Source organism: Perca fluviatilis, chromosome 11 (genome assembly GCF_010015445.1).
Source record: "Perca fluviatilis chromosome 11, GENO_Pfluv_1.0, whole genome shotgun sequence".
Classification (NCBI taxonomy): domain Eukaryota; kingdom Metazoa; phylum Chordata; class Actinopteri; order Perciformes; family Percidae; genus Perca; species Perca fluviatilis.
In genome coordinates this window covers 12,750,544-12,811,491 of record NC_053122.1, presented here as the reverse complement: position 1 = coordinate 12,811,491, position 60,948 = coordinate 12,750,544, and the positions used below count along the sequence as shown (strand labels likewise).

The 60,948-nt window shown below is 40.1% G+C and overlaps 8 protein-coding genes across 19 annotated transcripts in view; 4 read left to right on the top strand and 4 right to left on the bottom strand.

Annotated features, from left to right (window-relative positions):
• The first annotated feature begins 7,551 nt into the window (after positions 1 to 7,551).
• Positions 7,552 to 9,586, top strand: LOC120568729 (mitochondrial ubiquitin ligase activator of nfkb 1-A). Its single transcript, XM_039816412.1, has 5 exons — positions 7,552 to 7,657; positions 7,809 to 7,927; positions 8,272 to 8,359; positions 8,449 to 8,569; positions 8,658 to 9,586. The coding sequence occupies exons 2-5, from the start codon at positions 7,811 to 7,813 to the stop codon at positions 9,148 to 9,150; spliced, it is 819 nt and encodes a 272-aa protein (XP_039672346.1). The 5' UTR covers positions 7,552 to 7,657; positions 7,809 to 7,810; the 3' UTR covers positions 9,151 to 9,586.
• An 835-nt stretch (positions 9,587 to 10,421) lies between these two features.
• On the bottom strand, positions 10,422 to 16,089 carry eif2b5 (eukaryotic translation initiation factor 2B, subunit 5 epsilon). Its single transcript, XM_039816411.1, has 16 exons — positions 15,931 to 16,089; positions 15,540 to 15,664; positions 15,269 to 15,454; positions 14,993 to 15,170; positions 14,828 to 14,908; positions 14,665 to 14,742; positions 14,264 to 14,576; positions 14,014 to 14,159; positions 13,718 to 13,862; positions 13,522 to 13,623; positions 13,310 to 13,411; positions 12,412 to 12,502; positions 12,194 to 12,317; positions 11,971 to 12,096; positions 11,663 to 11,773; positions 10,422 to 10,799 (listed from the first exon to the last, which is right to left on the bottom strand). The coding sequence occupies exons 1-16, from the start codon at positions 16,087 to 16,089 to the stop codon at positions 10,737 to 10,739; spliced, it is 2,130 nt and encodes a 709-aa protein (XP_039672345.1). The 3' UTR covers positions 10,422 to 10,736.
• A 628-nt stretch (positions 16,090 to 16,717) lies between these two features.
• On the bottom strand, positions 16,718 to 21,645 carry LOC120568999 (crystallin J1A-like). 2 transcript variants are annotated; one of them, XM_039816780.1, is made up of 11 exons: positions 21,459 to 21,645; positions 20,858 to 20,943; positions 20,295 to 20,361; positions 19,821 to 19,997; positions 19,309 to 19,407; positions 19,095 to 19,187; positions 18,843 to 18,999; positions 17,761 to 17,876; positions 17,391 to 17,468; positions 17,125 to 17,264; positions 16,718 to 17,024 (listed from the first exon to the last, which is right to left on the bottom strand). In XM_039816780.1, the coding sequence occupies exons 3-11, from the start codon at positions 20,359 to 20,361 to the stop codon at positions 16,926 to 16,928; spliced, it is 1,026 nt and encodes a 341-aa protein (XP_039672714.1). In that variant the 5' UTR covers positions 20,858 to 20,943; positions 21,459 to 21,645; the 3' UTR covers positions 16,718 to 16,925. The 2 variants fall into 2 exon arrangements, with proteins under 2 accessions (XP_039672714.1, XP_039672715.1); XM_039816781.1 differs by lacking the exon at positions 20,858 to 20,943.
• A 3,168-nt stretch (positions 21,646 to 24,813) lies between these two features.
• On the top strand, positions 24,814 to 33,152 carry casq1a (calsequestrin 1a). The gene is made up of 11 exons (XM_039814533.1): positions 24,814 to 25,223; positions 28,724 to 28,817; positions 29,118 to 29,218; positions 29,403 to 29,514; positions 29,805 to 29,878; positions 30,619 to 30,749; positions 30,856 to 30,901; positions 31,058 to 31,112; positions 31,419 to 31,519; positions 31,666 to 31,740; positions 32,096 to 33,152. The coding sequence occupies exons 1-11, from the start codon at positions 24,987 to 24,989 to the stop codon at positions 32,495 to 32,497; spliced, it is 1,428 nt and encodes a 475-aa protein (XP_039670467.1). The 5' UTR covers positions 24,814 to 24,986; the 3' UTR covers positions 32,498 to 33,152.
• A 3,576-nt stretch (positions 33,153 to 36,728) lies between these two features.
• si:rp71-1g18.1 (uncharacterized protein LOC559922 homolog) lies at positions 36,729 to 42,123 on the top strand. Its single transcript, XM_039816944.1, has 5 exons — positions 36,729 to 36,802; positions 36,888 to 37,142; positions 37,437 to 37,579; positions 38,070 to 38,151; positions 39,979 to 42,123. Exons 2-5 carry the CDS (start codon positions 36,893 to 36,895, stop codon positions 40,935 to 40,937), a joined length of 1,434 nt encoding a protein of 477 aa, XP_039672878.1. The 5' UTR covers positions 36,729 to 36,802; positions 36,888 to 36,892; the 3' UTR covers positions 40,938 to 42,123.
• Positions 42,124 to 42,866: 743 nt separating this feature from the next.
• On the top strand, positions 42,867 to 50,744 carry LOC120568934 (E3 ubiquitin/ISG15 ligase TRIM25-like). 5 transcript variants are annotated; one of them, XR_005640810.1, is made up of 9 exons: positions 42,867 to 43,072; positions 44,233 to 44,504; positions 44,673 to 44,990; positions 45,813 to 45,896; positions 45,990 to 46,074; positions 46,162 to 46,251; positions 46,908 to 46,964; positions 48,154 to 48,232; positions 50,446 to 50,577. XR_005640810.1 is itself a non-coding variant. In XM_039816687.1 (8 exons), the coding sequence occupies exons 1-8, from the start codon at positions 43,060 to 43,062 to the stop codon at positions 50,718 to 50,720; spliced, it is 1,191 nt and encodes a 396-aa protein (XP_039672621.1). In that variant the 5' UTR covers positions 42,867 to 43,059; the 3' UTR covers positions 50,721 to 50,744. The 5 variants fall into 5 exon arrangements, 4 of the variants coding, with proteins under 4 accessions (XP_039672621.1, XP_039672620.1, XP_039672622.1 ...); XM_039816687.1 differs by lacking the exon at positions 48,154 to 48,232 and having other exon boundaries at positions 44,236 to 44,504; positions 50,446 to 50,744; XM_039816686.1 differs by lacking the exon at positions 48,154 to 48,232 and having other exon boundaries at positions 50,446 to 50,744.
• Positions 50,745 to 52,222: 1,478 nt separating this feature from the next.
• On the bottom strand, positions 52,223 to 58,457 carry tox4a (TOX high mobility group box family member 4 a). The gene is made up of 9 exons (XM_039815616.1): positions 57,837 to 58,457; positions 57,668 to 57,733; positions 57,243 to 57,542; positions 56,882 to 57,127; positions 56,409 to 56,741; positions 56,230 to 56,310; positions 55,415 to 56,131; positions 53,196 to 53,338; positions 52,223 to 53,099 (listed from the first exon to the last, which is right to left on the bottom strand). Exons 1-9 carry the CDS (start codon positions 57,939 to 57,941, stop codon positions 53,042 to 53,044), a joined length of 2,049 nt encoding a protein of 682 aa, XP_039671550.1. The 5' UTR covers positions 57,942 to 58,457; the 3' UTR covers positions 52,223 to 53,041.
• Positions 58,458 to 59,523: 1,066 nt separating this feature from the next.
• chd8 (chromodomain helicase DNA binding protein 8) overlaps positions 59,524 to 60,948 on the bottom strand; it is a 21,524-nt gene continuing 20,099 nt past the window's right edge. For 4 of the 7 annotated variants that reach the window (XM_039815606.1, XM_039815610.1, XM_039815608.1 and 1 more), the window contains one exon: positions 60,275 to 60,637. In XM_039815606.1, coding sequence (XP_039671540.1) covers positions 60,275 to 60,637 — 363 coding nt within the window. Of the gene's footprint in view, positions 60,638 to 60,948 lie in introns of all 7 variants that reach the window. The other 3 variants (XM_039815615.1, XM_039815612.1, XM_039815609.1) reach the window with 1 other exon arrangement.

Here is a 60,948-nt window from a genome sequence, read left to right as displayed (position 1 = left end):
TGTGGGAAGACTGAAAAAATGGTCTGCTTTTTCTAGAATGTCCAGCAATGTGAAAAAACATGCAGTGTGTTTGTCTCTGGTCAGATGGTTGCTCTGTCATTATCAGTGGGCATAGTGTGAAGAGATGAGAATTGTGTCATTTACTTCCAACCATGTTGAAAACACTTAACTGAAAACAATGCACAGAACTGCTCCGTGTTCCGCCATGCACTGACTCCTCAAGTGGCATCATGTGCTTTACCTTGCGTTTTACTGGTCTTGTTTTACTATGAACGAGTGACTCACCAAGGCTTATGAAAGCGGCGTTGATGGATGTCAGAATAACCTTCATATGAAATGAAAGTACATTTTTGAGCTTTTAAGTTTTGTTGGATGAATATTGTGGAATTTCAGGACAGAAATCTCTGTTCCATCCTTAGTTTCTTGTGCTTCTTGTGTTGTTTTTTGGGGCCTATCTGTGTGCACACTTCCTTCTTTTAATACAAAGCATTTTAACATTGTCTCTGATAATGTACAATCACATAAAATTCCAGAATGTCTTCATTTGTTAGCAATGACAGAAATAAGTAGTCCAAATCCCAAATGATTGTGCTACTTAGGTGTCATTCCAGCAAACATTTGACACCACCAATGTTTACCACTCTCTCAGTTGGCAGCGGCGTTTTAGAAGTCCCATATCATGCTCATGTCTAGGTTCATACTGGTGTTTTGGGTTTCTACTAGAACATGTTTACATGCTTTAATGTAAAAATACATTATTTTTCTCATACTGTCTGTCTGAATACACCTGCATTCACCCTCTGTCTGAAACGCTACACTTAGCGCCCGTGTCTTTAAGCCCCCCTTCCGAAAAAGCCCAGTCTGCTCTGATTGGTCAGTGTTTCCAGGTCTTTTGCATCTGCGCTCTCTGCGTTCGTTGCACCGTCATTGCAGCCAGGGAATGACTGTAACGGCACTGTAGCGGAACTTTTAACACATATATACAGTATCTCACAAAAGTGAGTACACCCCTCACATTTTAGTAAATATTTCATTATATCTTTTAATGGGACAACACTGAAGAAATTAAACTTTGGTACAATGTAAAGTATTAAGTGTACAGCTTAAGAGTGTAAATGTGCTGTCCCCTCAAAATAACTCAACATACAGCCATTAATGTCTAAACCGCTGGCAATAAAAGTGAGTACACCCCTATGTTAAATTCCCATAGAGGCAGGCAGATTTTTATTTTTAAAGGCCAGTTATTTCATGGATCGATCCAGGATACTGATGTAAAATTTTTATTTTCCTGATAAAGTTTTTTTTTTTAAAAAAAAAAAAAAAAAAATTTTTTTTTTTTTTTTTAAAAAAAAAAAAAAAAAAAAAAAAAAAATTGAATAGGGGTTTTGGTTTTTTTTTTTTTTTTTGTTTTTATTTTAACAATATTCATATAGCACCTCGACCTGAGTTTCTAATCAGAAAAGACATGGAAATCTTAGGAACACATTTTTAACATCCCTCTGTAATAAAAATGAGCTTTGCTTCCAAAGAGGATAAGCAACTTCCCTCTCATCTTTCTTAGATTGTAACTTTGGAAGCTTTTGTTTGCACTAATAGATTAGCAGCATCTTCTTGTTACGTACATCACTTGACAAATGAAATATGGTGCCAGTTAGAGGCTGCAAGGGGTCTCATTCACAAAAATGAATGTGAGAATCATTTATTGTTGGTAATTAGCTCCCTGTGGAGTACATTGAGATGCTGATATAAATGTCTGAATTGAGCTATGAGCTGTCAGTCAATAGACTGACAGCTCATAGACTAGATATTTCAATGGAGGCAATGATGGTAGTTGTGAAGGTGCAGCAAGCTCATCAAACTGAAATAAAGATCAGAGAGCGAAATTATCTTCCCAGCAGGGAAGCCAAAAGCAATGTAAATCTTTGTTTATGTGTGTGTGTGTGTGTGTGTGTGTGTGTGTGTGTGTGTGTATGTGTGTGTGTATGTGTGTGTGTGTGTGTGTGTGTGTGTGTGTGTGTGTGTGTGTGTGTGTGTGTGTGTGTGTGTGTTTGCTTTAATGCTTGATAAAGTCCATAAATCCTGATAAAACAATGAGACGAGGAATACTAATACTATTTAATTTTGTCAAGCTTGCAATCACAAAAATGTTATCTCTTCAGGAACTAAGAAAAACAGCTCTGTTTTGCTTTGTTAAGAACATGTTTTTTCCATTATATCTCGTGGGCGTTAAAAGCGCACAACAAACCATTTGAATGGAATTTCTCAAGCATGTCATCCATCATTTAAAATGGAAACATAAAAGTCACCAAACTGCACGTATAGGCAGCATTAACCCAACAGTGATGATATGTTTTAGTAGCAGTTCCCCGTGGATTTGCCAACCTGCACTCAGAGGACTTTTGAGAGGTTTTGTTATCCAAGTCATTTTAAGTCATGCTAGGGGTGCAGCTCTTGGGATGGCTGTCTGTCTGTCAGCTCTTGGATCTACAAGTTAACATCTCAATAACTATTGGATGACATTTTGTAGAGACATTCACAGTCCCCAGAGTAAAATTTCCAATGACTTTGGTGATCTCCTGACTTTTCCTCTAGTGCCACAATGAGGTTCACATTTATGTTTTTTAGTGAAATATCTCAACAACTCACAACACACATTAGGTTCCCACAGGATGAATTGCGATAACTTTGGTAATTCCATTTAGCACCACCAACAGGTCATATTAAAATGTGTCCAATAGTTTGGATAATGTCATATGCTGCTCCCACCACTCCCAATTTACACAGGACTTTCACCTAGGAGACGTAGTCTAGTGTAAGCGTCCTGTTTGAGACCAAAAGATGATGTTGCATAAAGTTTTGTTTTTGTTTCGTAGGCTATGTAGTAAAAAGTATATCTTGATGATGTGCTCGCAAGTCGTCTTTCCCATCTCTACCAACCCTCCAATGTCATGTAAACGCAGCATCAATACCTGCAAAACAAATGACATTCACATCAGCCTCAGCTGTACTTTGATTTCAGTGCTAATTAGCAAATGTTAGCATGGGAACACACCAAACTAAGAAAGTGAATGTGATAAACATTTAGCCTGTTAAACATCAGCATATTAGTCATTGTGAGCATGTTAGCATGTAATAGCATTTAACTCAACTGTGTCTTAAGTTGTGTCTATGGCTGTAGACTCTTGTTCATTTAACTCAACCAAACATTTTCTGAGGTAAACATCTCCACTTGTGTTACTGAGCACTAGACCTTCCATTTTCAAAGCCACAGAGTCTCCTATGTCAATGGGTTTCTGATGTGCAAAACATAAATGCAAACCTTTGTGTTAAGTATGCATTATTAGTGGATAACTAAGCTACAGCTCCTGCGCCACTCATTCTCCACTATCTTAAATTAATTTATACCGTAGGGAAATAGTGCAGAGAAATAGTTTGGCATAAACATCCTGGCTGCTCTGAAGCAGTGTGTCTTTTGTCCGCTCTCACTCATCAATGAGTACAACAAATATGAGATAATTTAGAGCCATGAAAGTCAGAAAGGAGGATTCATGGACATTATTGGCTGATGAAATAAGAATAACAACTATTCATTAACCAAAGATTATTCATCATTTTGTCATGATGTATTGTTCTGTTTCGCATTAATCCATTAATGAAGCAACTGCATATCTCCACAGAGTCTGTCATCAGTGTCAATAGAGGCGTTTGTTCCATGCATGGTTGGAGACGCTACACCAAGGTTGCACACGTTTGAGGGTTTGAGTCAAAGGTGTTTCAACAATAAGGAAACTGACGTCATTATATTTTGAATTGAATGCTGTTTTGCTTTCAGTGAGCAGTCAAGGACAGACGAGGGATGAACGCCTGAATCAAGTAACGAGTAACTAAGGGACAAGAGCAGCTCTAGTGGTATGTACAGTATATTATTCAGCAATTCTTATTTTATTACTTTATTTCACAGCCTGGGGAAAATAGGATGGAAACAACAGGTGAACAAAGCATCCAAATGACAGGAGAATATATGACCATACATGTAAAGCAGGTGTGTATTCACAGTCAAACACTGTTTGCCAAGGACCAGCTATTCAGTACACACAGAGAGGCAGAGAAAAGGGAAGCTGGCGAAGTCTGTGACATGTTTACTTTATGATGCATGGGTGTAGGTATTACGTTGTCCAACGCTGGCAACTTTCAGTAAAGACAAAATCAGAGGATTAGATGCTTCAGCGTTGAGTGCACTTAGGTGATCTTGACCTCTGCACTGTAAAATCGGAGAGGTCATGAGATGGATAATATGAGAAAAGAAAAGAAATATCATGCTGCTATAAACGTTTTTACCTTTCTCCTATCTTGTGAAACACTGAATGTATTGATATCTCCAGGCTGCTAAAAGTCATTATTATAAAACTATCTGAGAAGGGAAAATCCTCCTTGCTGCTGCTCACATCTCATAGATGCATGAAACCTGTAACAGTCTACATAAATGCAGCATGACTCAGCCTGTAAATCGTCGCTTTCATAACTATATCCTTCAGATTGGCAACAATAATCAGGATAACACCATGGTAACAAGTTACATATTAAACTACACATTAAAGTAAGAGTTGTCTTCTCAAAGAGACAGGGCTGACTCAGACATACATAGTGCTTTTTGCAGTGGTGGAAGAAGTACTCAGAGGGCATAATACCACAATGTAAAAATACTCTGTTACAAGTAAAAGTCCTGCATTCAAAATATTAGTTAATTTAAAGTACTTAAAGTATCAAAAGTAATGAAATCTCTAGGAGGAGTTCGTTAAAGTACGACGTGGAAATGGCCAAAATCGCACTAATTTCGAACTTTCAATTAAAAATGGCGGAATTCCTGTTGGGTTTAGGGTATGACTCCAATGACGTTTTTTGTACATCTTGACATGCTACATATGTGTACCAAGTTTCGTGAGTCTACGTTAAACACACTGCAGGGCCTCAATTTCTTTAGTTTTTTTTTAGGCTAGCGAGCCATTTTTGTGCGCCTATTCCCAAAACCCTTAAAATACGTACATTTTCACCAGACTTGATGTGACCGCCCATTTTGGTGAGTTTTTGAATATGTTAAGCCCCTCAAAAAGGTGATTCATTTAATAATTCCTTCAGTTTCAATAGGGCTTTCGCCGCTGTCGGCGCTCGGGCCTTAAAATTATTCAATATGTAGAGTCTTCTCAGGACTGTGTGGGTAGCCTACACATTGTGCTTGATTGACATCTCTCTCAACCTTGCGTTGATTTCGTTGTACCTGAGGGCCAGACAACTGTTGTTGAGTTTGGTGACATCACAGAACTTCCAGCATAACTCCACCCACCTAACACCTGACTAGAGGTCTTATTAGCCAAATGAAAACACCTGTTTGCAGAGCCTTTAATTAGCAAAATAACTAGTAACTGATATGTCAAATAAATGTAGTGAAGTAAAAAGTACAATATTTTCCTCTAAAATGTAATGTAGTATATAGTAACATAACATGGAAATACTCTTATTTCCTACTACAGTAATCATCTTGTGACAACCAGGAGTTCTTGTCCTACAAACTGCAGTTATCCACATAATATCCTTAATATCCTTACATTTTAGAGGTATTTTAGATACTTTATATCTACTCCACTAAATTTTCAACAGCTACTACCCTATCAACACACCCATGTGGTGCCCATACGTGTTGGATATGGGCTCCATGTGGGCTTCACATGGGCCCTAGCTAAAACCCACATGGGCAATCTAGGTTTCTCCCATCTGGGGCCCACACTAGCTGGGCCCCAGATGGGCTGATTATGGGTCCCTGCTATTCTACCCATAAGGGTAATAACCATTATTATTATGGGCTAACTACATTTTTGGGGCTTATTTTACAGTCAGCCCATACAGTTCTTTAACCCTTGTGTGGTGTTCGTATTTTTGTTACACAGCCAATGTTCCTGTGTCTGGTGGACCCACCACATTATAAGGCTTTTAAATCAATACAGCCATAACAATGTATATAAAAATGCTTAACAGATGTTTACTTTAGCTCACTTACCAATGTATACTTCATTTATGGTTCATATTTGCCATTTACCCCTGTGACATCACATTTATGATCATATGATCATTTTCATTTTTTGTGAGAAAACAAGGAAATTCAAGGTAAAAAAAAAAAATAGAAACAAGATTGTTGATCATTATTGGTGCTTATTTTTAGAACGTAATCAGAGCAGGTGAAAGTGCTTGAAATGTAACAATTTTGTCATTTTTTGTGGAAATATCAGGTGCAGAAAGACAACATTCCCGCAGACAGACATCTACGCTCACACGCACACATACAGACGCATAGACACACACAGAGAGAGACACACACACACACACAGCAGGCCCAGTTAGGAGGAGGATACAGTTAATTTCATGGCACCTACAATTATTACACTCTGATCCAGCAGACTCGAACACCTCCTATGTAATAGTTATGTGTGTGTGTGTGGGGTGTACTGTGTGCATTGAAAATAAGTAATTTTTTATATTCTTCACAAAAAAGTTACTTTTTAGATTAAGATTTTACATACAAACGTGCACAGTTTGTAAAATATGATGCATGGTTAAAAAATAAACTAAACTGTGTGTAAAAGCTAAAATCTTAATTATGAGCTTTTACTTGTAATGGAGTATTTTTATAGTGTGGCATTGCTACTTTTGCATGAACATATCTTCCGTAACGTATCTTCCATCACTGAGTGAGTGTGGGCTTAATAACAAACAGAGTTCAGGTAGCCTACTGAAACCCAAAGGACTACATGTTTTAACACATTGCTAGCTAATTACAGGAGCCTCAGTAACGTGTGGAAGAACCATACACAGCCACAACAGCCTGGTACCTCCTCCTCATGCTGGTCACCAGCCTGGTCACACACTGCTGTGGGATGGCATCCCATTCTTCAACCAGCATTTGTCGCAAGTCAGCCAACATGGTTGTGTTGGTCACTCTGGCACGAACAGCACGCCCAAGCTGATCCCACAAGTGCTCAATGGGGTTGAAGTCAGGACTGCTGGCAGGCCAGTCCCTCCTCTCCACTCCCACATTCTGGAGGTAGTCTCTGATAAACCCTGCCCTGTAGGGGCGAGAGTTGTCATCTTGGAGGATAGAGTTCGGTCTCAGACTGTGGAGATATGGGATGGCCACTGGTTGCAGAATCTCATCTCTATATCTCTCTGCACTGAGATTGCCTCCAATGATGACAAGACAATTTTTTCCAGTGAGGGAGATGCCACCCCACACCATCACACTGCCTCCACCAAAAGGTGTTACTCTTTCGATGCACCAATCAGCATAGCGTTCTCCGCGTCTTCTCCACACTTCGACCCTACGATCCAACTGCTGTAGGCAGAATCATCCAATCCACCAAACACCAAACGAGTCAATGGCAGAATAAACTATGGTTTCATGCAGAACACTGCTGCCACCTAGTGGTAAGAAAATCTCATAAGCAAAACGTTGCTTATTTCCTATTGGCTGATGAAACATGACGCAACGTTGACAAGCAGGAAATTAAACTCAACCAGAACCTGTCTATGACCTATGACAGACAGCTTTTGTTTTCGATTTCGTGACCAAACTGCAGGTGTGTCCGAGTTTTACCTGCTAGTTTAGCAGGTACGTTTTATTCCACTTTTCTGGTCTTTATCTGTAATTTTTCTTCCTAGCAACCGACGTACTTCTGCACTGATTATTACTATGTGTAACGTTAGACCTACAGTAGTTTACTTTGACTTATGTTGACCTTATTACACCTTCCTTATTACAGATATGGGTGATTTCCCTGTAAACCCGCTGGTTTTGGTTGGTGTCGGGTCCAGCTTTGCCTTCTCTGGCCTTTTCTATCATCTATACCAAGAAAAGAAAAAAGAGTTGGAAAAGCTGAAGGCAAGTACTGTACATCATTGTTTGAGTACTGTTAAGTATTAACACATCTCTGGTCTTGTAATGATTTAAAGTGGGCTTACGTGCAGTTTAGTGTCCCAAATTATTTTCCAAAAACTGAGTGTCCCAAATGATAAGGGTCTTATTTGAGACAAGTTAAGGTTAGGTTAGGGTTAGGGTAGCACAGGTGGTTTAGCAGGTTCATAATTAATTAAGGACATTGCATGGAGAACTTGGGACACTAAACTGCATGTAGGACATTGTTATGGGGAATTTGGGACACTAAATTGCACGTATATCTTTTTAAAATGCTAATCTTAAAGCTTTTTTCTTCTTCTTTATTTTAGGAAATACCCCTTTTCAAGCCAGATCAACATTTGGTCCAAGTACTAAGAGTATCTCCCCACAAGCGACTTCAGTATGTTGCTGTAGAAGGTACAAACTACAATGAACATTTGAGTAAATGCAGTTTTGTATGGGATCAATCCCAGATATTTGATAGTTTCTTTCATATCTGTTTGAAGGTCTGGTCCAGGCGGATGGGGAGCCTCTGGCCAGCCAGTTTGTCCCACGATGCTTCGGTGTGATTCAGAAGATAGCAGTTGAGGAGCACTGGAAATACTGGAACTCCATCACCAAGACATGGTACAATTTTTTTTCCTACAAAATAAAACCAAAAGTGTCTTTTTATCAAGCAACTAACCTCGTAACAACCTTTTGATTACTTTTGCAGGAATTCTCGGACAATGAACAGAAAAGAAACCAACAACTCTGTGCCCTTCAGTCTGGTCAGCCCTGGAGCCTACATCACTGATTTGTATGTGAAGATTCAAAACCCTCTGGAGGCCTCGGGGTGCTACCTGGATAGGGTTTATTTCAAAGTAAGACGTGCTGAGGAGGGCTTGGGGAACTTGGTGATGCAGGGCCTCAGCGGGGAGAAACCAGTGGCGATGGAGGAGAGCGAGGAGCTGCTGCGTGTGGGGAGCACCCTGACTGGTTTCGGTGAGGTGGTGCTGGAGGGGGGCCAGGTGATGAGGCTGCAGGCCCCGCAGGACGGCCGCAAGTTCATCCTGGTGCCCACTGACTACAGGAGCTTCATGGACAGGCACGAGAGATCAGCCAGCATGTGGAAGACGCTGACTGCTGTTACTGGTATCACAGGGGCTTCGCTTCTAGCCAAGGCCATTTACTGCTTGGTGGGAAAACAGGATGACAGGTCAAAGTAGGCTTGGAGACGTGGATACTGCAGGGTTAACGGCCTTAAAAAGCTGTGTCACCGCTTTTTGGGCGCCCCATTACTGCCGCCGGTGTTTTATATTAGATTCCACGGCACTGCCCTGATGCTAACATAATTTGTCACTTGCCATATTGCAAGGTTATAAAGCTGTGAGGGGCAAAACACAACACTATTGGATGAGACATTACACACACAGAAAGCACATTTTAGAAAGACAATAACAAATTAGAAAATACAAAAACAAACTTACTTTACAAAAAAGAAAAGGTAGCAACAACAATTTTAGTGTGCAATTAGACAAAACCCAAGTTAATTATGTATTTTCTAAACTGTTGTGTTCTGTTATTGTGTTAAATATTTAGTTGAATTGTTTTACTGAATGGACCACTCAAACAAAGATGTTTAATCACTTGTCGAGAGAGAGAGAGAGAAAAAAAAAAAAAAAAAAAAAAAAAAAAAAAAAAAAAAAAAAAAAAAAAAAAAAAAAAAAAAAAAAAAAAAAAAAAAAAAAGAAAAAAAAAAAAAAAAAAAAAGAGAATCCTAGACCTCAGTTAGTCTGGTGAAAACAATAATTAGGTCTGAAGGCCTAAAAGAGTTTGTGCTGTAGGTGAATGGGGCCTTGGTACAAGATAAATTCCTGGTAGGTCTACTGGTGTACAGTTGCATGTCAAGCTATGACAAGTACAAATTAGCTTGAAACCTGATGTTGCCTCTAAGCTACAGTATCTCTAATTTCTTTAGCAGTCACTGGGCCATAATTATTATAAGCATTGCAATTGATAAAACACCTGAGGAGCAGGCATTCAATGCAGGATTTTGGAAATTCAAAGCTACTTTGTAAAGGGAACATTTTATTTTTGTAATGAAAATGTTTTTTTTTTTTTTTATTTGTATTTTAGATCATATCGGTCAGCTTAAATTGGTTTAGTTTGGTAATCATTTATTTTCACAGTCTTTTACTTTCACGATTTTAACTGTCAACCTGATCAAAGAAATTTGTGATATCTTGTCACCGTCAGTCCAACTTTCTGGTCATCATGTCCAACAGGATGGAATTAAAATCCAATCTTAAGGGGATTTGTACAGAATCTATTTAGCAGAATAATCTTCTACCTCCTAGTTAATTGTTTTTACTGTATTGTTTTATGACCTGCAGTCACTGTTCAGTATGTAGACAAAAAAAATGAACACTAAACACTGTACACAATCTTATTTTTTCAAAGTGATGTGGTCTTTGTATTTAATAAATCACTTTTTAAATCAAAGCAACAGTTTAATATTGATTGAGACATTTTGTGTTGTTGACAGAAAAGTGAGATACATTCTCAAGCAGTCCGAGGGTCTTTCTTCTTTATTTGGATATTGACGTTCACAACACACAGCCCTTACATGACGTGGCACTATGTGATGAAATGAATATGAGCTTGAACTGTACAGAAGAGATTTTGATGGATATAAGTGGCAAAAATCTACTGTGAAGGGTAAAACCAACAGCCTGAATCCCTTTATTCACAATAAAGGGTTTTTCACAAACAATTTTCAAGTTTTTCATCTTTGTCCTTTTTGAAGTTCTCATTATTTCCCTTCCTCCTCTGAAAACTCCTCAGCCTCCTCCAACCATTGGATGAACTTTTGAAGCTGTTGAAGAAAAATATAAGGGACAGGGTTGTGTGAGAAATCCAGCTTTCTGAAAAAATTGCTACCAAAAACGATACAAATACATTAAAGTAATTTGAAAAAGGTCTTAATTGTAAATTGGGTTGTGATGTAATTTATATGTAAATGATGAGGGCGTCGTGGATTTTGTCAAATACACAGCAGGCCCGCTGCTGATGGACAGGTCAGATGAGTGAACATTCTCCTCTTTGCAAAAAAAGATTATAGGTCATACCAATCACTGTTTTATTACAGTATTATGTTATTCCCTTTAATATTTAGATTTTATATATTAATTTGTAGAAAAAAGAAAATCATTTGAAAAACCCACCTATGTGATTGATGTCTTTATTTCTCTTTCATTTATTTAACTGATGTTTTTCCTTTTTCCCTTGCAAGTCTGGTTAGGTCCTCCATACAAAGTTTATATTACTATCAAGTCATAGTGGTTAAACAGTAGCGTCTAATATTGTTGTCCCTTTCTATTAATTTGATTCTGCTAAATTCTATCTTCATCTACATTGTCTTGAATCGTTTTTGAACGCATTTTATTCCCTATGTAAAAAACATAGACAAAAGAATGAATAGCCTCGATGAATGGTGCTACATAAATAAAAAGTGCCAGGCAATGTACTTTCCTCTGAGCGTTCAAAGAAAGCAAACCAACAATCTGGTATTTTACACCAACTTGTAGCTCTCCATACTGTTTTACATCTGTTGTGCTGGCAGCAGCTGGTAACACATCATCTCATCACATCATACTTCAAACTTCAACCAGTTACAGGATAATTGTGAAATGATGTCATAACTATTGTCCTATGTGACCCAGCTCAGCCTGTACCTACCCCCTGGTTCTTGCGTAGCTGCTTGCTCATGTCGGTGGTGGCTCCCTGGGAGAACCAACGCAGTATCATCTCCTCCTCCAGGATCTCCAGCTGGTACATGCTCATCAGGACCTGGATAGGAAATAACAAAAAACAAAAACACAGCATCTTCAGCACCAGGTATAGTCCAGGATGAACGCAGAGTAACCTGCAGGGTTACATGGTCCCTGATGTTCGATGACTAACATCTTTTCTTGTTAACCTGTGTTCAACCTGTATTGGAGTCAGCAGATTACTGAGTGTACATGTCAATGTCGACTGGCCCTGACCTTGAACATAGCAGCCCAGTGACTCTTCTGCTCCAGGAAGTGTTCCTCAAAGGCAGACAGACAGTCTAGATGGTCCTGTGCTCTCTTCACATAGTTCTTAAACACCGGCGCCCATTTCTTTAATAACTGAGAAGAGAACAAAGACAAAAGTAATATCTTTAATTCTATTGTGTCTACACTTACATGAACGTGTTGTTAAAAAAAAACAACAACACATATTTACCGGTTCGAGCAGAGTAACGTATTGTGATGGGGTAAGCTGTGGGCCCTGCTGCTTGAAAGGATACTCCAGCACCACTCTGGTTAAGATCTGCATCACCTCCTTCAGAGTGATGTTGTAGGCGTACCTGAAGGGAAAGTGCATGTCAAAACTGAATGTGCAAAAACAATCACTTTGAAAGAGAGCAATAGAACTGCGGGCAATTTTAAGTTCCTACTCACTTGAGAGAGTTGATCTCAAGTACAAGATTGTCACAGCTGATGTTTTCCTCCAAACCTCTCTGCAGAGTCCCCAGCACCTCCATCTGGAAGACTACGCATGAACAGACCAAAGAACAAGAGTCAGAAAGGAGGATGTCTCAACCCAAAGACAATATGGAGGCTTAAGTCCTCATGCATTAAAAAAAATAAAATGAAAAGGCCATTAGATCATCTAAGTCACACGTGTCAAACTCAAGTTCCCGCGGGCCAAATCCGGCCCCTTGCAGATTTAGATCCGGCCCGTATATCAATTTGGGTTCACAATAAATTTTGGCCCACCTAGTTGTGAGCCAAACCAAAAACACAGGAAAGTGTTTTTCTAACTGCAATATCCTGACATTCAAAGCAGAATGTGTCAGATTTGCAGACTCTGAGACTCAGAAATTCCCCCAGAAGCAGAGAGAGAGTTTTCATATTCAGGCTGAGAAACAGGTTGTTGTTAAAAAAAAAAATGCTAAACTCTATGATAGATAAGGAACTCTTTTGATAACTTTTGTAGTGCTTCATGTCAACAAAAATGTCGGAAAAAGCTAAAAAAAAAAAAAAAAAAAAAAACAGGTGACAAATGTCTGAGAAAGCCACAAAAAAAAGTCTGAACTAAATCAACAAAAATGAGGAAAAAAGCTACCAAAATGTAAAAAAAATAAAAAAGTGACACGCAGTAACAAAGCACATCAATAAACTCTACAGGCCTTTGGTGTGATTCTCTTTTTCCAGTGTGGCCCTCTGGGAAAATGAGTTTGACACCGCTGAGCTAAGTGTAAAGAGAAGATTTTAAACAGATATATGCAGTTATATGGTCTTGTGGTTGGTATTTTATCTCTTTGGCCAGTAGGGGGCAGACAGGTGAAACACTCACCTGTGACATCATCCATCTCGGGGGAGGGGATCACCGGGTCATCAGGATCATCGGGCTCACTGTCCTCACTTTCACTCTCAGGGTCAGGGTTCAGCACCAAACCTGTTGCACAAGAGACAAAAGCCAGGCTGCTGGAACATGGACTATAGCATTATGGGAAATGGCAGTTTTACTATGATGAACTCAATAAGCCAGCCACGCTGCTATCCTACCCCAGAGACAGTGCAACAACTCTTCATCCTCTGTGTCATCCAGACTGCTAGTCTTCCAGATGTAGCCTTTTCCCTCTGCGCCAACCTCTGCTGGGTTAAACACTGGAGGACAGATGAACACAAGGCTCTTTACCACAAACATGTAAGCATTTTGTTTACTTCATGTACAGTATATGTCAGTACGCACAATACGCACCTTTCAGTTTGGGTTTGTCTTTGCTGTGACCAACCTGGGCATCGTCACTCAGGAATTCGTCATCATCCTCCTCCTCCTCCTCCTCTGGAAGGTGCATGGACACCACGGTGCCTTCAGGTAGAGAGATGTTTGGTCCAATCGCCACCTGCAAAACAGTTCCCAGCAAATTAAGCGAGGAGGTCGAGATAATCTGGGCTTTAACACGAACAGCAGCTCTCCAAACTCACTAATTTGATCTATCAGCCTTTAGTTAATTACAATAAAGAATAAATGATGATAATACATGCATTGCTTACGTTATACGCCAGGACACACTGTTTGTTTAGCTTCACGCCTTCTTTGACCTCAGCCTTGTCGCAGACCAGAGACTGGCTGATCACCACGTTGCTGGCAATGTGAACATTATTCCAGATGTAGGCATGGTCTAGGGTTACATTGTCACCTGTTGTGAAAAAAAAAACGGCGACCGTTAACACTACTTTTATAACATACTTAGATATATCCTACTTTCATACACAAACAAATGCTGCTGGTCAGAGAGCTCACCTATGGTGCAATTGTTACCGATGACACTGTTATAAATGTAACAGTTAGCACCGATGCTAGTGTCACAGCCGATGAGAACGTTCTCCACCATCTGGCTGCCATGGCCCAAGCTGACTCCAGACCCTCGGTAGACGTTGTGGCGAGAATACGTGCAGCTTCGTCCCTTCTGGTCAATGAAGTTAGCCTCTGGAGTGAGCGGGTACACCCATCGGCGCACGAGGTCCGATGACACCGAGTCGTACATGAGAAGGTTGGACACCCGGACACCATAGCCATCCTTGGTGACATGCATGTGTATCTGGTTGCCCAGAATCTTAACAGAAATACAATAAATGATGCACCGAATCAGTAGCATAACATGATGAAAACTTCAATAAAATTTAAATATGGCTGCGCAATACCTCTTCATTGACCAACATCCCTCTGACAAAGTCATTCCTAGTCTGGTAGTCAAAATTGTCAGTGAAGAGCTCAGCAACCTGAAAAATGAATGATGAGAAAACTTGTGTTACCACAATCACTAATAGGGAGTTCAATAGCTCCGGTCTCTATCTGGAAACTAACCTGTGGGGAGCAGATACTGATGTGACAGTCCAGGAGGTCGTGTCTGATTTCAAACTCATCACTTGCACTGTGAAAAATGTTCTGCAAAACAAACAGGAACGACTGTTAATAATCAATCCAAAGCCCAAGGAAGTTAAAGATGTGATAAAAATGTGAAACTCCTACCATGGGGAACTGTAGCCTCTTCAGCCCCTGTGTCTTCTGATAGTGTAAAATCCGCTGGCTCTTGCTGTCCATAGCGACGATGACATCATCTTCCTCACAGCGGGACCTGTGACCTGGCGATGATTCCTTGAAGATCATCGTCATCACCGAGATGTTCTTCTCCATCTTGCGACGATGCCTGTGCATGAACAAAAGTACACATATAGAGCCGTATTAGAGCAACACAGTCAAAGGATACCTTATAATGTAATTTTGTTCGGACTATATTTCTCTCACCTGTGCTCCTGCAATGCCTGACTGATGTCAATATTCGATACCACATCTCCGTAGACCAACACAAAGTCGGAGCGCAAAAGGGACTTTGCGTCAACATCCCTGAGCACATCCCCTAGGGAGCGGTACATCTCTGAAGTGATGATGTGGAGTGTGTTTGGAGAGGTGGGTCGACACCACTTTGATTTACTGTCAGACACAGGGACAGGTCAACATCTTTCATTGAGACCAATTTGCACAAGACACACACACACACAGAATTAGTGAAACTTACAGCAAGTGTTCCTTGATTTCACTGGCCATCCAGCAGCAGAAGACAAATGTTTCCTGCACCCCAGTGGAAGTGAGGAACTCCAGGGTGTAGTCGATCATGGCAACGTTACCCAGCGGCAGCAAAGCCTGTCATCATCGAAAATGTGACAGATGTCATGAGTGAAGTAACGTTAACTGTACAGCGTCACGGTGGAAACTGAAAACAAGTAACGTTACCCAAGCACTATTACACAGAAACAACACAACAGCTCAAACAATAGCTTTAAAGTTACGTGTTTTAGCTTTCTTATAATGGTTTCACCGGTGTCAGAGCAGCCCTGTCACTGTTTACAGCATGGACACTGGTTAGCTAGCTACCATTAGCGCTCCCGTTAGCTTAGCTCGCTGCATACCCTTGGCTGGTCTTTGGTCACCGGGAAAAACCTCCGGTTGAAGCTGTCAGCGACTAAAACAGCCTGCAGCGGCTGCTCCTCTTCTTCCTGCTCATCTGCACATTTTCTACCTGATAGGCCAGAGCCCGAACGACTCTGTTTTCCTACTCTACCGGCCATGTTTGACTCCCAAGTGCTAACCAACTCTGTCGTCAGACACACGTACGGTGGCTGCGGTGGGACAATCTTTTTTTTTTTGGTGGATGCAGTGGTCCAAACAAACGGGTTTTACAGGATTACAATTGCATTTGTTTACCATGTTTGATTTAATTAGAACACCGATTTGAATAAAACCGGGGAATAAATAACATGATTGTGAAACAATACTTGGATCTACTTTTTGTTGGCCTTAACAAGTCTAGCCAAACATATATTCACTACGGATTTAAAATTACAGTCAGCTCACACAATAGTTATATCTAATGGAAACATATTTGAGAACCCCAATTGAAAAAGCCAAAATATTTAAAAATACGAATACTGGTGACCTCTTTGCAGAAGTATAAAGAATTTTACTTAACTCTATCCCAACTAACACAGGAGTTAATATAAAATATCAGTACAGCTATGGCAGTACAGATAAGTCAAACAGTCCATTCCTCACCATACTGACTCAGGGACTGACCATATTAATAATATTTGAATAAAAACATGTTTGTGCTTTATTATTAGTTTACCATGTTCATAATGATGAGCTTTACCATCAGTGATTGACACAGGTTGAACAAAAGATTCTCAACATTACATATATATTTTTTCCAAATTACTTTATTGCAGAAAAACTCAGTTACGAACATCTGAACCAACATGTTTAACTTTACCAGAGACAAAAACATCAGGCTCCTGCCGTCCAACAGTTTAGACAAGAACCTTCATACAGTGTTCTGTGAAAGCACAACAGTTTTTCATTTTGTTCTTTGCCACCTCAGATTGTAAACACTTCCAGAAAAAAAATTCTATTGGTGGTGTTTGGTTATCTTCTTGGCATGCTTCAACACTGAGTCATAATGCAGGGTTTTGGTTATCCACGAAGCTGGAATTCCCTCAAGTCCAATCTGTGAGAATTCAAATAGCACATTTTTATAAATCATCAGGCATACAATACTGGCATAATATTATATATATAATGGAGTTAAGATTAGCACACAGTCATACCTGAGCCCCAAGACAGGCTCCAATGAAGGACCCTCTGCTACAGGTGCAACCCCCACAGCTAATTGTATCTCTGACAGCCTGCTCATAGTGCTTGGCTGTCAGGACTCCATGCAGCGCTGCTTGGAATGCACCTGGCAAACCTGAATGAACATCAGCACCAGATGTGAATGACACGAAGGCATTGCAACTAGTTGTCTCAATATTTGTCTAGTACAGTAAATGACAGCTGTGTGAGTTACAGATAGTACTTTGCTTTGTGAGGATACCTCATGTGTTTGGAAACACAGTGGGGATTAGCTCCTGAGGAGTTTTTGATAGAGTCTCCTTCACCTGATGAATGTGCCCTGGAATCAATCAGAGAAGAAGGTAAACTCAAGAGTCACTCAAATACAATAACAATTGCAATATGTAAAAAATGTAAAGATACATAAAACATACACTTTTGCATGTTATTGTATCTTTAGATTGAGGAATGTAGTAACAGACCATGGTAAAGTTAAAGTCAAATTATTACCAACATCGTTACTACTCAGTATATTAAATTGTACAAAATGAGAAAGGGTAAACCCTTTAATCCCATGACTTAGTCCCATGACTTTGGTGTAGTGAAGTAACAATGCTGCAGGCCTCACATACCAATGACTGCTTTGTCCAGATCCTGGGGCTGCTTTCGGTTTGGGTCACTGAGCTGATCGAGCACCGAGTCCAAGGCTTTTGGATCAGGACCATTCAGAATGAAATGCTCAAGAAACCTGGGAAATAAATCAATGTATAATTCAATATATATTTCAATTTTAGTTTGGCCCCCATCTGCACTTAGTTTTAGGTCACTATAGTTTTTTTTGGAAATAAACAGAGTGAATTAGTTTAACTATTGTATCTGCTTCTGCACATCTAAAATGTACATGCTCGAGTTGGAGGATTCCTGCTGCGTTTCCTTCCAACTTAGATGTTTGAAGTTGGACATTTTTACTTAAATGGTTCAAGTTACAACCTCCATTAGGAAATGTACATGCAACTTTCCATTTCACATACTGTGTTAATCATTTTATGTTCACCTTGCATTTCATTAAATAGTTACGCGACATTTACATTTAAAGAGTTTATTTTGAGGATTAAAACCAAGTGATGATGGGTCTTCCAAATGTAAATGCTACTCCACTGCAGTTTTTCTATGTGGATGATGAAATTTCCAAATGTATGACATATCTGGAATTCAACCCTGTCAGCAGAGATCTTTATATGTTGCCATTATATTTCAAAATTAAATATATTTAATGCATATACTTTCTAAATTATTTTAGGGTTGTTTTTGACTTTATCTTGATAGCGGACATCATAGCGGTTACAGGAAATAAATGGAGACATTGATATTATGCCCGTCTGTCACAAGATTTTAAGTATAGAGAGGACAAGAACATTTTAATACTATGTTGCCCTCCTTCAACAGTGTTTATTCCACCATCACAGATGAGGTCTTGTGTTTGTCTGTATTTGGTCTGCTGTAATAAAGTAAGCAACCTCTTTTCACGGCATCGAGTGTGTCACTGGTGTATTGTGTCAGTACGGATTACCAGGTAAAAAGTCTTTGCACATGTTTTGTCATGCATTATTTGTTTCAGATTCCACATTTAGAAAATGCACAGTATTTTCATCAGTAACAGAGAGTGAAAACAGTAAAGTTAAAGCAAACTGATGACTATGGAAAACATACTGACCTTGCAGCTGCTAGAGTGTCTGCCACACATGCATCATTGTTCTGGGTGACACGGACTGCCTGCTCAACCTTTTCCAGCATGTCAGATTTTCCTGCATAAAAAGCCACTATAGGAGCCAGTTTGGCTATTCCATCAATCTGACAGTCGCTCTCACAGCCTGTGGAAAATTACAGTAGTAATAGTATAGTAATAGTTAGAGCGGTTTCTCTTAGTTATGTCTTAGTTATTGTAATGCCATTACTGCAGATTTACCAGTCTCCTCTTTGCCTGCATCCACATTCTTCAGGAAGCTCTTTAAACTCGCATGTCTCCATGGTCCCTCGATGGGCAGCTGAGGTTTTGGCCCTGGTATACACAACAAACACAACATCATCAGTATTCCCACCTTACTAAGTGAAAAGAGTTGAATTCATTCTTCTGCAACTACATAAAAGACTTGTCAACTTCTACTGGATAGCTGTCCTACCTCCTCTCTCTCTGTAAGGATCATTGACAGGCGTGTCATACTCTGATCCAGGCCCAAAGAATTTTAGTGTGCGCTGCTTCAGATCGTCAACATTTAGACCTGGCCATATAGGTTACAGAACTTAGACAAGGGCAAACACAAAACTCACACAGTCGTAATGTTGCAAAACCAGGATCGGGACCTTGACATTGGTGAAGAAAGGGGTCAATTAGATATAAACCATCATGGTATATATATTAACTATTTTCTACAGTGAGGATCTAATGTTGGCATAATTCAGCTGTGGTGACGAGAGGTATGCTACATGTCCAGAACCGATTTGGAGTGTCACAGGTGTAAGTATAGTGTCAACAATGATGGGAAGTGCACATTTAATAACAGAACCTACTGTCAACAACCACTTTTTTGAGGCTTTATTTTGTTTCTTAAATTACACTGTTTCAACAGATGTAAAAGTTTGAAGTGACTGTGAGGGAGTCTGGTGGGTCGATAAGATGAAGAAGCAAGCCTACCTCCACATTCGGACAAGGACTCCAGCAGGACAAAGGCCTGGTCTCCGTAGCAGCTCTGCTGGCCCGTCTGCCTCCTGTAGAAAGGGTTGGCCGACTCAGGGCGGAACTCAGGGTTCGGATCCTGAGCCAGAATCCCCTGCAGCTTCTGCCGATCGTACACCCAGTGGAGGGGCTGCGCTGTTGAGGACGATGAGTCAGCAGGTCAATTTCATTCAGAACCAGACATTCCTTGAAATCAAATGGCTGGCTGATAATAGGAAAGGTGCTACAACATGCAAAACAACTGGTAATGTCTTTAAGGGTAAAGACTCATGATAGCAAAACAGTTAGAAACTCAGCAGAAAAGTGCCTACTGGTGTTAAGATGGTGATACTTTGATGAAAAAATAAACTTTAAGAGTATTAAAACAGGGGGGAGGACAAGGAAATTAATTTTATTGACTACATGAACTCTACAGACTTAAACCATCAATACCTGCTGCATCTGCAACTGCTGATCCTACAATGGCTCCTATCGCTCTGTTAGACAGAGCTGCAGCCATCTGTAAAAAACATTCAAAGTAATATTGGAATTTAGGAAATGGTTATTATTTGTTGATAAAATTGAACGATTGTTATTTGTTATTGTAATTAGAGCTGAAACTGTAATGACTGGCAGTTTTGAGTTTATCTGCATTGTACTACCTTTCCTAGATTATCTGAGATGATGTGTAGCCTACAGCTTGAATAATTGATATTAGCTCGGTGTGAGGTAGCTATATTTCAGCAGTAACTAATGTTACCGCTAGTGCTTCATGACTTGAACGCAGCATTGTTTTATCTCGCTAATATTTTTTACGACAACAATGGAGCTCCGGCCAGAGGAAATGAAACATGCGCTGATAGATTCGTCTGGTTTCCAGTATAATGACCTAGCTAGACTAAGTAACGTCAGAGGAGATAGCAGTAACGTATTTATAAACAATGTAACGTTAGCGTCACTTAACGATAGCTAACGTCAGCTAACGTCAGTCATTAACGTTAGACATAAAGTCTTACCTTAAACTCCGTTTAATGTAACGTTAACGTTATGTACCAACTGACACCCAGGTCACACTGCAGTTTGTTTCAACCCTCGGCAACTCCTGAAGGAAACAATTTACATTTCAATCATCCGTAAAATGAATACAATCTGTGAGGTGTGTTGTTCCTACATGTTATGCATGTTATGAAAGGTTGTTACTTTTAGCACCGCCCACAGGGAAGCAAGAATATAATCCCGCCCCCCTCTGTTCACCCTTTGACCAACATTGACTGAAGTAAATATTTATGGACATTGTTCAAGCTGACAGATATGCTTAGCTAGCTACAACTGTGATAATGTCACTTCAATGTAACATTGCTGCATGCCATGCATGTATTCAAGGGCGTAACTTTGGGGGTGTTGAGATCTCCACTTTTGAGCAAAATTAAAATTTTGAGCAAATCAAACACTTCATTTCCTGCATTCTGGTGAATTTTTTGTATAATGACCTAGCTAGACTAAGTAACGTCAGAGGAGATAGCAGTAACGTACTTATAAACAATGTAACGTTAGCGTCACTTAACGATAGCTAACGTCAGCTAACGTCAGTCATTAACGTTAGACATAAAGTCTTACCTTAAACTCCGTTTAATGTAACGTTAACGTTATGTACCAACTGACACCCAGGTCACACTGCAGTTTGTTTCAACCCTCGGCAACTCCTGAAGGAAACAATTTACATTTCAATCATCCGTAAAATGAATACAATCTGTGAGGTGTGTTGTTCCTACATGTTATGCATGTTATGAAAGGTTGTTACTTTTAGCACCGCCCACAGAGAAGCAAGAATATAACCCCGCCCCCCTCTGTTCACCCTTTGACCAACATTGACTGAAGTAAATATTTATGGACATTGTTCAAGCTGACAGATATGCTTAGCTACAACTGTGATAATGTCACTTCAATGTAACATTGCTGCATGCCATGCATGTATTCAAGGGCGTAACTTTGGGGGTGTTGAGATCTCCACTTTTGAGCAAAATTAAAATTTTGAGCAAATCAAACACTTCATTTCCTGCATTCTGGGGATTTTTTCTGCAACAATTTGTGCATTTTCTGCATCAATTTATGGTGCAAATGTCTTTAATTATGTGAAGGAAATTATTATTAGATATTTGGGGCAGTTGCACAGGCCAGTATTTGATTATCCCCCCTGTAAATTACGCCTATGCATGTATTAAAGATAAGCTTAAATACAATATGCTTAAAAACAATAGTTTCATAGTCATAGTTAATATTTAATAATAAGTTATTGCACTGTTCAATCTCTGCACTGTTTACTTTTGCACTACCACCATTGCACACACTCTACCATAGCACCTTATCATGGTCATTGCATCACATGGTCAGTCCACACCAGACCTTTGTAATCACTTCACAAATTGTTAACTCTTTAAATTTCTGTGAGTGATTTTTATGTGTGTGAGATATATGTGTGTATGTGTGTTTGTTGTGTTATGGTTGTATCTATCTATCTATCTATCTATCTATCTATCTATCTATCTATCATCTATCTATCATCTATCTATCTATTTATCTATCTATTAGATTAGATTAGATTAAACTTTATTGTCATTGTGCAGAGTACAACTACAAAGACAACGAAATGCAGTTTGCGTCGAACCAGAAGTGCAAAAAAAGCAGAAAAGTGCAATACGATATACAAAGTATAGACAGGTGGTGCATAGGCAGGACAAGAAATATATTGCAGTGTTATAAGAGCAGAATAAATATGGCTATGTAATATGAACAATGTATGAACAACATGTACAGATATGTGCAATGTAGTAGCAGTGACATTATAATAGTAGTAAGAATAATATAGATATATGCAGTGTATTAGCAGAATAAGAAAAACTGAGTAAATACAGATATTCTGTATGAACCGTATAGACAGATATGTACAGTATAGTACAGCTATGTACAGTTTGGTAACATTATAAGAGTAGTAAGAAAAAGTGTACAGGATGAGTAGTATGAAGAGCAGTAGAATCTGGCTATGTATAGGTGTAATTACAGTATGTACATTTGTATCTTACTTACTAATCTATCTATCTATCTATCTATTTATATATCTAGACTGTTAATATTAATTATTAATATTTATGGTTTAGATTTAAGTAGCGTCCTCTACTGACCAGTAGAGGTAATGAAAGCTCCCTCTTCTGGACAAACCATGACAGACTCTCCACCTACTGTATATTATAACACGTGTGTAGAGTCATGATAGCAAACACATAAATGTTATTTTATAGTAGGACAAACATGACCTCTAAAGAACCATTTCGATTTTTGAGGAACAAATTGGTTACAATATATAGAAGTCATTTTATTATTTACACCTGTGACTTATTCACTGTGGCTTGTGAAAATGTCTTCTGCAAAAATATACTGATTTGTAAGTTTATCCTCCAGTTCACTGCTTTTTTTATGTCAATGTTTTTCGTGAACTGAGAAGGCAAGAATGAGATCGGACACAAAGATGAATGTCATGGGTTGTCGTGTAGGTATGAGGTTTATAAAGAATAAAATAATAACAAGAATGTAATCCTGTTGGAGCATCTGTGCTCTGTCAAAGGGTAAATCCACAGCGAAAGACAAAAGGCAAAGTAGACATGTCATAGTAGGAAAAGCACAAAACCATTAATGATGGCTGCATTCCACTTAGGAGAGGTCCTGGTATTGTGCATGCTGACTCACTGAAACAGCTTACTGGGACTCTTGATGGAACTGAGCCATCGTTAAGGTTATCAATTTCAGCTGTGTTTTTCCTACTATGACAAGTCAACATGTCTGCCGTGAAAAAGGTCCATTCACCTCAGTACGTGATGCCACAGCAGGTGTTTTCAGTCACCTGCTGTGACACCACTGATTGGGATGTGATGATACACGTACAGTCAGTGCATATTTCAACAACTCCCTTCAAACATAATCTTTCCACTTTAGTACTGTAGGCTGCATGTCCTGCTACAGAAAAGAGGGGTGTGTCGTGTGCATGTGTGTGTTTTGGGGGTCTGAAGGAGTGTTACGATACCATGCCTGTCAATCTTTATAGCTTACCTCCTCCCTTTCAATCTTTAAAGTAATATCACATCACCCCAAGGATACATGCACACATACTTGCATGGAATACACGTACTGTATGTACAGATGGATCAGGCTCAAAAAGAACCCAAAGAAATTGCCACATGCATGCCCCCCACCCGCCCCTTCAAAACTCTATGTTTCACTTTCTTCTTGAGTCAGTGCTAAGTGACACCTATACACTGAATCCTCAGCAGGTGCACCACCCTCTCCTCTCTCCATGTCCCTGAGTGACCCAGCACCACATTCTAGCGCTGTGCTGGTGCCAGCGGCCGCAAATTAGACACCAGCTCCCCCTCCTGATATGTACTTCCATGTCCTGCATCCATTATTTTTAGCTGGGATACAAGCCTCCATCTACACTTAATATGGGAAAAGAGTTCCTCATATTCGTAGCCACCTCTAAATCCATCATATCACTGTTTCTTTAGTTGGTGCAAAGCGGAGAGGCTCAACAAACACACACACACACACACACACACACACACACATACACACGCACACACACACACACACACAAACAAACAAACACATCCCATCCTTCTTCATCTCTTTATTCCTTGCTTTTGCACCAACTCTCTTCACTTCCATCACTGTCTTCTCTTGTTCTCAGTGGATAGGGAGAGAAAGAGAGCAGGTTGGTCCTCATCTCCTCACTCCACCCACTTTTACAGGTCTGTACACACACACACACACACACACACACACACACACACACACACACACACACACACACACACACACATACAAAGCTGTCACCCCAGCAACCACAGTGACCCCCACCTCATCTTTCCCAGTTACACCCCACGTAGACATACATTTGCACCTATGTCAAACTTAGCCCAACCCCTTTTGCACCCTGTGCCCCACTGCCAGTTGCAGGAGTTGGTCTTGCTCTCTTCTGGGTGACGCGGATTGGAAAGGGTTCTCCATACTTTTACCCATTTTGGTTTTTTTTGCCGGCCCTTTTTTTACTTACAAAAATCTGTAAATACATCTACATTATCTTAGAGAGGAGCCATGAAGTGGACCTGGGTGCTTGTGGCAGTCTTGCTGTCCTTTGGGGGTCTATCACTGGGCAAGGAGACCTTAGACTTCCCAGAGTATGATGGCAAGGACCGTGTCCACGACCTCAACGCCAAGAACTATAAGTCTGTGATGAAGAAGTACGATGTTATGGTGGTGTACTATCATGACCATCCCGGATCCAGCCGCGTCGCCCAGAAACAGTTTGAGATTGAGGAGCTGGCCCTTGAGGTGGGTTGAGATGGGAACTATGGGTTTAATAAGGAGGACAGCTTGCTGATGAGAAAGCTGGATTCATATTGCAAAGCACACTGAAACATTACACAGTCTTTAACTCCAAGTTGCTACTTGGTTGGAGGCACTAGTTTTATTTGCATGCACAGAATATGAATCATGCAGATGTGTGTGAAAGTATACTGCTGGTAGAGGGCTTAGGTACATATAGAAAAGAGATTATTGTTCATTTTAAATGGGTAAGAAAGGAGTAGAATTGTTAACAAAGACATATTTTTGAAATTTGAAATGTGTTAAATGTGGAATTGAACACGGACGGAGTTATCAGGGGAAAGTGATGCTACAAGTTGGAAAATAGCTTTTCTGGATTCAGAAATGCTTATTGGTGAAGTCCCAAAAATGTGTCACAAGCCTCTGCTGTATATTGTCAATATCGTCCACCCAAAGAGCTGAGCTGTGAGGACTCAAGATATCATTTATTCTGGCAAAGGCTGTTTGTGTGTGTGTGTTTGTGTGTGTGTGTGTGTGTGTGCGTGCGTGTGTGCGTGCGTGCATGCGTGCATGCGCATGTGTGTGTGTGTGTGCGTTCGTTCGTTTGTTTGTGTGTTGTGTGTGTGATGTAGGCTACTTAACACACCTCTATCAGCATGTCTCAGGTGTCCTGTCAGCCTGGATACTCAGCAGTTTTATCACATTTCTGACAGAGAGACATTACATCACCATTGAGCAAGCTTTCAGTATCAGCTCACAAACACATTAAACCACAACTGTCCTGGGTCAGTTTTCAGGTTACTTAAAAAAACAAAACATTGAATATCAAATGTCACATATTCATACACTGCATTTTCTAGGAAAAGTTATACTTGCATTTGTTGAAAGTTGCAGTTCTATAAAAAGTAATAGGGGTGATGACTGATTTATCGAATATATACTAGATCATGAGGCAACCATATTTTACAGCATTTGGCATGACTACTACACAGTGTACAGTAAAGGCTGCTTCCTTATAAACTTTAAAACAAAGCTTTTTTATGTTTCAGGAGAGCTGTAAGCAGTTTAGAACTCACATGCAAAACAGGCACACAAAAAACTTTTGGCAATTACAACCAAATTCAAAAACAGATTTGGGCATCATGTGAGTGGACACTAAAGGAAGTATTCAACACTCAACAGTCCCTACCACAGCTGTGATCGTACCAAATTACATAAATTAACATGAAGAAAAAAACGAACTAAATTAATCAAACAACAAATTACTGATATATCTTGTCATGTAAGTTAAACACAATTAATGAAATGGGAAGGAAAATAATAGTAATAGATAATTATAGAAAGGAAAACATTAATACACGTTGCTCCCCTGAGCATATCACATCATCGCCACAGCCTTTGGTGTCTCTGTATGGGAGTGTTAGGGCTCGGTCTTAGGGCTGGAGGCCAGCACTGGAGGTTCTGGCTCCAGTAGTGTCGGCTCAGCTCTGCGCTGTGATTGACACTTGCAGTACTGTACTTGTCAGCGGATCCCAGAGCGCTGAGCATCACTGCCACCTCGCCAAAATAGTCCCTGGGCTGGCGCGGCTTCTGGTGCTATATTTATCCCTAGCTGCTTTTGTGGTGGGTCGAGCTCCCTGAAGGCTTGTGTTTCTCCTTATGAATGTATTATGATTTACATTTGATGAGAATTTATTATTAGTAACAGACAGCAGCAAAGGGCTCAACATTTTGGAGGTTGAGGCACTGTTAGTTAAAGTTAAATGAAATATGAGATGATGGGAGTGATGAAGTCATAATTAGGTGTTTTTTCCCTTTTGTTTAATGAAAAAACGTATTGTTAAGGTGGTTTAATACTGTGACTGGGGTCTTTGTGTTGATGCTTAATATTTTTTGCCATGTTTCCAGTTACTATTAAATGCTCACTGTCCATGAAAACATATAAGTATCCTGTGTCATGTAATGTTTTTTTCTTCTTCTCAGTGAACCAATACAACATGGTAGTGTTGAAAAATGAAATTGTGTAAATCTGCAGTGTATTTTGCGTGTTGTTTAGTTGGAAAACATCAGATCAGATCAGATTGAGGCTATGCAATCCCATCCCAGATATTGAGGTTGTTGGTTTAACTTTACATGTAGTTAGGGAGGTTCAGTTACTCCTGACGAAATTATATCAGCCACATTACTGCAGATGCACCAATGTATAAAAACAACTTTGCATATATTAGGCTGTATTTGTAGGTCGTGCAGATGTGAAGCTATGAAATAATTTTCATATTGTATCTATAAAAAAACTGCAGAAAATAAGATGACACCATGATAACTAGGGAGAAATCTAATTTATTTACATTACATATTCAAATCAAGATAAAAAAAACTTCCAATGTATCTATGCAAATGCACATATTTATCTCTAATTTACCTCTCACTTTATTTATTGGTTTTATTAAAGTGTTTACACAGGAAATGGAAAACAATTAGCAAATTACCAGTATAAATAACCACTGCTTAATCTGTTTATCAGAATTTATTTTCAAATGTATCCTTCAGTTGCTTGGATAGTGTGAAGCCTTACTCACCTCAATCACTTGCCCTTTAGAAGCTTATTTTAGCCTACTTAAATGCCAAAAGGGTGGGGTCTGCAACAAAATATAATGCAATGCATAAAAAAGTCACAGTAAAACCAAAATACTGTTCTTAAAGACAATTTGCCTTTTTACAATGTATGTATAATTTTAAGCATACTTACATTATATATAAAGGTATGCTTTGCATGTATTTTAACTCACCTGCTGCTAACTTACAAACTCACTAACGGAACTGCTTCACTGTGCCCCACCCATCTGTAACTCAAATCAAATTCAAAGAAATGCCAACAATTATCTGCACAACAACCTGCAGGACACACTGGTTAGTCAAACTACTGTATTCATGCCAGTAAAAGCAGCTGCTCAAGTCTGACAAAGTGTGTTTGTGTGTGTGTGTGTGTGTGTGTGTGTGTGTGTGTGTGTGTGTGTGTGTGTGTGTGTGTGTGTGTGTGTGTGTGTGTGTGTGTGTGTGTGTGTGTGTGTGTGTGTGTGTGTGTGTGTGTGTGTGTGTGTGTGTGTGTGTGCGCGCGCGTGCGTATGTGTGTGTGTGTGTGTGTGTGTGTATATATATATATATATGTATGTGTGTGTGTGTGTGTGTGTGTGTGTTTGCCATTTACCCTCCCTAACACACTGAGACAACCCTCAAACCAGACTGTAAACATGGCACTGCCATTGGTGGAACCAACTGTCAGTCATGAGGTTCAAGTTTCATACAGATTTAGAAAGTGCACAAGCAGAGCTATGAAAAGCAGGCTTTTATGGTAATGAAACTAATAAGTGAGACAACTTTATCAAAAAGGTATACATGTGCATGATATGGACTGTAAATCTACTTCACACTTATGCAGGCCATGTTTTATGGACTAAAATGACAAATCATGTCCTTGGTTATATGACAGTGTCTTTGTTTTACAGCTTGTAGCCCAGGTCCTGGATGAGTTTGATGATGAGGATATTGGAGTCGGCCTCATTGATGCAAAGCACGACAAAGTCGTTGCAAAGAAATTAGGTAAACACTCAACAAAATCAACACAGCTGCAGACTCTTGTAACTTAGGTCATTATGCAAAATGAGACCAGCCAGTACCAGTATCTCAGCCATTTGTCAGAATCAAACTATTGATCTAATGGCTAAATCAGTTGTACTAACCTGTAGTGACAATGTAGCTCTCAGTTGAATGTGGGCTACTTTACTTTAGTGTTTCCTGTTCTTACGAAAGATACATATAACTATTGTGGGAAGGATGAGGCCAAATTGTCTAATTAGCATATGTGACCTTTGCTCTGGGACTTCTTCTCTTTTCCCCCAGACCTTGATGAGTCCGACAGCGTCTACATCTTCACAGACGATGAAGTCATAGAATATGATGGCGAGTTTGCAGCAGACACTATCGTGGAATTCATCTATGATGTTCGTGAGGATATAATCTCCCAGTTAATAGCTTGTTTTATTTCACCAAAAAACGTCTCTAAATCCCAGTTTGCTTTCTTTGAAGATGACACAGAATCTGACTCTGGGTTCTTCTTTTCTCTGTCACCTTCAACTCCATTGTCTTCCCCCTTTCTCCTCCATGACCCTCCTTTTTCCTTCATAGGTTCTTGAGGACCCAGTGGAAATTATTGACAATAGTAGGGAACTGAAAGGCTTTAAAAACATCGAAGAGGACATCAAACTGGTGGGCTACTTTAAGAGTCACAAGTCAGAACGTAAGAATCTGTACTGTGATGGCATGATAACCTGTTTCAATGTGTGTTTTACAGTTGTTTTTCAACACAATTGCTCATGATTGCATTTCATGCAAGTGCAACAGAAACCAGGATCAGATTGCTTGATTTTTTCTTTGAGCTGCAGACTGATTTAATTTAATTTTAAGGTGATTTTCAAGTGAGTGCACTATAGCTACACTAATGATGAGAGCAACAAGTCTATATTCTTAGATATTTCATACAGGAGCCAATCTACTGAAACAATTTAATGGATGCCTATAAAATTTCAGATTTTGAGGCTTTTGCCGATGCTGCTGAAGAGTTCCATCCTCACATCAAGTTCTTTGCCACATTCAGTCCCAAGGTGAGTAATAAAGATCATTATCTTAAGTTTGACCTGACACACCATTATAAGGTAGAATATAAATGAGTGTTGGAAAATGTATTTAAAATAACTCAAAAATGTGAAAGGTATTTAAAACTAAATGTATATAATTAGGTGCGTACAGTGGGTTTATTAAAGCTTTTTTATTTTAACTAAAAACAGCTTCAGTATACTCTGTATATGTGTATATATATACATATGCATATTTGATTAGATATTGTATCTGTAAATAGTGGTTTTCAATAAAAATGTGTGGAGTTTGACAATACATATCTTTAAAGGCGGTTTAAAGGAGTTTTTAGAAATCTCCACTTCAGTAGCACTTACATACATTACACTTTTCAGAGGGGTTTTATTTATGTCATTTAAAGATGGATGTATATAAGATAAGAAGCCTTTATTGTCATTATATTACAATGAATAAAACAAAATTGTGAGTGTCCCTCCCAGCGTTGCTTAAAATAAACTATATTGCACACATCCCTACATAACATAAAATAATAAATATATTGCACAGTTCTTAATGATATAATACCGCACAGATCAGTAAAATGAATTGTAAAATGCACTAATAAAATGCAATAAAATGTGAAATATGGGGCGGAGAGTCATTATTTGTGTAGCTTTAGAGTCTGGATGGCCTTTGGAAAGAAAGTGTTCATAAGTCTGGTGGTTCGTATTTTGATGCTCAGTTCTAATCCTTTGGTCGTGTGTTACAGGTTGCCAAGGCTCTGGAGCTGAAGCTCAATGAGGTGGACTTCTATGAACCCTTCATTGATGATCCAGTGGTCATCCCAGGAAAACCTTACTCTGAAGAGGAGCTGGTGGAATTCATTGAAGATAATGACAGGCAAGTCCCATTAATGTTATGCTCCAACAATATCATGAGGTAAATGCCCAACCGTCTATAATGAAAAACAAAACCTGTAATATCTTATTTCTCTGTGCTTTTCAAGACCAACCCTGAGGAAGCTGCAGCCACACAACATGTACGAGATCTGGGTAAGAATTTTCGACACCAGAACAAACTAACCCACATGTCTTCTATGAGGAGGCTTTGATGAGATTACAACTCCGGAACTGTTTTTGAATTTCCTGAATTTGTAGCTTCAACAAATTCACCCCAGTAGGTTCAGTGTGTCTTTATTCTTTCCACAGGACGACGATGTTGATGGTGAACATATCATTGCTTTCGCAGAGGAGTCTGACCCAGGTAAAGGAACCCCGAATGAATTGTAAACATTACTGACAGAAACACCACAAGATTATGTTAAAAATGATTACCAGTCACCAATAGCAAATCTAGAAAGTGTTACATGTGGCAGCAAAGGGGTTGGAGAAGGTTTTTGCATGGTGGTTACGAAATTTAATTAGACTGTCCCTTGCAACTCTACAGCATTTCTGCAGGTGAATAAAGGATAAGTTATAAAAATGATCTGCAAATACCAGTTGCCACCCTGTTGATTCACCTCTATAAAAATTTAGTTATAGTTACACTGTTGTCTTCTCCACTCCTTAGACGGTTTTGAGTTCCTTGAGATCCTGAAGGAAGTTGCTGAGGATAACACAGACAACCCTGACCTCAGCATTGTCTGGATTGACCCTGACGACTTCCCCCTGGTAAGAATATAACATGTACAGTATATAATGAAAATCAGAGAAACTGAGACTGAAACATATTCTTCACAAATGTCACATTTACTTGATTGACACTTGCTGATAACAACAGAATTAATCAAAATTCTTTCTATTAATTTTCCCTGCAGCTTCTGCCACACTGGGAGAAGACTTTTGGAATTGACCTGTCCTTCCCACAGATTGGTGTTGTTGATGCTGGTGATGTGAGTAATATTTTTAGTACTTTATTCATAGATTGCCTGTTATTTGTGTGTTTTGCCGCCCTCCGTTATACATACATATTTGGACATAGCCCATCAGTGAGTTTATCGGTGTTTTAAGCTTTCAACCAGTAGAGGTCAGTTGCTATGCATATTTATAACACAATATGTAGAATTAAAATAGTTTGCACTAAAATGTAAAGATTTGAACAATTGAAATTATAAACAACTCTACTAAATAAACACTGGTTTTCATCAACAACAAAAAGGTGGGTTTAGGGAGTTAGGCTACTCTTTAAGGCTTTCACCTCCTCAGAGATTTTCTCAGTGGTTTTATTTGTTCTTCTTCACTCTGCAGGCTGACAGCGTGTGGATGGACATGGATGATGGTGACGACATGCCATCTGTAGACGAGCTGGAGGACTGGATTGAGGATGCTCTGTCAGGTAAAATCGATCCTGATGACGACGATGATGACGACGATGACGACGACGACGACGACGATGACGATGACGATGACGATGACGATGACGATGACGACGACGATGACGATGATGACGATGATGACGATGATGACGACGATGACGATGATGATGATGACGATGATGACGATGACGATGATGATGATGATGATGATGATGATGATGATGATGATGATGATGACGATGATGATGATGACGACGACGATGACGATGATGACGACGATGATGATGACGATGATGATGACGACGATGATGATGATGACGACGATGATTATTAAATCATTAAGTCCTAATTTACTCTTCAAGTCTGACCAATGCAGTTTCAACAGTCAACATCATTAACTCTGTCAAATCATCTTCTTTTGTAACTAGTTCTCATGTTGAACTCGTCAGTCCATTTTGATATCTCATCATATTCTCATCCTCTCTCTGCATCTCACCAGAATATTCCACTACACGTTTATCCCTTTCCCCTAATCACTAATCCTCTATGTAACAAAGTACTTTAAAATAAGATCCCACAGTACACATATGACAGTGTCTGGTACAATAAAAAAAGAAATTCTTTCAAAACCTTGCCATCTACTGCTATTGATTTTTATATTATTAAAGTTTTTATTTTCCAAAGTACTGGAGGAGTTGCAATGTTGTATGTACTATGTCTAAGTCCATCTGTGGAGTCTCTTCCAGTCTGAATGTGTTTTGTCTGTTCACTTATTTTCTCGTTTGCCCCAGCATCGAAACAACTGAAGTCAGACCCAAGGGTGCTAAAAGGCTTTTCTGATGGGTCTTATGCTGTACACTGAAAGTGTTGTACATCATATGGATGTTTTCTACGATGATGAAATATGACAACAGCCATATTCTATTTTTGTAACAAGAGGAATTTAACTGTAAAGTCTTAAATAAATGGCCGCTTGGACAGAAAAACCATTACTGTACAGTTTTTTAAAAGGTGTGTGTGTGTGTGTGTGTGTGTGTGTGTGTGTGTGTGTGTGTGTGTGTGTGTGTGTGTGTGTGTGTGTGTGTGTGTGTGTGTGTGTGTGTGTGTGTACAATCTAAATTTCACTCATTTTTGCCTTGGGCTTTCTTTGTGTTGGCATTTTAAACTCTGGTCAATTTATGAGGATGATTGGTTAACCTTTTCTCAGATCTCTGCAGGGTAAATCCAGACAGCTAGCTAGACTATATGTCCAATCTGAGTTTTCTGTTGCACAACTAAAACAACCTTTGAACATACGTGTTCCACCAAAACAAGGTCATTCCCGAGGCTATTTTGAACAAGGGGGTAAGCGAGCATCCGGAAAGCGTACCTCCTATGGGGAGATTCTGAGGCTAACAAGCCATCACCTTCCGCTAGCATTCCATTGACTGCCATTCATTTTGGCATCACTTTGACAGCGAATAACTTTACATCTGAAGCCTTTAAAGACTCTATTTGTCCATTGTTTATTTCTAAAGAAACACAACAATGTATAAAAGGCTCCATTATCTTGTATCTCATGTTATGAGATACACAGTTCGCTCAGCCATCACCGGAAAAGCGCTTCTAACTGACTTCACTGGTCTTCGTCAAAGTCAAGGGGGTAAGCTTCGCTTCAGAGCAGCCATTTTTGTAAAAATAGGCTCACGATTGTGTCATGACCACACAACCTTCTGTCGCACAGTAGAGAAATTACCATAAAGTACAGGAGAAGCTCGCAGGTAATCGGGGGGGACATGGAGGCATACAGTCAAGGGAGAAGCCCATATAGGGTCCATAAAAGCATCGGAACAAAATATTTCAGCAATGTTTTGATGGATTGGAAATACTTCGGTATGTGGCAAGTGAATTCATATGAAGTAACATCTCTGCAAGATTCAGAATGATTCAGATTTCTCTTGGCACAGCTACCAGAAGACGTACAAATTTCAGACAGGTTGCTTATGTCACATCTACATCATCAAACTCAGTTTGAGGCTGCGCAGCAGCTGCACAGTTCGCTCAGCCATCACCGGAAAAGCGCTTCTAACTGACTTCACTGGTCTTCGTCAAAGTCAAGGGGATAAGCTTCGCTTCAGAACTCGAGCCATCTATGGCGCCATTTTGTTGCTACCTGGCCATCACCTGTTAGCATTCCGCTGACCGCCATTTTTTTTTTACGTCACTTGACTGCGAATAACTTTACATCTGAAGCGTTTAAAGACTCTATTTGTCCATTGTTTATTTCTAAAGAAACACGACAATGTATAAAAGGCTCCATTACCTTGTACCTCACGTTATGGCTCCGTAGCAGACGTTTTTGTAAAAATAGGCTAACGATTGTGTCATATGACTTACTGTCGCACAGTAGAGGAATTACCGTATAGTACAGGAGAAGCTCGCAGGCAGTTTCGACTTACGTTAGCTGTTAAGGTTTAATTACTAATGTTAACTAGCATGTTAGTTAGCAATAATTAGCCTGTGCCTATGTTATCTCTTTACATACCTACACTCTCCATCTCTGTAAGATTGGGAATGATTGAGATTTCTCTTGGCACAGCTACCAGAAGACTTACAACTTTCAGACACTTTGCTCATGTCACATTTACGTTGTCTCTGTCAGTTGGAGGCTGCGCAGTAAAGCTGGCCATCACCGGAAAAGTGCTTCTAATAGCCTTCGCTGGTCAGAGCAAATGGGTCTATTGGTCCATTTTATGTCAATGGTCAAAGTCTACGGCGTCGCTGTGTCCATTTCTATGATTTTGAAGAGGCAAAATCCGTCCAGCGCTTAGCACCACCCAAGACGATTGTGATTGTTTTAAAGAAATACCAATAAACCAGAGCACGTTTTTCTCCCATCCCAGAATGCTGCGTGGGCTCGCCAGAGCCTCCTCCGCAGCGCTGTGAAGGGAGGTCTGGCAATGCGAGACTATGCTCAGGCTAACAGCTAACTGCAGCTTACTAGCTGCCGTCAGTTAGTTCCACCAATTTTCATTGGACTGGTTAACTGGTTAATTTCTCTGCATTAAAAGCGCAAAGTAGTTTGAAAAAAGCTATTATCAAATAATTAATTAATTAAAATTCTATACATAGCAGCATTAAAATAAGGCCTTATGATTGCAATTTGAATCATAAATGAAGTGAGGTGTGTTTTCTGTAAGGAATTCTGGGTGCTAAAGTGATAATAACTGACTTGACATATAGGTAGCCTAAATGTTATAAGTTTGTGCTGCAAGATTTCAGGTTGAGTGTATGCCTACTCTGCGTGAATTTCAGTGGGCCGAGCAACTACAAATGGATCACTGTGAGGTCAGTGCAGAGGTGAAGTACAAATATGTGCCCAATAACCTGTAGCTATAGCCTACACTACATGCATCATTATACATGCAGCTAACTATGGTAGCCTCATATTGCAATTAACAGAATATAAATATAAAGATTTACAAAGAATGTTTACGGCATTTACTATCTAAATGAGACGTTTTGGAACTAATTAGCAGGATTACTATGGACGAAGTAGGCTACACACAGCAATACACTGGTAAGAGCAAATTGCGTTTAACCATGCAGGATTTAGCGCCACCAAAGACAATTGTGATTGAAGAAATGCAAACAACCCAGAACGTTTTTTTCTCATATTCCAGAATGCATCTGTGGTGTAGCCAGAGCTTATTTCTCAGCGCTGTGCAGATAGGTCTGGCAATGCCAGACTATATCTACGTCCACACTGCAACAGAAAACCATTGAAAGAACCTTGAAATAACCTCCAGGGAACGTTCCCTAAAAGGTTCTCTTAAGGTTAATTTTTTTTACCTTCAGCTAACCTTCTCTGAAAGTTCCCTAAAGGTTCTGTAAAGGTTAGTTTGTAGACCCAGCAAACACCCAGCAAACACATAATATTTTGGAACCTTCAGCTAACCTTCCTGGAACGTTCTCTTAAAGTTGTTTTTATTGAACTTTTAAAGAACCTATAGGGAACGTTCCCTAAAGGTTCTCTTAAGGTTAATTTTTTTTACCTTCAGCTAACCTTCTCTGAACGTTCTCTAAAGGTTCTCTTAAGGTTAATTTTTTTTACCTTCAGCTAACCTTCTCTGAACGTTCCCTAAAGGTTCTGTAAAGGTTAGTTTTGTAGATTTTTATATTTTTTATACACAGACACATTGTAGGCTAACTTATTGTTTTGCTATTAAAACTTAAATCCCCTCTAAAATGGGCAAACAAATTATTGTTGTGCTATATTTTTATACATATATCCACGAATTAAAAAATACAAATACACAGAAATGGAGAATGGAGACTGGAAAATTAGAGACCATGAAAAATACACGATTTTAGTTTTTTTTTAAATATATATATAAAAAAAAACATAAAATCACTCTGATCTGTGTCGGCCATGAATGTATTAAATTAAGAGAACGTTGTCTTCTATATTTATGCTCCGCCATTGCATGGCCATCTTTTACACTCATCTCGTGATGTAGGATGTATTGGATGTAATATATAATGTCTATGGATGTAACCATGGATGTGGGATGTAACTGGCCGCCGCCCTCAGTGTTTGGCGCGCCTGCGCCTGAAAGAGACACGCCTCTTCTTTCTGCAAGCCATGTGGCTGTCGTTGGTAAATAAAGACCTCTGCTAATTTTTAACTTCCATTTTACTCTGAACTTTGTATACAAACGCTGACTTTTGCACTGTCGGAGCAGCCAAAATGTCTGCGGGCGTCGTGAACCTCGAGGCACAGGTGGAGTCGGTTCTCGGAGCGCTGGTCAAAGCTGCCACGGTGGAGTTAACCAAACTGTTCGAGAGCAGATACCGAGCCTCGGCGCTGGATGTGGATGTGGGCCGCACGGAGGACAAAAAGCAGAATGAGACACTGGATAGTTTAACGACTGAGGACACCACACGTAGCATCGGAGTGCAAGTGGACGAGGACATTTATGTGCCGTTTGAGCTTTCTGGTGTGTGTCTTTGGAGCTTTAAATGCTATGACTTCCTGTTTACGTCCACGACTAGGGTGCAGGGATAGATGCATGAGTGGAGTGCACACTAGTTGCTTTACAAATCCAGAAAGATGATCATCGTGTATGCACTCCGCACACATTCAGCTTGATGCTTATGTACATTTAGTTCTTGCACACGCTTTGTTCATTTGGATTTGTACTAAACTCCTGCACGTGTTCCCTATTGCAAACATAGTGTAAAGGAATGTGTGCTTGCCTCTGTCTTAACCCCTCCCCCCCTCTTATCCACAGGACTCTCAGATGGGGATTGTTTGAGGGACTGCAGGGAGGAGGATAAGGAAGTGGAGGTGGAGGGGTGTCTCATTCCATCAGAAATCCTCCTGTCTGAACATAATGGCCAAGTTGACCCGGAGTGGTCACCTCTGAAGGAACAGGTTAGTAAACTTGAAAATACAACTCTGCAGTAGCATTATAGTTTCAGTAAAAATGAAAAATGCAATAATCAAATTTGATAATTGCATTTTCATTTGCAATAAGCGATGCAGTATGTGAAAATAAAATGCTAATTTTCATTTTCACATACTGCATCGCTTATTGCATTTGAAAATTTGCTGAAATGCTGTTTTCATCTTTCAAATAGTTAGAAAATTGCATTTTAATTGTGACTCAAATAATGCTTGCACAAATTGAATGGTCATAGAACGGCCATACAAGTATGTAAAAATTTAAATTGGAATATTGCATTTTCATTTTTGCCCAAATAACACATACATATGTGGAAAATGATCATGCTGTTGTGGAATTATATTTCCAATTTTACATTATAATTTTAATAAAGTCCCCTATGGGCTTCCATACCCTTAGTTGTTGTTCCGATAACATCCAGTGCAACATGCAAATGTGTTATGTTCTTTCTTTAAACAGGTTGTGGCAAAGACTGTAGATATGGTGGAGTTGAGCGGGATTGAAGCAGAGTCTCCAACTCAAACAAAAGTTGTTTTGCATGGTAAGGAAAAGCACCGTGACATTGAGTTGAAATCCAAGGCTAAAAAAACACTGACAAACGGAGACAAATTATGCAAATGTTTTTAATCCATGGAGGATTATTGTGTACATATTAACAAGTAGGACTGCATCTATAGGCCATTAGTTTAGATTACAAACAGCACATTTTACAAATGGGAGTTGCAAATAAAAGAAAGATGTACGAGATATTAACAGGACCTGTATTTGTTAGGCCATTTTATTAACTTCTAGAAGTTGGAAGTTTTTCGACCCATGGATCACATCCTGGAAATGTGTTGCTAGAAACAAAATACTTTTTTTAAAGAAGCAACATTGGAGAGCTAAAACAAATGTTGTGTCCAGTATTGATATGCTTGTTAGGTTGATTGATGCAAATCATCTGTCTTATCTTTGGTTAAGCTTTTTTCTCCTGCATTGTGCTGTTAAAGAAAAACAGACACACATAAACGTGACCTATCCCTGTCATAAACTGGCAAGTGTTGTAATGCATGCTGGGATAGGCTTCACTCCACAGTGAACCTGAAGTACATTGGAGAAGTTGGTCTTCAGGGCTCTTAGACCAAAAGCATTTTCTGCCAGAACGCTTCTTAGGTTAAGGCCACAAAAGGAGAAGATAGTGGTTTGGGTTCAAATAAACCCTCTCAGGCAGAAAGCCCTAAAAGCTAACTTCTCCCGTGTGCGACCTTGAACAGGATAAGCACTTTAGAAAAACGGATGGATTAACTAATTAAATTACACATAGAGAAGCATTAAAACAAATAACAGGGATTCTAGTCATTGCACAGACACAAGTGTCACAAATTGTCCCACTTAAAGGCTTAAGAACACCAATTGGTAGCCCTGGGGAAACTACAACATGGGCACACTGAGATTTTTTTAAAATATCAAACGTAGCACTTATTAAGTGATACCGTAGATAAAACATGAGGCTGCATATCCTATCGGTGCATCTACCAAACCTTTCTACATTTCACTGATAAGTATCCACATCTCCCCCACAGAGTTACCTAGGTGAGGTGAAGTCACACTGCCCAAGCTTACAGTAAAGTGTGCAGTTACATTAAAATGTATGTATATGCTGAAATTTGCCACGCCTAATAATCAAACATTTTAAGCAAATACGGCTGATTTTGTCTTATGATAACTTTACTTTGGATTTGAAGATGCCCTGAAGCTAAAGAGAGAAGACGAATGTTGTGGCAGTGATACCTTGGTGCACTACTTAGACTTTTCACCGCTGCAGAACTTATTTAAAACTTTAGCGCTGTTTGTCACTGATCCCCTTTCAGTCAAGCACCCCATTACTGTTAATCTGATGGCAATTTAACCTGTTTGTGTAGTGTCCGAATAAGCACCATGGCCATTTACCAAGGTAAAACATGCAAAGGAAGAGCGATACACATCTTGTACCGCCTTCATTTCTAAGATCACTGCAATACAGTTCATGTCTTCTCCCAAAATAAGTTTTAAAATCCATCAGCGATGCAGCCTGTTGGAGAACAAAACACACTTGTCTTCTTTTTTGTAACACTTTTAACTCACTGCTGTTCTCTCTCACACACCAGCTGTCGAATAATGTGCAAGCATTGTCTCTTCCCATAAATGTACACGTCTGAATGACAAAAAGTTATCACTTTAACAGAGAGATAAAGCCATCAATGATACATATTCCATGTATGAAAAGGGACTTTTTATTAGCAGATAAACAAGAAGCTTTCTAAACATGGTGGAGGGATGTTGAAGCTGAATGAGAAAAGGATGGTGGGAATGTACAATATAACAAAAAATGCATCTTAATCTTTTTCAGTCTCCGCAGAGAAATTAAGACATGGACCTAAGCGAAGCTCACCAGCTAAACAGAAGCTTATCGTGATCCAACCAGATACGTGTGATATCGTTTCTGGAGAGAAGGTTAAGTTTGTCTGCCCGTTGATCCTCAAGCCAGAGTCTCCAGCTCCCAAAACTGACAGTTCAGAGAAGCCTGTTCAAACCGAGCCTCAGCAGGTCTGTGTCAGCACAGCCAAGGGCACCGCCTACAGCCCGTCCCCGTCTGATGGAGCTGTGACTCCTGCTCAGGTTGGGGTTTGGGAACGGATCCGCACGCCAAAGGAGACGGCAAATAACCTCCACATGAAACTGAAACTGACTTCTCCAGAGCAAAAGCTGATGAGTCCATGTGTGGTACAACTGGTGGACGTGCTCACGGTGCCTGAGTCCGCGATGAAGCTTCAGGATGCTGTTGTCAAAGGTCATGATGCTAACTGCAAAACTGGTTGGCCTCTGCCCAAAGACCTCCGCCGCCACCAAGGTCTTCACACTGGCCACCGCCTCTGCTGCTTCACCCCCTGTGAAAACGGCGTTTGGCGGCTTCAGAAGGTGGTCACCCACTCCCGTGATGGATACCCTTGCAGCATCTGTGGGAAGACGTTCAAGCGGAGGAAGATTCTCCGACGGCACGAGCGCTTTCACACTGGAGAAAAACCATACCCGTGCACTATGTGCGCTAAGTCGTTTGCACTGAGGAAGAGCCTCCGACGCCACATGAGGTTTCACACGGGGCAGAGGCCGCACACCTGCACGCAGTGCGGCAAAAGCTTCCGCCTGCGAGACAATCTGAAAGCACACCTGAGGTTTCACTCTGGGGAGAAGCCTTACAACTGTGCTACTTGTGGCAAGATGTTCAGGATCCTAAAAAATCTGGAGAAACACAAAATGAGCCAGTGTGGATTCTTTGTTCCTTCATTCAGGACAATTGCTGGCTTGTAGCAGTGTAAAAACAGCTGTCAGTAGCTGGTTGTGGGGGTTTCACCACTTTCTACCTCAGACTGAAAACACTGTATCGCTTTTGTAGAATACTGTCATGCAATGTTCAGATAAGAAAGTTAAAAGGCTATGAGAGTTTATAAGCATTACTACTACTTGACACTTTTTTGCATAATATCTTTTGAGAAACATGATCAGTCTGCACAAGGGTCCCCTCCACATGGCACAGTTAACCAAGTATACTACATATGTGCTGAAGAACTTCAGATTGGAGATTGTTGTGTCTTGTAAATGGGTTGGAACCGTGGCTGTATAATAATAACTGGATAACAGATCTAAAAAATGGTGCCTATTTAGTTCATTGGAGTTGCTCGCCTGGCTTATACGCTGAAAACTTTTCTAAGCTTCCGGATTGACTTAAGAGATATAGTGCAGTAGTGTTTGGACCGCTGGCCCGCCCACTCAGCCCATAGACTTTTAAATCGCTTTCCTCGGCTGGAGGGAAGTTTTTCAGATATCAAAAGTCCAAGGACTAACAATTCAGAATAGAAATAGTCATAATCAACCTGCAGTTTGTTGTGTCCTGTCAACAGTTTAACAGGCGTCTCTTTTACAATGGTGGCCTATGGGGAAAATCTTCTTTTGGGTTGCAGTGGGATTTCTTGTTGCAATTCCGCAGGTGGCTACTGGAAAAAAATTGTCTGCAGGGCTGAGCGAAATTCCTGGGGGCCTGATTGAAACGCATCAGTAAAATTGTATGCCTTTGTGGGTACAGATAGAAGATATCTGGTTGATTGGATGGGCAAAATACAGATCCTCACCTGCCAGCGTTCCACTAATGTTTCTTTTGGATGTTTATACTGTTTTTATGTTATTACTTTTTTACTTTACACTATGTCTCTTATCAAAAAGTGTTTGGTTTTGTATTCATGTTATGATAACTGAATGTATTTAGACTTCTTTCCTGACCTAGATGTCAAAGACTATCCTTGCTGACTTTATAAGACATTCTGTTTTAATGTTAACGTGTAAATATGGCCAAACAAATTGGATGTTCTCTTTTTTTTTAAACTGTTTAACAAGGTTTTTTATATTACCTAATACATGTCTGTGTTGATTTTTTTTTTCTTACTTCTGATGCTATATACAATTTTCTTGTGTATTAATAAAAAATATGTTTTGTGGCAGATAAGTGAGTTATTTTGTTGTGTAAATGCAACAACACTCCAACACACTACATTCAGTCTGGAGGAAGGGCAGGACTTTTAAATAAAGCACCCGTTATAAGAGGTTTATACTTTGTAACTAATGGCTTAATTGATAGTTAATAGATAAATTACTAATGCTTAATAGATCAGTTATAAAACACTTTTAAACTAATGGTATAGCCACTACATGTCCTAGCTACTTTATTTTCAGAATAAGACTATTAAGTAGTGGTGGGAGAAGTGTTAAGATGTGAAGAAAAAGTAGCAATACCACATACAAATCTTTCTTAGGTTAAAGTACAAAAGTATTAGCATCAAAATGTAATTAAAGTACCAAAAAGAAAAGTACTAATTATGTAGACTGGCCCATGTTGCAGCTGGTAAAGGTACGTGGGGCTATATGACCATTTCTACCGGGTAGCTTATTCTATAATAATATAACAATTTGTTTTTGTTTTATTTATACTTTTTATTGAGAATAATCCAAATCTGTATAGTAACTAGTATGCTGTAAATGAATGTAGTGGAGCGAAAAGTACAATGCTGGCTTACAAAATGCAGAAGAGCAGAAGTAACATAACATGGGAATACAAGTAAATCAAAATGGTACTTAAGTACAGTATTTAAGTAAGTGTACTTAGTAACTTAGTTAATAAGATTTTGGTTTCTTATTCCATTGGGATGAATATAATTTTCCCATCATGCTTTGGGTGATAAACAGGAAGTGTAATGTTGCCATGGAGCGATCCTGATCCATCAGCGGGAGTTACGCTTATATAGCTACTGTCTATGGAGTTACGCATATATGTCAATGGAGTTACGGTAGTCAGTCATGTCAATGTAGTCAGTTAGCTCGATTGACATATATATAAGGTTAGCTCTGGGTTACAGGAAAAGATGACAGAATACGTTGATTGATGATTGATACAGGTCAGGACATAATATATTACATACATTCATGGCTTTACCAGTGCCGCGGTATTTAACTTAATGTGTACATTTTGGTTAATTTACCTGGCTACTTTTAGTTTAAACTGTAATGTTAACCAAAACTAGACCGTAAGTAAATAGCTAGTTGTGGATTAGCTAGGTAGCTAACGTTACCTAGCTAGCTACTTCATGCTCAGCAAAATGTGACTTTAGTTTAATCCATAGATATATATGAGTTTAATCTCGCTGTACATAGGAGAAATGGAAAGAATACATTAAGTAAGTTAACACGTTTTCTTCCGGCAAAGTTATGGCTCTGACTTTTAGTGTGACGTAGAAGATAATCAGCTTGATTCAAGTTATAGACGGTTCACCAGAAGTCCATGGGTTGTATTGCATTAGCTACGTTATCACAGCTGTATAGCTCCTACACATATGGTACAGCCACACAGGTGTTTTCAGTTAATTTGGCTGATTGGACGAGGAGGGAGCCCACAGGTGGAACCAACATTAATGGTAGCTCTGTACAGTTGGGCCATGATAACATGCAAAAACAGCAGGACTGGACTTACAGTTTTACACTTTTATTGACCAGAGCCAATATACTCGTGTTAATGATTAGTCAAGATGTCATTTGGAGGAAAATAACTAAGAGGTCGATATGACACGTTCTCAAACTAGCTACAACCGAAGTCTACCTCAGAAGTCTAATTAACACACAAACACGTGTTTATTTTCTATACACTCTGTGTGAATAAAAAAAGTAGCAGTTTCTAAAAAATAGTTGTCTTGTTTTTGTAATGTCTAATAATGACATTTTGGTTATGTAATCCTGTATTCAACTTCAAAATATCTCGTCTCTAATCGCTCCTCCTGTTAGGCCCCGCCCTACCAGGAAGTACAAATATAAACTCAGCAGTGCTTTCACTTTAAGCGTTGTGTGTACGGAGGATAAGACAAGCAATACTAAGGGCATCAGCTTTAGCTTTAAAGGTAGGAATAAGTGTACTGATTCGCTCACGTGATCTTGTGCTAAGGCTGGTGGGGTAATTCATAACAAATGAAACATTTTTACAAAGGCAGCAGCTGAGTGCTGGACGAACTCTGCAGTTAACTCCTTCCTGTCTGCTTTTTTTCATGCACACTGGCACTCTTTGAAGAAGAGGCATCAAGAATGGAAGATACCGAGAAAACAAAGCTTGAGGAGTTGCTGATGTGCCCAGTGTGCCAGGACATCTTTAAGGATCCTCGGCAGCTGCCCTGTGGACACAGCATGTGTATGGGCTGTCTGGAAAACATGATGGATCACTCCTCAGACATTCCCTTCCGTTGCCCAGACTGTAGAGCACACTTTGGACCGATCATTGGGTTGCAGAAGGGCTACGCGCTGGCCAACATCGTGGAGGACTTCAGGGTGAACAGGAGGAGAAGGGTATCTGCTATAATCACTTTTTCCACCTACAATCTTTTTAATAGTGACACTTACAAGATGTAGAGAATAAACTAGAATAGTTGTGGACTGGTAAAACTAATCCTCAAAAGTGGACAAAATGTCTAACGCACCTTTTCCCACATGCCATTATCTGATTTTTGTAAACAGGAAGAGCAGACAAAAAGTGTGTACTGCGACTGCTGCCTGGAGAACAAAACTCTGGCAATGAAAACATGTCTAAAGTGTGAGGTGTCGCTGTGCAAAGAGCACATCAAGGACCACCTGGAGCTGCCGGTGTACACGGGACACCCCTTGGTCAGGCCTCTGAGTGACCTCCTGGAGAGGAAATGCCCAGAGCACAAGGACGAGGTGCTGAGATACTACTGCAACGCGTCCAGGCGCTACATCTGCAACGTGTGCGCCCTGGAGAGCAAGCAGCACAACCTGGCCACTGAGGCCTCCTCTGTCCTGCGGAGACAGCTGACTGTATGTTTTGAATACCACTCTTTTACACTATATTACACAGGAAAAATCTTGGCATCCTTATGTATGGATTATGGAAGGAAGTTTGTGATAGCAACAGTTTCTTGTAAACAGAGTAGGATTAACCACATTGACATAGGAGATTCCTGTTGCTGCATGTCATGTAGAAAAACAAGATTTTCTGGTCCCTGAAAATCTGAAAGTTTGACTTTCACCTACCCGCTCCACCTAACTCCACCCCATGGATCACTCGGTCATTACAAATTCATGCTGTGCTGTGCAGAAACACTTTGTCACAATGTTCGTTTACAATAACTTCAACGGTAGAAAACTCCTGCGTCCCCGTACATACAATTTAACGGCGTTTAGCAAACAATACTCTCATCTCATTCATCTAAAATGCATGTTTTGATGCTTTCATACATACTCACTAACATTAGGTTGGAGACCTAATTTACCTGTTGGGCCACAGACTAAAGACACGGACACCACCCAAACTTGCAGTTAGTCCGACCTGTGGTGAGATGTTGCTGTTCATGATACTAGATTTGGTTTATCAAAGAAACTAGCAAAGCAACACAGTACAGAAAATAAGCACAGCAGAAACAAAAGTTTGCAGATTTCACATATCTCCGCAATTCAAATCAACTGCCTGAACTGTGTTTTACATTCTAGTGGGGATCCCAGAGTTTCCAAATTTAAAAATAGATTCCAGATATATTATACTGTCAGATAGTGTAGAATAAGATGTTTTTTTTCCACCTATAAATAAAAGGACAACTGGATGTTAAGGGGTTTAAGTAGAGCTGTGCGTGTATTCAACAGGAGTACATGGATCAACGCTTCAACATGCTCAAGGAGCAATCCAGTGAGTCTGTAAAAAAACTGCAAGAAGACATTCAACGTGAGGTAAGCTTGGTTTACTAAATTCTCAATATCTGTGACTTTTACAGTTTTTTGTTTTCAACGCTTCAGATCTAAAATGTATTTTCCTCCTGACAGAAACAGAAAGTGAACCCTGCCGACTCCTCCCTCAACAGTGTCACAGTGGTGCTGCTCTGTTTGTGGTTCATTGTTCTGTATTACGGTAGGAGAATGCCAAACTCTAGTGTTGTGTTTTGTCTTTGTATGTGTGAACATTCACTCCCTGATGTCTATCTTTGTTTCCCACCAGCCTACAACTACTCTGTGGAAAACCAGATGCTAACAGAAGCGCTGGACAAGCAGCAGAACCGCGTGCATCACATTTATTCCACCATCGCAGGTAAGAAGGAGGGTAGTTAGGAGCAATACCACTTTCCTATTTCTTTATGAAGCTGCCGCCTGCAGGTGGCTTGGTTAGCTAAGCATGAGTACTGAAAGCAGGAGCAAACAACTATCCTGGTTCTGTCCAAAGGTAATTGTTTGTTTAATCCGTATAAAAACCAAAAGTTTAAAAATAACAAGTTGTGGGGGTTATGAGTTGGACTATTCCTTGGTTAGGCACAGGCTTTGCTGGTTGCCAGGCTAGCTGTTTCTCTGTGCTTTTAGTCGTTATGTTATGCTAATCTAACTAGCTTTAGCTTCATATTTACAGTATCGCACACTACGTGAGAGTGGCATCGTCCTTCATATCTTACTCATGGCGAGACAGCGAATAAGCGTATATTTCCCAAAATGTCAAACTATTCCTTTAAAAGCCTGATAATGGTACATACAGTAAAATAGAACTTCTTCATCTCCATCTTGGTGCTGAGCCAACGTGTAAATCAAAGATATACAAATAAATATGTGATCCTTTCTCAAGGGCACAAGTTAAAGTCAACTATTGTCTGATCTGATGCACCACTTACAGGGCAACCTCCTTAGGAACTCGGACAACTTTTACAGTATAAACTTGTTTTTTTAATCTCCTTTTTTATTTTTTAAATCCCCACATAGAACTCTTGGTTCATCATCCAATGAAGAGCCACATACCTCCAGAGACCGAAGATCAAGGTACAAAAAATGATCTGGTGGAACATTGGAATGAAAGTTTAGGTTAAAGGGCATTCAGATGTGGAGAGAACTATGTGTTTGTGTTGGAGTACATTGACTAGCCTGATGGAGATGACCCAACTTTGAGAGAACCTGTGCCCTGTACTGTCAGATGTGGCAATGTAGATAGTCATTGTTTTCATTAAAGATAAATAAGCAGACAATGATTGTGTTTACATGCACATTAATATCCTGGTTTTGATCATATACCAGATAGGATGTCAACATGTTATGTTATTCACATCGCTGTTATCATGATTTTAATATTATCCAGCTTTCTGATTGTCTGCATTGTTTCTGTTCCAACTGAGTTGCCTCAATATTTGAGGATGAACTCTGTTTGGTTTCTGGCTGCCTGAACTGAATATAGCTAATCTTCAGTAATGGAGGATGAGAGAAACCACAAAATGATTATTTGCATCACTTTATTTCAGCTTGTACACCATAATTACATTGTTAAACATCTGATTCTTCTGCTTTACTTACTGACTATTGCATAACTTAATTTGAGGACACACCTGCGAGCATTGCAAAGAATGATCAGAAACCTAGATAAAGTTTAATAAAGTTTAAATTTCCAGTTTTTATCAGAGTGCATCAGCTCACTCATTTCCAGGTTTATCAAAACTGGGATAAGGGCTTATTCAGGTTTCTGAAACCAGGGTATGGTGTTTACATGCACAGACACTGAAACGCAAAACCGGGTCACTCCAATGACCAATCATAACATGGATACTAGCGTGCATGTAAACACATTTGTTATGCTGCACAGAGTTTCAAAAATTCTAAAAATGCACAGAAAATATGTGCTATGAAGGGCAGCACACAAATACTGAGCATTATGATTCAAAACCTATTAATGCACAATGTGGGTCAACAATTACACATGTTAATTTCCAATATTATTTGATACATAGCTGAATGTTTCTTTGTAATATCTTTTTAACAAAATTATGTCATCACCTAGGATTTTTAGAAATAATTTAGTTTTTCTTAGTATAAGTCATTATATTAATTTCTAAGTCTTGCTATATTGAGAAAAAGGTTTATATATTTAGCTGAAACTTGCAGACATACACATATCTCCTGACAGTCATTGTTGCCTTATATATTTGATTTTGCATATCTCTCTTTCTCTCCATCTTTACAGAATGATGTATGTGTGAAAGTACAGTAAAACCGTACATGTGTCAGTAATGACGGTTGTGATAAGGCAGGCTTGTAGAAAGGTAGGTGAAATGGTGACCTTGAGGGGAGTGGTGTGCAATAAAATGTTCCTTATTGCAAATATCTAAACAAATCAAAGGTTCCTAAAAATTTTTTATTGAGAATGCATACAGGACATTTTTTACCCATGTTGTGCATTTTTGGGGTAGTAATACAAAAATGTTTTTTATGCAAAAATAAATTAAACTCAGTGTTTGTGATGTTAAACATTGAATTCATGAAATAATAAAATGCATAACATGCAAAGATATAAAACATCTTGGGTCACTTTTGACCCATTTTATGGGTGAAGTAGTGAGAATAGTTGGGAAAAGTGGGAATGGTTTTAATTAGTACGAATTTCATTGAAATGTTTAATGATACTAATGTATTTAACAACAGTGGAATAATTTAAGGTTTTATTGAAAAGAAAAGTCATAGTATAGCATGTCAAAGTCATAGTATAGGTATGTCGAATAAAGTGATGAAAAAGTCATAATATAGTTTATCGAAAAAATGTCATAGTATATTATGTTGAAAAAGTGATCCATCCGAGGGTCAGTCTGCAGTGCCCACTTGCTGGTGCTAGTTGCATCAGTGCTAACCACTGCGCAACCATACTGTACCACTGAATAAAGTATTTTGAAAACAGTATATTATAGTATGTCGAAAAAAATCCATTAAAATGTTTTAGTATGGTTAGTCTTACCTTGCCAGACCATCCTCCACACGCTGCTAGTCCACACAAAAAACATGCTCTGGTTTATTGGCATTTCTTTTAACCAATCACAATCGTTATAGGCAGCGTCATAGGCAGAGCTGCAAAATAGCCTCGGGAAGGAACTTGTTTTGGTGGAACGTGTACGTTCAAAAGTTGTTTTAATCATGCGAGAGAAAACTCAGATTAGACGGAGTGTAGCTAGCTGTCTCAATTTACCCTGCAGAGATCTGAGGAGCAGTTAACCATAGTCCTCAGAAATCCACCGGAGGTTAAAATTCCAACATCAGCGAAAAGACATGCATCCGGCGGAATTTCCTGCGGAGCGTCAGGATATAGACTATATTATGGTATGTCAAAAAAAAGTCATAGTAGGTCGATAAAAGTCATAGAATAGTATGTCAAAAATGGACCTAGTATAGCATGTCGAAAACATAGTAGGCTATGTCAAACAAGTCATAGTATAATATATTTAAAAAAGTGATGGTATAGTATGTCAAAAAAAGTCATAAAGGCATAGAATAGTTTGTCTAAAAATGTCACAATAAATTATGTTGAAAAAAGTCATAGTATAGTATGTTGAATAAAGTGATTAAAAAAGTGTGTTGAATAAAGTGATAAAAAAGTCATGGTATATAGTATGTTGAAAAAGGTCATAGTATAGAATGGTGAAAAAAATCATAGTGTGTAGTATATAGAAAAAAGTCTTATGTCTAAAAAAGTCATGATGTATTATGTCGAAAAAAGTAATACAAAAGTCATTGTATAGTTTGTCGAGAAAAGTGATAAAACATTCATAGTTGGCCTACAGTATGATGAAAAAAGTCAAAGTATTATAGTATTTCGAAAAAGTCATATTATAGTATGCCAAAGAAAGTCTGGACGAACATGCAAACTCCAGCCGCTAGGGCTCCGGGACGCCGGCTACCAGCACAGTTGTTTAGCCGCCATTAGGTGACTGCGAGCCGGCTACAGGCACCACCAGATGACGGTCCTTTCAGGGGCCGTGGTAGTGGAGTTTAGCCAGAAAAAGTGAGCGTTAGGCAGTGATGACAGTTAAGTTTAGGCACCAAAACGACTAGCTAAATTTAGGAAAAAGATGGTGGTGTGGTTTGGTTTGGATTAAAACACTCCCGAGGAATAAACGAGCGCTTCCTGGCTGAAGGTATTTTGTTTTCACCGTAAAGGGAACTCCGCTCCCCGGCTTGAAAGCGCCTTGTTTTATGTTGACACTAGGTTGTGCTATTTCATGTTGAGATTATTTTCCATTGGATATTGAAGTTCATAAATAAAATGTTTGGCATGGCTGGCTGAGTGGCCCTGTTGTATCCATGTATTGGAAGGGGGATTTAATTATTGCATGTTTTGTTTTGTTAGTAGTTAGAAAGTTATTACTGAATCCCTTAAAATTCAAGAAGTAGATTTACCACTTTAATTGTCATGGGCATGTATTATATATACATGTGGGTAGCATCAGAATGGTGTATAGGTAAACCCAATAGTCCGTCTGTCTCTTAGGATTTCTCATGTTGGATCTGAACACAGCCAGTCCTTTCCTTGGGGTCTCCGCTGACCTCCAAACAGCAGAGAGAATGAAAACCAAGCTGGACTATCCCAACAGTAATAGCCCCGCAGGTCCTCTGCCCGGTGCTTCTCCGCTGGTAACCACGTCTGGGAGGTGGAGGCTGAGGGATACTGGAACATCGCCGTGTCATACAAGAGCATCCAATGTAAGAGCAAGGACTGCTATGGACGCAGTTCTGATCATAGATTTTGTAGAACCATTTTTTTAATCAATAAAATCATTTTTAAATCAACATTTTGTGTCAAATTAGGGACTACTTTAGGAGGTAGTTGCGTGATAAGCAAGACCTTCTGTCAGGGTCCTTCATCACACTGTTGGGGTTCAAGTCGCAATAATGAGCCGCATGCTCTGCATATCCCCTGTAGTGGCCTTGACCAAGCCAAATGAGCTGAAAGCAAAACAGACTACATTAACTCATACCTGTCAAGTATCCCGTTTTGGCCGGGAAAGTCCCGTATTTTACCCTTCTTTCCCGCCGTCCTCCAGTATTAGTATTTTCACGTAAATCTCCCGTATTTTAACCTGCGTTATTAAAAAATAATAATACCCCGGGCCCGAGCTGAGTAAAAAAAAAAAAAAATTAACATTCCCAATCTGAGCTCTGTCACTAGCCTCGCGATAACTGCCACTTGCAGTAGCCTACTACAGGTACTGTAGGTGGCAGTTGTCGTGAGGTTAGTGTGTGAGATTAGATGAGTGACAACGCGGGGGAAAAAGAAGAAAAAAAACAGAGATGGATGATGGACGCTACGACAGAGACGGTGCGCTGCCAAAACTTATGAAGGCTTTACTATGCATTCCCCATAGCAATGCAAGTTGAGAAAGGGTGTTTAGCATGGTACGAAAGATTGTTACAGAGAATAGGATGACGTTAGACAACAGAACTGTCTGCGCTCTACTCTCATGTAAAATGAACCACTCTGGCCCCGCCCACAAATACACTCCTTCCACAACAGTCTTAAAGAATGCAAAGTCTGCAACACATTTGTACAATAACTCACTAAAGATAAGTTATATGAAATTAAAAGAAAAACTGTAAAAGAAAAGCAATATGAAATGAAAAGTGTGTGGAATGAAAATAAAATGTAAATGTAAAGACAAGCAATGTTATAAATTGTAAATGTTTTCAGCATTCTGCATCAAGTGGTGATTTTAGCTTTCTTGTACACCTGTCTTAAAATGTAAGAGATACTGGAGCTTGGTTGGGGTGGTGGGACTGCTCGAGGTGGGCACCGGAAATTTTCCCTTATTTTCAAATCCAAATCTTGACAGGTATGCATTAACTACCTTTTTTTCTATAAACAAAAACACTAAATCATACAAATTCTACACAAATGGGGTCAGAACTCTGACTTTGCCAAATGTTTCTTTGGAGATTACACATTCAGCTTCTTGAGTTCACATTTAATGACTAACCTCACTGTGAAGTTAATGCCATTCCAGCTTCTCTACAGATAATGGAACTGAAAACATTCTAAATCTGTGTAACTTTTGCTGAACACCAGCCATTTTGGCCACAAGTGCCAAGTACAGGATAAAGGAAAATGCCAAAATAAGTCAGCTGACTGACTCAGTGATGCCCGTTACACAGCGACAGCTATCTAAAAGATGCTAACATCAGCCTTTTAGCTACAGATCAAAAGGCGTGTTTGAAGTTAGAAAAGTTACAGCATTGCTTTAAGAGACAAAGCACAAAGAGGAAGCACTGGATTCAGAAAAACTGCTCATTTATTAAGAAAACATGAAAGTCAAGAATTTTTTAACAACAATGATCTGAACAGAATGTGTTACAAAAAAATGAAGGCAATATTAAACTTAGGCAACTATTCTCAGAACAAATACAAGCTGTACAGTGATACAGACTTCCCACTCAAACTTGAGCATATTTCAGCCTTTATTTGTAATAAGGAATCGTTTCACATGCTTAGAGACCTGAAACACAGAAACATTTCAGAGCATGGATTTCAAATCAGCAAGCATTGTACAATGTCTCAAACTGCTGTAAAAAAAGGTTGAAATGTTCTTTGTCAGAGCGTTTCGAGAAACCGACTCCAACAATTTACAGTAAACAAGTACTGACCTGTGTTGGGCTTTAGTTAAAAAAAAAATAATTAATAGAATACCATTGTCTCGACCAACTTTGACACTTCATTGTTCTGATCTTTTCTCTAGCTGCCTTGAAGTCCCTCGATGCCTGACTAAGGGCTGTATACATAATCAAACATACCACTACATTATTATCCTTACCTTTCATTAGAGTAGTCTGTGTGCTAAAATACTAACGTGGAGTCGCTGTCCTACTTTAGTGTTATTTAGCAACGTTACTCGTTTATTGTCCTGAACAGCAACTGTCAAACCTACAGTACATGTACCAAACAGGGAGAGAACTGTGGTGAAATGCATTTTTTGACGTTTCTGTGTTGCACCACTTCTGCATCGCACCACTTCTGCATCGGTCCTTCAACTACTGACACTTGTTTCTAGTGGAGAAACAAGTATTCTGTCGATGGGATTGGTAGCAGCTGCTCCTTATTTCACTATTCCCATGGTCTGATTCCTGATTGAGCACCACGCCTTGAATATCGCTCTGAAAAACAGAAAATATGAAGTTCGGAAAAACTTCTCCAATGTCTAATGGAAACAAACATGCATACATAAGTGCACATTTCAAACCTCTACACACCTGCAGTGAGTAGCCACACATTCGTTGCTACAGTATTCTTTGTCCCAGTCGTCACTCTCTACGGCTGGGTTGTTACATCCCGTCCTCACACACACACTCCTCATCGTCGCGGCATCACCGGGCCCGTTCACCTCCATCTCTTCCTGATAAAAAAAAAGGGGAAATGCATGGAAGAGCAATTATTAATATGGGTACCCGTTAGGATAATTATTTATCAAAAGAATGGACAAAATCACTGGAGTTCTCTTATAAGTCTGTTTACTTGCAGCAAGTAGAGTCCGTTTACAGCACTTCCGCAGAAGTACAGAAAATCTTTAACAGGTAGACTGGGTAAACCCGGCCCGATCTGCTGGCGATTTGATTTCGCCCTGCAGCTCGGGCTGGAAACCTGTACATTTTTCTATCCTGCTTCCGTTACAAATCTGCGGGGACCAATCACAAACTGGCTTATCCACCTGGCGCGCTACTGGTGGTTTTAACACGATGACGATAGAGAAGCGACAGCAAGCAGCGTTTCGTTTACATTCAAGCCTCCGAAGCGCAGCAACCCATGGACGAAAGTACGTCACCTGGATCACTGGTCTGATTGGTTGAAGGACTATCCAATTGCGTACCGAGTCATTTGAACTATGCCCGTTGATCACGCCTTTTGTGCGGTAGAAAAATACAGAGCAGACCAGGCTCAATCTTAAAAGATTGAGCTTGGTCTGGTGATAGCCATACTATTTAACAGTATCTTTTTTTATTAGGGAAAAGGGAGTAATATCACACAAAGAGAAACTTTCTTATCTCTGGTCAGGCTTGACGTCTCCTCCGTATGCCCTGACCTCATATATGCAAATTAGTTCAACACTAAAATGAAGCAAAGACTATAGCAAGCATAACTTTTCTAACAGTACCTAATATTTTCTGTTCACTGATCTAGGCTTGTCATAGTGGGTGATAATATTACACGGTGTCATTTTCTCCACAAAGCGCTGACACAGTGAAAGCAAAAGTGACAATAAAGAAAATGATGCCTTTATAAATATTTACCCCCATCTTTTAAAAAAAAAAAAGGTATTATTGTCTTTCAACTTTAAATCACAGTGGAAGTGGGACTTTTTTTGCACTAACCAAAAGGGGAAAATATTTCATTCTCACGGTCAACAGATATAAAAACACAATAACTGATTACATAAGTATCCCCCCTCTTCAAGTCCGTGCCTTCGACAGCATGTCCAGCTTTGGGTTTATGCAGACAGGTCTGTATCGTCTACGTACATCTGGAGGTGCATTTTTTACCCGATCGTCTGTGTGAAACTGCCCAAGCTGTGTCAATTTGCATAGGTTGTTGAGTGAACCGCATTTTTTCACTACCCCAGATGTCATGTGATTGTTTTCAACTGTGGCTTTCTCTTTGTCACACTGCTACAAACATATAGCTACTTCAGAGCTGCTCTAAGCCTCTTGGTGGTCTCGCTCTTCTCACACAGACGCACATGTACAGCTGTGCCATATTCTTTCCATTTTCTAGTGACCCGACTCTACTCTGAGAGATGCTGTGCCTTGGAATTTCTTCCTGCGTCCTTCCCCTGAGTAGAACGTTTCACTAAACTTTTCACATATTTGTTAGGATTGTTCCTTCCGTCTTCATGGTGTTGTTTCTGACTGGAAATTAACTGACCACATGTTGGACATTTCAGATTCAGGTGTCTGAACTTTAAATCACAGGTGATTTCCATTCTACTTATGAAACATTTGGCTGTACCAGTTCTAGTGATCAAGAGTAAGAACTCATTTGGGCTATGTATTGTAAATTTAGATCCTTTGTGGATTTGTTTTGACTTTGATATTAATAAAAAAAAAATCAAAATTTTCATCTGAAGAAAAAAAAAATCTGACAAACTAATGAAATGCTGTACAACAAACCAGATGTAGTGGCACTATTGTAGCAGCAAGTAGGAGGGACAACATTAAACATCTTCTGACAATGGCAAAAAAGATTTGGCAGTTACTTTAATCCAGCTGAATCTGAACAATAGTTTGAATTTGTGAAAATTAGGAATCTGTTACCATGACAACGGTTTGGCCCTGTCTGACAATATAATATAATCCATCTAAAAAAAAAAAAATGAAATATTCAAAATTGCCAACAATCAAATTAAGAGTTATTTGTGGATAAACAAGGTCCTAGCCTCATAAAAAACTAACAGCAGCAATGAATTACGACCATTTACCTCTTCTGAATGCAGCACTTCTGTAACTTCATCGTCGTCTGTACTGGCTGACGTGTCCGTAGAATTCACCACCTGCACCGACACGATGGGTGCAGACTGGGCAGATGTAGTCGCAGTAGATGACACGGCCACTGTATTAGGGACGATAATCGGCAGGGCCTCTTTGCTCTGCAAGGACGCGGGAACTATTTTTATCTGGAGTGGAGGTGGAGGTGTAGCCGTGACGGACACAGGCAGACCTAGCGTGGTGCTTCCTTCGCGGGGCTTGGCCTGTAAGGGTGGAGGTGCTGGCGCCATTTGCTGGAGCCGCGGCGGAGGCGGTGCGTTCTGCATCTGCTGCAGCGGAGGTGGCTGACGAGAGGCACCCGACACTAACAGTGTGGGCTGCAAAGTGCGGACCCCTCCGGGCAACACAGTCACCAACTGGCCCCCCGCCTGCAACATGTGCTTTGGGATTATGATCTTGGTGATGGTCTGGGCCGGAGGTACCGCAACCGCTGGGGCAGAGACTTTGTTGGCCCCTGTGCGGGAACGTGTGGCCCTCTCTGGGACGTCCAGGATGATGTTGGAGGCGCAAATGTTTGTGATGGTGTTCTCCTCCAGGTTGGTGGTCGCCGGGCGGACGACCTGGGGACCAGCAAAGGGAAGGGCTGCGGGCGTTGGATGGACCGCCGTTGGAGGTGGTGAAGGAGCGGTCTCCATCTCCTCAGTGGCTGGCTGTGACGAAGACAGATAGAAAAATTGAAAAAGCCATATGATTGAAAATCCCATAGAGCAATCAACTGGCTTTCCTTTAGAGGTCAATGTGATCTTACCTGCGTGAGCTGGTTGGCTCTATAAGCTGCCAGTGCTTTCAAATACTCCTTTTTGGCTACTTCTGTCTTTCTCTTATACACCTAGAGAAGACAAGACAAGTACCAGCAACAATAATTTTTTCTCCCCCAAAACTGACACAGTACATTAATATGCTTTATATAAGCATGTCTACTTATACCTGTTTCTGTTCCTCTGCCAGGCTGTCCCACATGGAGGCCACAATTTTTGACACCTCCCCAAAAGAGGCATTGGGATTCTGGCCCTTAATGGCTGCCTGGGTGTCTCTGAAAAACAGCGCGTACGCTGAAACTGGCTTCTGTGGTTCATTTGGGTCTTTCTTCTTTCTTCCTTTCTTAGTGCCCACCGCCCCAGTCACTGAGGCCAGCGTGGCTGGCTTCCCCCCGCCCCTCCTGGCCGTAGCTGGAGACAATGAAGATGTAGGAGCTGGGTGGGAGGACATGTGGGAGAGGGAAGAGGAGAGATACATGGGGGAGTCCACCAGCACACTTCTCTGAGTAGGGAGAGGAAAAGTGGAAGGACATATTAGCTGTAGGATCTAAAACATTAGCATGGAATCCAAAATGTAAATAAGACTGCCAGAATACATGCGAGTAAACATAAATGTAGACCGCTACAGGTGTAAACCCTCACCTTGAAGTCATCCATGTCCTCGTCCTGCAGGGAGCCCGCTGGCGATGGTGTTGCTGACAGCGGCTGCTCGTGCGTCTCTGAAAGATGCCCAATGTTATCACCCCCAAGACCCAGTGCCAGCTCAGACGGGTTAATAGTGCTCAACTGGCTGCTTCCCAAAAGCCCATGACTGATGTCACCAAGTTGGACATCAATGGTCATCGGGGAAGAACTGCTGAAATGTGAACCACTGGAATTCCCCAGTTCCTGCAGAGGGATTAGAACACAACAAGTTGCCAACAATTCTTAACTGCATTAATGAACCACTTAACATTTAAAACACACAGCATTCTGTGTGAGGGTCCACAGGTAAAGCACTCACCAGAGCAGAGGAGCTCAGCAGGGCTCCCCCTCCAGCCTGGCCCATGGCCCCAAGGTTCAGCTGTTCAAGACCTTGAGACCCAGAGTTCACAAAGGTGGAAGCAAAGGAAGGGTCATTGGCCTCCACTACCAGGTTGCTAACAAGGCTACGGGAGCCTGAAGTTCCCCCGGTACCGTCTGACCCATCTGTCAACTCAAAGTGGGACACTGCATCACTGATGCTAAGAGTTGGGTCAGGATCAAGGGAGATAGGGGGTATCTCAAAAACCTCATCCCCGAGACTGGGAGTATGGAATGTTTGCTATATGTGGAGAAAGAGACAGAATAATAGGCCAGTCCTTAATGAACTGAAACACGTGTGTAAAGATCAGCACAATAAAGACGTATTACTCTGTACTACCGTGTTGCTTGAATTAAGTCACTTACCTCAGCGGACAAAAAAGGGTGGCCCGCTCCACTGATGGTGAGATAACTGTCGCCGCCTTCTGGAAACTGAAACAGACCGTTAATATGTAACTAACTAATGTGCAACTTTGGCATTTCTATGACTCAAAGCTGACCTTTCCAATTAAATACTGGTTATCGTTGTGTTTACCTTATTTTCCTCAGTGTATCCGCCATACGCTTGGGTGTCCAAAAACTCCGAATCAACATTTTGACCACAACCATCCGAAAGGGCAGAGTAAAAATTAAGGTCCATTTTGAGATGTTTTACTCTAAACGAACTATCACACGCGTTGTATAGCTACTTTGTTGAAAAGGGGGGGTTCTTAACCGAACCCATTTAGGTCAACTATCCGAACATTAACTAAAGCTGCTAGCGGCTAGCTAGCTAATCTCTGGCTAGCATTATGTTATGATCGATGAGATGATCCTAGGATACCTTTGAAGCCCTAGGGAAAACTGGGACGAGGGTAATTTGAAGAGGTTAGCAGCCAAATAATCACAAAGATGACAAAATAGTACGCATTAGTTCCCCGGGGCGCAAAGCTTACTGGAGGCCCAACACAACCCCATTCGTATGCTGCTGTTACACTACCACCATGGCATTTCCGAACCGAATAGCTAGCTAGCTAGCTAGCTAGTGTGTTAGATTCACGGACTGTGGGGGAAATTGCCAATGCTTCATGAAACACTAGCGTCACCTACGGACATAAGTGAGAGATAAACTAAATTCAGGTTATCATACGATACATTACAAAACAATTACTTTAACTTATTTTTAGTTTAATGTTAAAGCCACATTTAACGTTAGCCTGGTTTTGACGTATTTTGACCGAAAATTCACCAAATCAATGCTTACTTACTGGCATTCATTTAATGACTATGTTGTAATATTATTAGGTTTTTGTCTCATATTTGTATATGCCTTTTCTAAACTACATTCAGTTAATCCAAAAAGATTTACATGTTTTTGTAGTGCGCACGACCTGCGCCTCCCTCCCCAAACCAAACCTCTTTACCCCCGCCCCCCCTATCCTTATGCACGAAGGGTAAAGAAAGCAGTCCCTGTCCTTGTTTTTTTTTTTTTTATTATTATATTTTGTGTATTGCCTTGACACGTTTTCATAGTTGGAGACTTGCTGGGATGGTGGGAAGTATAGTTAAGTGGACAACTTACTTGACAGACCGTACTTGTTTAGAGTAATGGGCTGATTATTTTTTTAACCAATATTATCACTTGCAACCGTTTGTAGAGTTGAAGTAAGTACATTGAATATCAGTGTGTGTGAGACTGTCTCGGTCTTACCTCCATTGTCAGGGCTCAGTGAGTTGCATCATTCTACTCCCAACAAAGGTTTTTAATAAATCAATGCTACCACATGTGTTCACGGGACTTTGCTGGCCCGAGTTAAGCCTAGTAGTAGCAGGGCCTCCTCTCATGATGTACAGTACCTACACACCGCCTCGTTAAACAAATCCCAATCATGGTCCATCCTTTGGTGGGCAGGACTTGGGCTTAGTAATATAGCCATCATTAGAGACATTTGTCTTCTCATGTATTCAATGTGCTTTACAATGTAGCCAAATAACCTAGTAACAGCTCAGTTCCATGTTTCAGAAAAATCAATAAAAGTGATGAAATACATAATGGAACAGTAGCTATGTAAGGCAGGACATCTGATCTTTAACTTTGTTCTAAATAATTTGATGTAGTACTGTTCCTATCTAGTACTATTTTGTATTTTACAGCACAATTATTAAACACTGCAGAAACCACCAATCGACCAATTTTGTGTACCTCATTTCTTCTACTTGGTAAAAATAACAATACACACAAATCTGCTTTCACTGTAGATTGCTGTTATTAATTTCACAGATACACTCAGATCATAAAACAAGAATAGTAACTCATTGCCGTCATCTTTGCACCATAGTACACAATGGATCAGCTCTACATTGTACAATATACCCATCCTCCTAGCACTGCTTCAGTAACTAATACTTTCCCTCTCCCTCCCTCTCAACCCCCCACCCCGCCCATAGAGTGAAAACAATAACAGTACATCTACGCACTGGATCCCTTTTTAGTTCACCGACTCGTCTGGACACAACATATGACCAAACGAGATTGTGGGATCTGGATCCAGGCTCTGCTCAGTACACATGTCCAGTTTCACGTAGCGCTCGAGGACCAGCATTGAGGTTATTTCATAAGAAAAGGGTATCTGTACAGCAGGGGTCCCCTTTTGGTCATGGCTGGGAATGTCACGGAAAAGAATAAGCTTGGAGGAAAGAGGAGGAGAATGACGAGACGTGAAAAAAGAAAGCTCAGCTTTTTGCCATTTTGTCAGAGAGGAGGGTCAAGGAGAGAAGGATGGAACAATTGCGACGACGAAAAAGAAAACAGATGGGTGCAAACCTGCTCCTTTCATGGAAAAAAATCCCTATATAAAATAAATGAATAAAAGTCGCAACAAAAACACATTCATCCATAATTTCATACATAATATGGTAAAAATAAATGAAGAATAACATGATTCATCTTTTAGAAGGGGACTAAGTTAGATGTGTTCGGGGAGAGGGGTTCAGTCAATCCTCTGAGCTTGATGAGGAGTCAGAGTCCTTCTGTGCTATGATGACATCGTCCAATAGCGCCTCTTGATCCGAGCTATCATAGTCACCTTGGGAAAGGCTGTCGCCGCCCTCCATTTTAACGTCAAAGTCTGGACTGGTGAGGAAGTGATGGGAGGTCTCCAGGTCCTCCTCATCCATCATGTAGGCTCCATCTGAGACCAGAGTCTCCTCTTCAACTCCATCCAAGCCCACCTCAGAGGAGGGCTCTGGAGTGTGGTGGTGGTGGTGATGATGGTGGTGATGGCGGCGTCGGCTTTTCTTTGGGATCTCCGAGTGCTCGGTCAGCAGTCGGTGGAGCAGGGTCTCGGGCAGGAAGCCCTGTGAGAAGAAATATTATTATTATTTTAAACACCGGAAAGTTGATTACGGAAAAAAAAAAAAACAGAAGAGGGCGGGATGTGTTTTCACAGAGTTTCCCTTCTCTGATGCTGCAGGAATCGGGGAGAAAACCTTTTTTCTGTACCTAAATGCAAGAGTAATTTTTGAACAAATAAAATAAAAATTCTCTTCCCGCAAGCCACCATACACTTTGTCTTAACTAAATTTCAGCTATACTTTAAAAAGGTCCTATGACATGCGGCTTTTTGGATGCTTTTATATAGGCCTTAGTGGTCCCCTAATACTGTATC

Coding starts and splice junctions, on each gene's coding strand:
- LOC120568934 (XM_039816686.1), top strand. Junction 45,897..45,989: donor AAGAAGACATTCAACGTGAG/GTAAGCTTGGTT, acceptor TCCTCCTGACAG/AAACAGAAAGTGAACCCTGC. Junction 46,075..46,161: donor GTTCATTGTTCTGTATTACG/GTAGGAGAATGC, acceptor GTTTCCCACCAG/CCTACAACTACTCTGTGGAA.
- si:rp71-1g18.1 (XM_039816944.1), top strand. CDS start 36,893: ATGTCTGCGGGCGTCGTGAACCTCGAGGCACAGGTGGAGTCGGTTCTC. Junction 37,580..38,069: donor GGTCACCTCTGAAGGAACAG/GTTAGTAAACTT, acceptor TTCTTTAAACAG/GTTGTGGCAAAGACTGTAGA. Junction 38,152..39,978: donor AACAAAAGTTGTTTTGCATG/GTAAGGAAAAGC, acceptor AATCTTTTTCAG/TCTCCGCAGAGAAATTAAGA.
- LOC120568729 (XM_039816412.1), top strand. CDS start 7,811: ATGGGTGATTTCCCTGTAAACCCGCTGGTTTTGGTTGGTGTCGGGTCC. Junction 8,360..8,448: donor TCAGTATGTTGCTGTAGAAG/GTACAAACTACA, acceptor ATCTGTTTGAAG/GTCTGGTCCAGGCGGATGGG. Junction 8,570..8,657: donor AACTCCATCACCAAGACATG/GTACAATTTTTT, acceptor TTACTTTTGCAG/GAATTCTCGGACAATGAACA.
- casq1a (XM_039814533.1), top strand. CDS start 24,987: ATGAAGTGGACCTGGGTGCTTGTGGCAGTCTTGCTGTCCTTTGGGGGT. Junction 29,219..29,402: donor TCGTGGAATTCATCTATGAT/GTTCGTGAGGAT, acceptor TTTCCTTCATAG/GTTCTTGAGGACCCAGTGGA. Junction 30,902..31,057: donor ACAACATGTACGAGATCTGG/GTAAGAATTTTC, acceptor TTCTTTCCACAG/GACGACGATGTTGATGGTGA.
- tox4a (XM_039815616.1), bottom strand. CDS start 57,941: ATGGACCTTAATTTTTACTCTGCCCTTTCGGATGGTTGTGGTCAAAAT. Junction 57,734..57,836: donor GATACACTGAGGAAAATAAG/GTAAACACAACG, acceptor GGTCTGTTTCAG/TTTCCAGAAGGCGGCGACAG. Junction 53,100..53,195: donor TGTGTGGCTACTCACTGCAG/GTGTGTAGAGGT, acceptor TCTGTTTTTCAG/AGCGATATTCAAGGCGTGGT.
- eif2b5 (XM_039816411.1), bottom strand. CDS start 16,089: ATGGCCGGTAGAGTAGGAAAACAGAGTCGTTCGGGCTCTGGCCTATCA. Junction 14,909..14,992: donor AGAGGCTACAGTTCCCCATG/GTAGGAGTTTCA, acceptor TTTGTTTTGCAG/AACATTTTTCACAGTGCAAG. Junction 12,318..12,411: donor CTTGAGATCAACTCTCTCAA/GTGAGTAGGAAC, acceptor CTTTCCCTTCAG/GTACGCCTACAACATCACTC.